The sequence below is a fragment of the Platalea leucorodia genome (genome assembly GCF_965183815.1).
Source record: "Platalea leucorodia genome assembly, chromosome: 2".
NCBI lineage: Eukaryota > Metazoa > Chordata > Aves > Pelecaniformes > Threskiornithidae > Platalea > Platalea leucorodia.
Window position 1 is genome coordinate 133,413,331 of NC_138824.1, and position 67,264 is coordinate 133,480,594.

Here is a 67,264-nt window from a genome sequence, read left to right on the forward strand (position 1 = left end):
CATCTTAGAGGTGGTGCGTCAGCCTCCAAGCGGGAACCCAAAGTGACGGAGGCGGGGGAGGCAAGCTGTTGAAGGTAAAGGAGGGGGAGAAGGGGATAGGTGTGGGCAGGCTGTGGTTTTGGGCAGTGTTTCAGGAAGTGCCTTTTGGCTTTGGTGTTTGTAGGTGCCGTTTGGAGGGGCAATGCCGCCCGCTGAGGAGCGTTCCTGGAAGGTGAGGTGGTTGTGGTTTGGGTTGGTGTCTCATAGCCAAGTCTTGTATGGCCATGGAGTTGCAGTGTTTCTCTTTGGTTTTGCAGGCTCTGTGCGGGTCGCATTTGGAAGCGGAGGAGCGTTTGAGGTGAGCTGGGGAGTAGGGAGCGTGGGGCTGGTGTGTTTTTGGCAAGCGCATAGGTGATTTTGTGTCTCTTTGTATCCTAGGTGCTGGAAGCGACCAGAGCCACGGCGTCGGACTCTGGCGTAGGTACGGAGCGGTTCAGCGGCATGCCTTGGCACGTCTGAGGCGGCGGATGTTGTGCGATAGCTCTGTGATGACTGCTGTGATGCCGACTGACGGCGTTGTTCTTGTTGTGCAGACGGTGGAGCGGAACCTGGTGACGGCAGGCTGAATGCAGCGGGCCGAGTGTGGTTTTCCTTGTCCAGGATGGATTTGGACTCGTGGCTGTCTGCAAGCTAAGTTGAGGCTCCGGTGCCGGAGAGGGGTCGGGGGAGGGAGGGTGCGAGGTTGGCCGTTGCGGGGTGGGGTTTCTAAGTGTAGCGCAGCGGAGAGGGCTGCCTGGGAACGGTGCCCTCTGGTCGGGTAAAGGGAGCAGGTTAGTCTTCAGCAGGATGGCAGCGTGTGCCGGGCAGGGCGGTTCCAGGCTCTGTCTGTTGTTGTGCAGTTTGCGTGGTGCGTCTTGTGTGTCTTAGGACTTTGTTGGGTCTCGATGTTGCCTTTGTGCCCAAGGAGGGTGCCGTGCGCCTCAGGTGTTGTGAGTTGGGCATCATCCCTAGCATCTCGAACGCGTGTATCCGTCGACTCGGTGCCGATCGGGCACTTCTTTTCTGGCGTTACAAACGTGCGGCGTGGATCGGTCTGGCATCTGGGAGGTTTCCAGGCGGTCCTTTTTTGCGGCGTCGTTCTCGGCTGCGTCAGCAGCTCTGCTCTCTTGCGGTCCGTTTTTGTGGACTGGGCTTTCTTGCCTGCGTCCTTACGTTCTTAGGTCTTGAAGCCGGGATTGTTGCGCCTGCGTCCTCTCGGTTTTCAGAATAACCCCTTGTCGGGGGCCGTGACGTTCCTCTCTTTTTCTGGGGCTGCCGTAGAACCTCATCACATGGCCGTCACGGTCCCGCAGGTCTTCTCGCCGGACGGCGTCTTCCGTCCGGGTGTCGTTCTTATTACCGAGAGTTCTCTCTCTCGTCTTTTAAGGCACATTGTTTGTAGTGCGCTGTGGATCGTCGGGGTGTGCGTGTGTGCGTGTGGCCTGGAGCCGGCCTGCCCGGGGGGTGTAGAGTCAGGGGGTAGGTGGAGTAGTGCGAAGGGTCTGTGGCTAATGCATTGCTCTGCCTAGACTGTTGAGGCAAAGGTGGTTCAGTCGGGTTGGACGGAGTAGCTGAGGGGGGTTAGAGGGAAGATGTGACTGGTGGTTCTTTGACTACTTTATGGTGTTTCTGACTTTTTTTTTTTTTTATAACGTGAAGGTTCCAAGCGAGGAGCAATGTGGGGTATGGGCCCTGGAGCTGACTCGGGGATGGGTGGGCTGAAGGAGGGGTTATTTTTCAGGTGCTGCGTGTGGCTGGTGCGGTTCTAAGCCACCCCCGTTGTTTGCATCTTAGAGGTGGTGCGTCAGCCTCCAAGCGGGAACCCAAAGTGACGGAGGCGGGGGAGGCAAGCTGTTGAAGGTAAAGGAGGGGGAGAAGGGGATAGGTGTGGGCAGGCTGTGGTTTTGGGCAGTGTTTCAGGAAGTGCCTTTTGGCTTTGGTTTTTGTAGGTGCCGTTTGGAGGGGCAATGCCGCCCGCTGAGGAGCGTTCCTGGAAGGTGAGGTGGTTGTGGTTTGGGTTGGTGTCTCATAGCCAAGTCTTGTATGGCCATGGAGTTGCAGTGTTTCTCTTTGGTTTTGCAGGCTCTGTGCGGGTCGCATTTGGAAGCGGAGGAGCGTTTGAGGTGAGCTGGGGAGTAGGGAGCGTGGGGCTGGTGTGTTTTTGGCAAGCGCATAGGTCATTTTGTGTCTCTTTGTATCCTAGGTGCTGGAAGCGACCAGAGCCACGGCGTCGGACTCTGGCGTAGGTACGGAGCGGTTCAGCGGCATGCCTTGGCACGTCTGAGGCGGCGGATGTTGTGCGATAGCTCTGTGATGACTGCTGTGATGCCGACTGACGGCGTTGTTCTTGTTGTGCAGACGGTGGAGCGGAACCTGGTGACGGCAGGCTGAATGCAGCGGGCCGAGTGTGGTTTTCCTTGTCCAGGATGGATTTGGACTTGTGGCTGTCTGCAAGCTAAGTTGAGGCTCCGGTGCCGGAGAGGGGTCGGGGGAGGGAGGGTGCGAGGTTGGCCGTTGCGGGGTGGGGTTTCTAAGTGTAGCGCAGCGGAGAGGGCTGCCTGGGAACGGTGCCCTCTGGTCGGGTAAAGGGAGCAGGTTAGTCTTCAGCAGGATGGCAGCGTGTGCCGGGCAGGGCGGTTCCAGGCTCTGTCTGTTGTTGTGCAGTTTGCGTGGTGCGTCTTGTGTGTCTTAGGACTTTGTTGGGTCTCGATGTTGCCTTTGTGCCCAAGGAGGGTGCCGTGCGCCTCAGGTGTTGTGAGTTGGGCATCATCCCTAGCATCTCGAACGCGTGTATCCGTCGACTCGGTGCCGATCGGGCACTTCTTTTCTGGCGTTACAAACGTGCGGCGTGGATCGGTCTGGCATCTGGGAGGTTTCCAGGCGGTCCTTTTTTGCGGCGTCGTTCTCGGCTGCGTCAGAGGCTCTGCTCTCTTGCGGTCCGTTTTTGTGGACTGGGCTTTCTTGCCTGCGTCCTTACGTTCTTAGGTCTTGAAGCCGGGATTGTTGCGCCTGCGTCCTCTCGGTTTTCAGAATAACCCCTTGTCGGGGGCCGTGACGTTCCTCTCTTTTTCTGGGGCTGCCGTAGAACCTCATCACATGGCCGTCACGGTCCCGCAGGTCTTCTCGCCGGACGGCGTCTTCCGTCCGGGTGTCGTTCTTATTACCGAGAGTTCTCTCTCTCGTCTTTTAAGGCACATTGTTTGTAGTGCGCTGTGGATCGTCGGGGTGTGCGTGTGTGCGTGTGGCCTGGAGCCGGCCTGCCCGGGGGGTGTAGAGTCAGGGGGTAGGTGGAGTAGTGCGAAGGGTCTGTGGCTAATGCATTGCTCTGCCTAGACTGTTGAGGCAAAGGTGGTTCAGTCGGGTTGGACGGAGTAGCTGAGGGGGGTTAGAGGGAAGATGTGACTGGTGGTTCTTTGACTACTTTATGGTGTTTCTGACTTTTTTTTTTTTTATAACGTGAAGGTTCCAAGCGAGGAGCAATGTGGGGTATGGGCCCTGGAGCTGACTCGGGGATGGGTGGGCTGAAGGAGGGGTTATTTTTCAGGTGCTGCGTGTGGCTGGTGCGGTTCTAAGCCACCCCCGTTGTTTGCATCTTAGAGGTGGTGCGTCAGCCTCCAAGCGGGAACCCAAAGTGACGGAGGCGGGGGAGGCAAGCTGTTGAAGGTAAAGGAGGGGGAGAAGGGGATAGGTGTGGGCAGGCTGTGGTTTTGGGCAGTGTTTCAGGAAGTGCCTTTTGGCTTTGGTTTTTGTAGGTGCCGTTTGGAGGGGCAATGCCGCCCGCTGAGGAGCGTTCCTGGAAGGTGAGGTGGTTGTGGTTTGGGTTGGTGTCTCATAGCCAAGTCTTGTATGGCCATGGAGTTGCAGTGTTTCTCTTTGGTTTTGCAGGCTCTGTGCGGGTCGCATTTGGAAGCGGAGGAGCGTTTGAGGTGAGCTGGGGAGTAGGGAGCGTGGGGCTGGTGTGTTTTTGGCAAGCGCATAGGTGATTTTGTGTCTCTTTGTATCCTAGGTGCTGGAAGCGACCAGAGCCACGGCGTCGGACTCTGGCGTAGGTACGGAGCGGTTCAGCGGCATGCCTTGGCACGTCTGAGGCGGCGGATGTTGTGCGATAGCTCTGTGATGACTGCTGTGATGCCGACTGACGGCGTTGTTCTTGTTGTGCAGACGGTGGAGCGGAACCTGGTGACGGCAGGCTGAATGCAGCGGGCCGAGTGTGGTTTTCCTTGTCCAGGATGGATTTGGACTCGTGGCTGTCTGCAAGCTAAGTTGAGGCTCCGGTGCCGGAGAGGGGTCGGGGGAGGGAGGGTGCGAGGTTGGCCGTTGCGGGGTGGGGTTTCTAAGTGTAGCGCAGCGGAGAGGGCTGCCTGGGAACGGTGCCCTCTGGTCGGGTAAAGGGAGCAGGTTAGTCTTCAGCAGGATGGCAGCGTGTGCCGGGCAGGGCGGTTCCAGGCTCTGTCTGTTGTTGTGCAGTTTGCGTGGTGCGTCTTGTGTGTCTTAGGACTTTGTTGGGTCTCGATGTTGCCTTTGTGCCCAAGGAGGGTGCCGTGCGCCTCAGGTGTTGTGAGTTGGGCATCATCCCTAGCATCTCGAACGCGTGTATCCGTCGACTCGGTGCCGATCGGGCACTTCTTTTCTGGCGTTACAAACGTGCGGCGTGGATCGGTCTGGCATCTGGGAGGTTTCCAGGCGGTCCTTTTTTGCGGCGTCGTTCTCGGCTGCGTCAGCAGCTCTGCTCTCTTGCGGTCCGTTTTTGTGGACTGGGCTTTCTTGCCTGCGTCCTTACGTTCTTAGGTCTTGAAGCCGGGATTGTTGCGCCTGCGTCCTCTCGGTTTTCAGAATAACCCCTTGTCGGGGGCCGTGACGTTCCTCTCTTTTTCTGGGGCTGCCGTAGAACCTCATCACATGGCCGTCACGGTCCCGCAGGTCTTCTCGCCGGACGGCGTCTTCCGTCCGGGTGTCGTTCTTATTACCGAGAGTTCTCTCTCTCGTCTTTTAAGGCACATTGTTTGTAGTGCGCTGTGGATCGTCGGGGTGTGCGTGTGTGCGTGTGGCCTGGAGCCGGCCTGCCCGGGGGGTGTAGAGTCAGGGGGTAGGTGGAGTAGTGCGAAGGGTCTGTGGCTAATGCATTGCTCTGCCTAGACTGTTGAGGCAAAGGTGGTTCAGTCGGGTTGGACGGAGTAGCTGAGGGGGGTTAGAGGGAAGATGTGACTGGTGGTTCTTTGACTACTTTATGGTGTTTCTGACTTTTTTTTTTTTTTTTTTTTTTTTTTTTTTTTTTATAACGTGAAGGTTCCAAGCGAGGAGCAATGTGGGGTATGGGCCCTGGAGCTGACTCGGGGATGGGTGGGCTGAAGGAGGGGTTATTTTTCAGGTGCTGCGTGTGGCTGGTGCGGTTCTAAGCCACCCCCGTTGTTTGCATCTTAGAGGTGGTGCGTCAGCCTCCAAGCGGGAACCCAAAGTGACGGAGGCGGGGGAGGCAAGCTGTTGAAGGTAAAGGAGGGGGAGAAGGGGATAGGTGTGGGCAGGCTGTGGTTTTGGGCAGTGTTTCAGGAAGTGCCTTTTGGCTTTGGTGTTTGTAGGTGCCGTTTGGAGGGGCAATGCCGCCCGCTGAGGAGCGTTCCTGGAAGGTGAGGTGGTTGTGGTTTGGGTTGGTGTCTCATAGCCAAGTCTTGTATGGCCATGGAGTTGCAGTGTTTCTCTTTGGTTTTGCAGGCTCTGTGCGGGTCGCATTTGGAAGCGGAGGAGCGTTTGAGGTGAGCTGGGGAGTAGGGAGCGTGGGGCTGGTGTGTTTTTGGCAAGCGCATAGGTGATTTTGTGTCTCTTTGTATCCTAGGTGCTGGAAGCGACCAGAGCCACGGCGTCGGACTCTGGCGTAGGTACGGAGCGGTTCAGCGGCATGCCTTGGCACGTCTGAGGCGGCGGATGTTGTGCGATAGCTCTGTGATGACTGCTGTGATGCCGACTGACGGCGTTGTTCTTGTTGTGCAGACGGTGGAGCGGAACCTGGTGACGGCAGGCTGAATGCAGCGGGCCGAGTGTGGTTTTCCTTGTCCAGGATGGATTTGGACTCGTGGCTGTCTGCAAGCTAAGTTGAGGCTCCGGTGCCGGAGAGGGGTCGGGGGAGGGAGGGTGCGAGGTTGGCCGTTGCGGGGTGGGGTTTCTAAGTGTAGCGCAGCGGAGAGGGCTGCCTGGGAACGGTGCCCTCTGGTCGGGTAAAGGGAGCAGGTTAGTCTTCAGCAGGATGGCAGCGTGTGCCGGGCAGGGCGGTTCCAGGCTCTGTCTGTTGTTGTGCAGTTTGCGTGGTGCGTCTTGTGTGTCTTAGGACTTTGTTGGGTCTCGATGTTGCCTTTGTGCCCAAGGAGGGTGCCGTGCGCCTCAGGTGTTGTGAGTTGGGCATCATCCCTAGCATCTCGAACGCGTGTATCCGTCGACTCGGTGCCGATCGGGCACTTCTTTTCTGGCGTTACAAACGTGCGGCGTGGATCGGTCTGGCATCTGGGAGGTTTCCAGGCGGTCCTTTTTTGCGGCGTCGTTCTCGGCTGCGTCAGCAGCTCTGCTCTCTTGCGGTCCGTTTTTGTGGACTGGGCTTTCTTGCCTGCGTCCTTACGTTCTTAGGTCTTGAAGCCGGGATTGTTGCGCCTGCGTCCTCTCGGTTTTCAGAATAACCCCTTGTCGGGGGCCGTGACGTTCCTCTCTTTTTCTGGGGCTGCCGTAGAACCTCATCACATGGCCGTCACGGTCCCGCAGGTCTTCTCGCCGGACGGCGTCTTCCGTCCGGGTGTCGTTCTTATTACCGAGAGTTCTCTCTCTCGTCTTTTAAGGCACATTGTTTGTAGTGCGCTGTGGATCGTCGGGGTGTGCGTGTGTGCGTGTGGCCTGGAGCCGGCCTGCCCGGGGGGTGTAGAGTCAGGGGGTAGGTGGAGTAGTGCGAAGGGTCTGTGGCTAATGCATTGCTCTGCCTAGACTGTTGAGGCAAAGGTGGTTCAGTCGGGTTGGACGGAGTAGCTGAGGGGGGTTAGAGGGAAGATGTGACTGGTGGTTCTTTGACTACTTTATGGTGTTTCTGACTTTTTTTTTTTTTTATAACGTGAAGGTTCCAAGCGAGGAGCAATGTGGGGTATGGGCCCTGGAGCTGACTCGGGGATGGGTGGGCTGAAGGAGGGGTTATTTTTCAGGTGCTGCGTGTGGCTGGTGCGGTTCTAAGCCACCCCCGTTGTTTGCATCTTAGAGGTGGTGCGTCAGCCTCCAAGCGGGAACCCAAAGTGACGGAGGCGGGGGAGGCAAGCTGTTGAAGGTAAAGGAGGGGGAGAAGGGGATAGGTGTGGGCAGGCTGTGGTTTTGGGCAGTGTTTCAGGAAGTGCCTTTTGGCTTTGGTTTTTGTAGGTGCCGTTTGGAGGGGCAATGCCGCCCGCTGAGGAGCGTTCCTGGAAGGTGAGGTGGTTGTGGTTTGGGTTGGTGTCTCATAGCCAAGTCTTGTATGGCCATGGAGTTGCAGTGTTTCTCTTTGGTTTTGCAGGCTCTGTGCGGGTCGCATTTGGAAGCGGAGGAGCGTTTGAGGTGAGCTGGGGAGTAGGGAGCGTGGGGCTGGTGTGTTTTTGGCAAGCGCATAGGTCATTTTGTGTCTCTTTGTATCCTAGGTGCTGGAAGCGACCAGAGCCACGGCGTCGGACTCTGGCGTAGGTACGGAGCGGTTCAGCGGCATGCCTTGGCACGTCTGAGGCGGCGGATGTTGTGCGATAGCTCTGTGATGACTGCTGTGATGCCGACTGACGGCGTTGTTCTTGTTGTGCAGACGGTGGAGCGGAACCTGGTGACGGCAGGCTGAATGCAGCGGGCCGAGTGTGGTTTTCCTTGTCCAGGATGGATTTGGACTCGTGGCTGTCTGCAAGCTAAGTTGAGGCTCCGGTGCCGGAGAGGGGTCGGGGGAGGGAGGGTGCGAGGTTGGCCGTTGCGGGGTGGGGTTTCTAAGTGTAGCGCAGCGGAGAGGGCTGCCTGGGAACGGTGCCCTCTGGTCGGGTAAAGGGAGCAGGTTAGTCTTCAGCAGGATGGCAGCGTGTGCCGGGCAGGGCGGTTCCAGGCTCTGTCTGTTGTTGTGCAGTTTGCGTGGTGCGTCTTGTGTGTCTTAGGACTTTGTTGGGTCTCGATGTTGCCTTTGTGCCCAAGGAGGGTGCCGTGCGCCTCAGGTGTTGTGAGTTGGGCATCATCCCTAGCATCTCGAACGCGTGTATCCGTCGACTCGGTGCCGATCGGGCACTTCTTTTCTGGCGTTACAAACGTGCGGCGTGGATCGGTCTGGCATCTGGGAGGTTTCCAGGCGGTCCTTTTTTGCGGCGTCGTTCTCGGCTGCGTCAGCAGCTCTGCTCTCTTGCGGTCCGTTTTTGTGGACTGGGCTTTCTTGCCTGCGTCCTTACGTTCTTAGGTCTTGAAGCCGGGATTGTTGCGCCTGCGTCCTCTCGGTTTTCAGAATAACCCCTTGTCGGGGGCCGTGACGTTCCTCTCTTTTTCTGGGGCTGCCGTAGAACCTCATCACATGGCCGTCACGGTCCCGCAGGTCTTCTCGCCGGACGGCGTCTTCCGTCCGGGTGTCGTTCTTATTACCGAGAGTTCTCTCTCTCGTCTTTTAAGGCACATTGTTTGTAGTGCGCTGTGGATCGTCGGGGTGTGCGTGTGTGCGTGTGGCCTGGAGCCGGCCTGCCCGGGGGGTGTAGAGTCAGGGGGTAGGTGGAGTAGTGCGAAGGGTCTGTGGCTAATGCATTGCTCTGCCTAGACTGTTGAGGCAAAGGTGGTTCAGTCGGGTTGGACGGAGTAGCTGAGGGGGGTTAGAGGGAAGATGTGACTGGTGGTTCTTTGACTACTTTATGGTGTTTCTGACTTTTTTTTTTTTTTATAACGTGAAGGTTCCAAGCGAGGAGCAATGTGGGGTATGGGCCCTGGAGCTGACTCGGGGATGGGTGGGCTGAAGGAGGGGTTATTTTTCAGGTGCTGCGTGTGGCTGGTGCGGTTCTAAGCCACCCCCGTTGTTTGCATCTTAGAGGTGGTGCGTCAGCCTCCAAGCGGGAACCCAAAGTGACGGAGGCGGGGGAGGCAAGCTGTTGAAGGTAAAGGAGGGGGAGAAGGGGATAGGTGTGGGCAGGCTGTGGTTTTGGGCAGTGTTTCAGGAAGTGCCTTTTGGCTTTGGTTTTTGTAGGTGCCGTTTGGAGGGGCAATGCCGCCCGCTGAGGAGCGTTCCTGGAAGGTGAGGTGGTTGTGGTTTGGGTTGGTGTCTCATAGCCAAGTCTTGTATGGCCATGGAGTTGCAGTGTTTCTCTTTGGTTTTGCAGGCTCTGTGCGGGTCGCATTTGGAAGCGGAGGAGCGTTTGAGGTGAGCTGGGGAGTAGGGAGCGTGGGGCTGGTGTGTTTTTGGCAAGCGCATAGGTGATTTTGTGTCTCTTTGTATCCTAGGTGCTGGAAGCGACCAGAGCCACGGCGTCGGACTCTGGCGTAGGTACGGAGCGGTTCAGCGGCATGCCTTGGCACGTCTGAGGCGGCGGATGTTGTGCGATAGCTCTGTGATGACTGCTGTGATGCCGACTGACGGCGTTGTTCTTGTTGTGCAGACGGTGGAGCGGAACCTGGTGACGGCAGGCTGAATGCAGCGGGCCGAGTGTGGTTTTCCTTGTCCAGGATGGATTTGGACTCGTGGCTGTCTGCAAGCTAAGTTGAGGCTCCGGTGCCGGAGAGGGGTCGGGGGAGGGAGGGTGCGAGGTTGGCCGTTGCGGGGTGGGGTTTCTAAGTGTAGCGCAGCGGAGAGGGCTGCCTGGGAACGGTGCCCTCTGGTCGGGTAAAGGGAGCAGGTTAGTCTTCAGCAGGATGGCAGCGTGTGCCGGGCAGGGCGGTTCCAGGCTCTGTCTGTTGTTGTGCAGTTTGCGTGGTGCGTCTTGTGTGTCTTAGGACTTTGTTGGGTCTCGATGTTGCCTTTGTGCCCAAGGAGGGTGCCGTGCGCCTCAGGTGTTGTGAGTTGGGCATCATCCCTAGCATCTCGAACGCGTGTATCCGTCGACTCGGTGCCGATCGGGCACTTCTTTTCTGGCGTTACAAACGTGCGGCGTGGATCGGTCTGGCATCTGGGAGGTTTCCAGGCGGTCCTTTTTTGCGGCGTCGTTCTCGGCTGCGTCAGCAGCTCTGCTCTCTTGCGGTCCGTTTTTGTGGACTGGGCTTTCTTGCCTGCGTCCTTACGTTCTTAGGTCTTGAAGCCGGGATTGTTGCGCCTGCGTCCTCTCGGTTTTCAGAATAACCCCTTGTCGGGGGCCGTGACGTTCCTCTCTTTTTCTGGGGCTGCCGTAGAACCTCATCACATGGCCGTCACGGTCCCGCAGGTCTTCTCGCCGGACGGCGTCTTCCGTCCGGGTGTCGTTCTTATTACCGAGAGTTCTCTCTCTCGTCTTTTAAGGCACATTGTTTGTAGTGCGCTGTGGATCGTCGGGGTGTGCGTGTGTGCGTGTGGCCTGGAGCCGGCCTGCCCGGGGGGTGTAGAGTCAGGGGGTAGGTGGAGTAGTGCGAAGGGTCTGTGGCTAATGCATTGCTCTGCCTAGACTGTTGAGGCAAAGGTGGTTCAGTCGGGTTGGACGGAGTAGCTGAGGGGGGTTAGAGGGAAGATGTGACTGGTGGTTCTTTGACTACTTTATGGTGTTTCTGACTTTTTTTTTTTTTTTTTTTTTTTTTTTTTTTTTTATAACGTGAAGGTTCCAAGCGAGGAGCAATGTGGGGTATGGGCCCTGGAGCTGACTCGGGGATGGGTGGGCTGAAGGAGGGGTTATTTTTCAGGTGCTGCGTGTGGCTGGTGCGGTTCTAAGCCACCCCCGTTGTTTGCATCTTAGAGGTGGTGCGTCAGCCTCCAAGCGGGAACCCAAAGTGACGGAGGCGGGGGAGGCAAGCTGTTGAAGGTAAAGGAGGGGGAGAAGGGGATAGGTGTGGGCAGGCTGTGGTTTTGGGCAGTGTTTCAGGAAGTGCCTTTTGGCTTTGGTGTTTGTAGGTGCCGTTTGGAGGGGCAATGCCGCCCGCTGAGGAGCGTTCCTGGAAGGTGAGGTGGTTGTGGTTTGGGTTGGTGTCTCATAGCCAAGTCTTGTATGGCCATGGAGTTGCAGTGTTTCTCTTTGGTTTTGCAGGCTCTGTGCGGGTCGCATTTGGAAGCGGAGGAGCGTTTGAGGTGAGCTGGGGAGTAGGGAGCGTGGGGCTGGTGTGTTTTTGGCAAGCGCATAGGTGATTTTGTGTCTCTTTGTATCCTAGGTGCTGGAAGCGACCAGAGCCACGGCGTCGGACTCTGGCGTAGGTACGGAGCGGTTCAGCGGCATGCCTTGGCACGTCTGAGGCGGCGGATGTTGTGCGATAGCTCTGTGATGACTGCTGTGATGCCGACTGACGGCGTTGTTCTTGTTGTGCAGACGGTGGAGCGGAACCTGGTGACGGCAGGCTGAATGCAGCGGGCCGAGTGTGGTTTTCCTTGTCCAGGATGGATTTGGACTTGTGGCTGTCTGCAAGCTAAGTTGAGGCTCCGGTGCCGGAGAGGGGTCGGGGGAGGGAGGGTGCGAGGTTGGCCGTTGCGGGGTGGGGTTTCTAAGTGTAGCGCAGCGGAGAGGGCTGCCTGGGAACGGTGCCCTCTGGTCGGGTAAAGGGAGCAGGTTAGTCTTCAGCAGGATGGCAGCGTGTGCCGGGCAGGGCGGTTCCAGGCTCTGTCTGTTGTTGTGCAGTTTGCGTGGTGCGTCTTGTGTGTCTTAGGACTTTGTTGGGTCTCGATGTTGCCTTTGTGCCCAAGGAGGGTGCCGTGCGCCTCAGGTGTTGTGAGTTGGGCATCATCCCTAGCATCTCGAACGCGTGTATCCGTCGACTCGGTGCCGATCGGGCACTTCTTTTCTGGCGTTACAAACGTGCGGCGTGGATCGGTCTGGCATCTGGGAGGTTTCCAGGCGGTCCTTTTTTGCGGCGTCGTTCTCGGCTGCGTCAGAGGCTCTGCTCTCTTGCGGTCCGTTTTTGTGGACTGGGCTTTCTTGCCTGCGTCCTTACGTTCTTAGGTCTTGAAGCCGGGATTGTTGCGCCTGCGTCCTCTCGGTTTTCAGAATAACCCCTTGTCGGGGGCCGTGACGTTCCTCTCTTTTTCTGGGGCTGCCGTAGAACCTCATCACATGGCCGTCACGGTCCCGCAGGTCTTCTCGCCGGACGGCGTCTTCCGTCCGGGTGTCGTTCTTATTACCGAGAGTTCTCTCTCTCGTCTTTTAAGGCACATTGTTTGTAGTGCGCTGTGGATCGTCGGGGTGTGCGTGTGTGCGTGTGGCCTGGAGCCGGCCTGCCCGGGGGGTGTAGAGTCAGGGGGTAGGTGGAGTAGTGCGAAGGGTCTGTGGCTAATGCATTGCTCTGCCTAGACTGTTGAGGCAAAGGTGGTTCAGTCGGGTTGGACGGAGTAGCTGAGGGGGGTTAGAGGGAAGATGTGACTGGTGGTTCTTTGACTACTTTATGGTGTTTCTGACTTTTTTTTTTTTTATAACGTGAAGGTTCCAAGCGAGGAGCAATGTGGGGTATGGGCCCTGGAGCTGACTCGGGGATGGGTGGGCTGAAGGAGGGGTTATTTTTCAGGTGCTGCGTGTGGCTGGTGCGGTTCTAAGCCACCCCCGTTGTTTGCATCTTAGAGGTGGTGCGTCAGCCTCCAAGCGGGAACCCAAAGTGACGGAGGCGGGGGAGGCAAGCTGTTGAAGGTAAAGGAGGGGGAGAAGGGGATAGGTGTGGGCAGGCTGTGGTTTTGGGCAGTGTTTCAGGAAGTGCCTTTTGGCTTTGGTTTTTGTAGGTGCCGTTTGGAGGGGCAATGCCGCCCGCTGAGGAGCGTTCCTGGAAGGTGAGGTGGTTGTGGTTTGGGTTGGTGTCTCATAGCCAAGTCTTGTATGGCCATGGAGTTGCAGTGTTTCTCTTTGGTTTTGCAGGCTCTGTGCGGGTCGCATTTGGAAGCGGAGGAGCGTTTGAGGTGAGCTGGGGAGTAGGGAGCGTGGGGCTGGTGTGTTTTTGGCAAGCGCATAGGTGATTTTGTGTCTCTTTGTATCCTAGGTGCTGGAAGCGACCAGAGCCACGGCGTCGGACTCTGGCGTAGGTACGGAGCGGTTCAGCGGCATGCCTTGGCACGTCTGAGGCGGCGGATGTTGTGCGATAGCTCTGTGATGACTGCTGTGATGCCGACTGACGGCGTTGTTCTTGTTGTGCAGACGGTGGAGCGGAACCTGGTGACGGCAGGCTGAATGCAGCGGGCCGAGTGTGGTTTTCCTTGTCCAGGATGGATTTGGACTCGTGGCTGTCTGCAAGCTAAGTTGAGGCTCTGGTGCCGGAGAGGGGTCGGGGGAGGGAGGGTGCGAGGTTGGCCGTTGCGGGGTGGGGTTTCTAAGTGTAGCGCAGCGGAGAGGGCTGCCTGGGAACGGTGCCCTCTGGTCGGGTAAAGGGAGCAGGTTAGTCTTCAGCAGGATGGCAGCGTGTGCCGGGCAGGGCGGTTCCAGGCTCTGTCTGTTGTTGTGCAGTTTGCGTGGTGCGTCTTGTGTGTCTTAGGACTTTCTTGGGTCTCGATGTTGCCTTTGTGCCCAAGGAGGGTGCCGTGCGCCTCAGGTGTTGTGAGTTGGGCATCATCCCTAGCATCTCGAACGCGTGTATCCGTCGACTCGGTGCCGATCGGGCACTTCTTTTCTGGCGTTACAAACGTGCGGCGTGGATCGGTCTGGCATCTGGGAGGTTTCCAGGCGGTCCTTTTTTGCGGCGTCGTTCTCGGCTGCGTCAGCAGCTCTGCTCTCTTGTGGTCCGTTTTTGTGGACTGGGCTTTCTTGCCTGCGTCCTTACGTTCTTAGGTCTTGAAGCCGGGATTGTTGCGCCTGCGTCCTCTCGGTTTTCAGAATAACCCCTTGTCGGGGGCCGTGACGTTCCTCTCTTTTTCTGGGGCTGCCGTAGAACCTCATCACATGGCCGTCACGGTCCCGCAGGTCTTCTCGCCGGACGGCGTCTTCCGTCCGGGTGTCGTTCTTATTACCGAGAGTTCTCTCTCTCGTCTTTTAAGGCACATTGTTTGTAGTGCGCTGTGGATCGTCGGGGTGTGCGTGTGTGCGTGTGGCCTGGAGCCGGCCTGCCCGGGGGGTGTAGAGTCAGGGGGTAGGTGGAGTAGTGCGAAGGGTCTGTGGCTAATGCATTGCTCTGCCTAGACTGTTGAGGCAAAGGTGGTTCAGTCGGGTTGGACGGAGTAGCTGAGGGGGGTTAGAGGGAAGATGTGACTGGTGGTTCTTTGACTACTTTATGGTGTTTCTGACTTTTTTTTTTTTTTATAACGTGAAGGTTCCAAGCGAGGAGCAATGTGGGGTATGGGCCCTGGAGCTGACTCGGGGATGGGTGGGCTGAAGGAGGGGTTATTTTTCAGGTGCTGCGTGTGGCTGGTGCGGTTCTAAGCCACCCCCGTTGTTTGCATCTTAGAGGTGGTGCGTCAGCCTCCAAGCGGGAACCCAAAGTGACGGAGGCGGGGGAGGCAAGCTGTTGAAGGTAAAGGAGGGGGAGAAGGGGATAGGTGTGGGCAGGCTGTGGTTTTGGGCAGTGTTTCAGGAAGTGCCTTTTGGCTTTGGTTTTTGTAGGTGCCGTTTGGAGGGGCAATGCCGCCCGCTGAGGAGCGTTCCTGGAAGGTGAGGTGGTTGTGGTTTGGGTTGGTGTCTCATAGCCAAGTCTTGTATGGCCATGGAGTTGCAGTGTTTCTCTTTGGTTTTGCAGGCTCTGTGCGGGTCGCATTTGGAAGCGGAGGAGCGTTTGAGGTGAGCTGGGGAGTAGGGAGCGTGGGGCTGGTGTGTTTTTGGCAAGCGCATAGGTGATTTTGTGTCTCTTTGTATCCTAGGTGCTGGAAGCGACCAGAGCCACGGCGTCGGACTCTGGCGTAGGTACGGAGCGGTTCAGCGGCATGCCTTGGCACGTCTGAGGCGGCGGATGTTGTGCGATAGCTCTGTGATGACTGCTGTGATGCCGACTGACGGCGTTGTTCTTGTTGTGCAGACGGTGGAGCGGAACCTGGTGACGGCAGGCTGAATGCAGCGGGCCGAGTGTGGTTTTCCTTGTCCAGGATGGATTTGGACTCGTGGCTGTCTGCAAGCTAAGTTGAGGCTCCGGTGCCGGAGAGGGGTCGGGGGAGGGAGGGTGCGAGGTTGGCCGTTGCGGGGTGGGGTTTCTAAGTGTAGCGCAGCGGAGAGGGCTGCCTGGGAACGGTGCCCTCTGGTCGGGTAAAGGGAGCAGGTTAGTCTTCAGCAGGATGGCAGCGTGTGCCGGGCAGGGCGGTTCCAGGCTCTGTCTGTTGTTGTGCAGTTTGCGTGGTGCGTCTTGTGTGTCTTAGGACTTTGTTGGGTCTCGATGTTGCCTTTGTGCCCAAGGAGGGTGCCGTGCGCCTCAGGTGTTGTGAGTTGGGCATCATCCCTAGCATCTCGAACGCGTGTATCCGTCGACTCGGTGCCGATCGGGCACTTCTTTTTCTGGCGTTACAAACGTGCGGCGTGGATCGGTCTGGCATCTGGGAGGTTTCCAGGCGGTCCTTTTTTGCGGCGTCGTTCTCGGCTGCGTCAGCAGCTCTGCTCTCTTGCGGTCCGTTTTTGTGGACTGGGCTTTCTTGCCTGCGTCCTTACGTTCTTAGGTCTTGAAGCCGGGATTGTTGCGCCTGCGTCCTCTCGGTTTTCAGAATAACCCCTTGTCGGGGGCCGTGACGTTCCTCTCTTTTTCTGGGGCTGCCGTAGAACCTCATCACATGGCCGTCACGGTCCCGCAGGTCTTCTCGCCGGACGGCGTCTTCCGTCCGGGTGTCGTTCTTATTACCGAGAGTTCTCTCTCTCGTCTTTTAAGGCACATTGTTTGTAGTGCGCTGTGGATCGTCGGGGTGTGCGTGTGTGCGTGTGGCCTGGAGCCGGCCTGCCCGGGGGGTGTAGAGTCAGGGGGTAGGTGGAGTAGTGCGAAGGGTCTGTGGCTAATGCATTGCTCTGCCTAGACTGTTGAGGCAAAGGTGGTTCAGTCGGGTTGGACGGAGTAGCTGAGGGGGGTTAGAGGGAAGATGTGACTGGTGGTTCTTTGACTACTTTATGGTGTTTCTGACTTTTTTTTTTTTTTTTTTTTTTTTTTTTTTTTTTTTTTTATAACGTGAAGGTTCCAAGCGAGGAGCAATGTGGGGTATGGGCCCTGGAGCTGACTCGGGGATGGGTGGGCTGAAGGAGGGGTTATTTTTCAGGTGCTGCGTGTGGCTGGTGCGGTTCTAAGCCACCCCCGTTGTTTGCATCTTAGAGGTGGTGCGTCAGCCTCCAAGCGGGAACCCAAAGTGACGGAGGCGGGGGAGGCAAGCTGTTGAAGGTAAAGGAGGGGGAGAAGGGGATAGGTGTGGGCAGGCTGTGGTTTTGGGCAGCGTTTCAGGAAGTGCCTTTTGGCTTTGGTGTTTGTAGGTGCCGTTTGGAGGGGCAATGCCGCCCGCTGAGGAGCGTTCCTGGAAGGTGAGGTGGTTGTGGTTTGGGTTGGTGTCTCATAGCCAAGTCTTGTATGGCCATGGAGTTGCAGTGTTTCTCTTTGGTTTTGCAGGCTCTGTGCGGGTCGCATTTGGAAGCGGAGGAGCGTTTGAGGTGAGCTGGGGAGTAGGGAGCGTGGGGCTGGTGTGTTTTTGGCAAGCGCATAGGTGATTTTGTGTCTCTTTGTATCCTAGGTGCTGGAAGCGACCAGAGCCACGGCGTCGGACTCTGGCGTAGGTACGGAGCGGTTCAGCGGCATGCCTTGGCACGTCTGAGGCGGCGGATGTTGTGCGATAGCTCTGTGATGACTGCTGTGATGCCGACTGACGGCGTTGTTCTTGTTGTGCAGACGGTGGAGCGGAACCTGGTGACGGCAGGCTGAATGCAGCGGGCCGAGTGTGGTTTTCCTTGTCCAGGATGGATTTGGACTCGTGGCTGTCTGCAAGCTAAGTTGAGGCTCCGGTGCCGGAGAGGGGTCGGGGGAGGGAGGGTGCGAGGTTGGCCGTTGCGGGGTGGGGTTTCTAAGTGTAGCGCAGCGGAGAGGGCTGCCTGGGAACGGTGCCCTCTGGTCGGGTAAAGGGAGCAGGTTAGTCTTCAGCAGGATGGCAGCGTGTGCCGGGCAGGGCGGTTCCAGGCTCTGTCTGTTGTTGTGCAGTTTGCGTGGTGCGTCTTGTGTGTCTTAGGACTTTGTTGGGTCTCGATGTTGCCTTTGTGCCCAAGGAGGGTGCCGTGCGCCTCAGGTGTTGTGAGTTGGGCATCATCCCTAGCATCTCGAACGCGTGTATCCGTCGACTCGGTGCCGATCGGGCACTTCTTTTTCTGGCGTTACAAACGTGCGGCGTGGATCGGTCTGGCATCTGGGAGGTTTCCAGGCGGTCCTTTTTTGCGGCGTCGTTCTCGGCTGCGTCAGCAGCTCTGCTCTCTTGCGGTCCGTTTTTGTGGACTGGGCTTTCTTGCCTGCGTCCTTACGTTCTTAGGTCTTGAAGCCGGGATTGTTGCGCCTGCGTCCTCTCGGTTTTCAGAATAACCCCTTGTCGGGGGCCGTGACGTTCCTCTCTTTTTCTGGGGCTGCCGTAGAACCTCATCACATGGCCGTCACGGTCCCGCAGGTCTTCTCGCCGGACGGCGTCTTCCGTCCGGGTGTCGTTCTTATTACCGAGAGTTCTCTCTCTCGTCTTTTAAGGCACATTGTTTGTAGTGCGCTGTGGATCGTCGGGGTGTGCGTGTGTGCGTGTGGCCTGGAGCCGGCCTGCCCGGGGGGTGTAGAGTCAGGGGGTAGGTGGAGTAGTGCGAAGGGTCTGTGGCTAATGCATTGCTCTGCCTAGACTGTTGAGGCAAAGGTGGTTCAGTCGGGTTGGACGGAGTAGCTGAGGGGGGTTAGAGGGAAGATGTGACTGGTGGTTCTTTGACTACTTTATGGTGTTTCTGACTCTTTTTTTTTTTTTTTTTTTTTTTTTTTTTTTTTTATAACGTGAAGGTTCCAAGCGAGGAGCAATGTGGGGTATGGGCCCTGGAGCTGACTCGGGGATGGGTGGGCTGAAGGAGGGGTTATTTTTCAGGTGCTGCGTGTGGCTGGTGCGGTTCTAAGCCACCCCCGTTGTTTGCATCTTAGAGGTGGTGCGTCAGCCTCCAAGCGGGAACCCAAAGTGACGGAGGCGGGGGAGGCAAGCTGTTGAAGGTAAAGGAGGGGGAGAAGGGGATAGGTGTGGGCAGGCTGTGGTTTTGGGCAGTGTTTCAGGAAGTGCCTTTTGGCTTTGGTTTTTGTAGGTGCCGTTTGGAGGGGCAATGCCGCCCGCTGAGGAGCGTTCCTGGAAGGTGAGGTGGTTGTGGTTTGGGTTGGTGTCTCATAGCCAAGTCTTGTATGGCCATGGAGTTGCAGTGTTTCTCTTTGGTTTTGCAGGCTCTGTGCGGGTCGCATTTGGAAGCGGAGGAGCGTTTGAGGTGAGCTGGGGAGTAGGGAGCGTGGGGCTGGTGTGTTTTTGGCAAGCGCATAGGTGATTTTGTGTCTCTTTGTATCCTAGGTGCTGGAAGCGACCAGAGCCACGGCGTCGGACTCTGGCGTAGGTACGGAGCGGTTCAGCGGCATGCCTTGGCACGTCTGAGGCGGCGGATGTTGTGCGATAGCTCTGTGATGACTGCTGTGATGCCGACTGACGGCGTTGTTCTTGTTGTGCAGACGGTGGAGCGGAACCTGGTGACGGCAGGCTGAATGCAGCGGGCCGAGTGTGGTTTTCCTTGTCCAGGATGGATTTGGACTCGTGGCTGTCTGCAAGCTAAGTTGAGGCTCCGGTGCCGGAGAGGGGTCGGGGGAGGGAGGGTGCGAGGTTGGCCGTTGCGGGGTGGGGTTTCTAAGTGTAGCGCAGCGGAGAGGGCTGCCTGGGAACGGTGCCCTCTGGTCGGGTAAAGGGAGCAGGTTAGTCTTCAGCAGGATGGCAGCGTGTGCCGGGCAGGGCGGTTCCAGGCTCTGTCTGTTGTTGTGCAGTTTGCGTGGTGCGTCTTGTGTGTCTTAGGACTTTGTTGGGTCTCGATGTTGCCTTTGTGCCCAAGGAGGGTGCCGTGCGCCTCAGGTGTTGTGAGTTGGGCATCATCCCTAGCATCTCGAACGCGTGTATCCGTCGACTCGGTGCCGATCGGGCACTTCTTTTCTGGCGTTACAAACGTGCGGCGTGGATCGGTCTGGCATCTGGGAGGTTTCCAGGCGGTCCTTTTTTGCGGCGTCGTTCTCGGCTGCGTCAGCAGCTCTGCTCTCTTGCGGTCCGTTTTTGTGGACTGGGCTTTCTTGCCTGCGTCCTTACGTTCTTAGGTCTTGAAGCCGGGATTGTTGCGCCTGCGTCCTCTCGGTTTTCAGAATAACCCCTTGTCGGGGGCCGTGACGTTCCTCTCTTTTTCTGGGGCTGCCGTAGAACCTCATCACATGGCCGTCACGGTCCCGCAGGTCTTCTCGCCGGACGGCGTCTTCCGTCCGGGTGTCGTTCTTATTACCGAGAGTTCTCTCTCTCGTCTTTTAAGGCACATTGTTTGTAGTGCGCTGTGGATCGTCGGGGTGTGCGTGTGTGCGTGTGGCCTGGAGCCGGCCTGCCCGGGGGGTGTAGAGTCAGGGGGTAGGTGGAGTAGTGCGAAGGGTCTGTGGCTAATGCATTGCTCTGCCTAGACTGTTGAGGCAAAGGTGGTTCAGTCGGGTTGGACGGAGTAGCTGAGGGGGGTTAGAGGGAAGATGTGACTGGTGGTTCTTTGACTACTTTATGGTGTTTCTGACTTTTTTTTTTTTTTTATAACGTGAAGGTTCCAAGCGAGGAGCAATGTGGGGTATGGGCCCTGGAGCTGACTCGGGGATGGGTGGGCTGAAGGAGGGGTTATTTTTCAGGTGCTGCGTGTGGCTGGTGCGGTTCTAAGCCACCCCCGTTGTTTGCATCTTAGAGGTGGTGCGTCAGCCTCCAAGCGGGAACCCAAAGTGACGGAGGCGGGGGAGGCAAGCTGTTGAAGGTAAAGGAGGGGGAGAAGGGGATAGGTGTGGGCAGGCTGTGGTTTTGGGCAGTGTTTCAGGAAGTGCCTTTTGGCTTTGGTTTTTGTAGGTGCCGTTTGGAGGGGCAATGCCGCCCGCTGAGGAGCGTTCCTGGAAGGTGAGGTGGTTGTGGTTTGGGTTGGTGTCTCATAGCCAAGTCTTGTATGGCCATGGAGTTGCAGTGTTTCTCTTTGGTTTTGCAGGCTCTGTGCGGGTCGCATTTGGAAGCGGAGGAGCGTTTGAGGTGAGCTGGGGAGTAGGGAGCGTGGGGCTGGTGTGTTTTTGGCAAGCGCATAGGTGATTTTGTGTCTCTTTGTATCCTAGGTGCTGGAAGCGACCAGAGCCACGGCGTCGGACTCTGGCGTAGGTACGGAGCGGTTCAGCGGCATGCCTTGGCACGTCTGAGGCGGCGGATGTTGTGCGATAGCTCTGTGATGACTGCTGTGATGCCGACTGACGGCGTTGTTCTTGTTGTGCAGACGGTGGAGCGGAACCTGGTGACGGCAGGCTGAATGCAGCGGGCCGAGTGTGGTTTTCCTTGTCCAGGATGGATTTGGACTCGTGGCTGTCTGCAAGCTAAGTTGAGGCTCCGGTGCCGGAGAGGGGTCGGGGGAGGGAGGGTGCGAGGTTGGCCGTTGCGGGGTGGGGTTTCTAAGTGTAGCGCAGCGGAGAGGGCTGCCTGGGAACGGTGCCCTCTGGTCGGGTAAAGGGAGCAGGTTAGTCTTCAGCAGGATGGCAGCGTGTGCCGGGCAGGGCGGTTCCAGGCTCTGTCTGTTGTTGTGCAGTTTGCGTGGTGCGTCTTGTGTGTCTTAGGACTTTCTTGTGTCTCGATGTTGCCTTTGTGCCCAAGGAGGGTGCCGTGCGCCTCAGGTGTTGTGAGTTGGGCATCATCCCTAGCATCTCGAACGCGTGTATCCGTCGACTCGGTGCCGATCGGGCACTTCTTTTTCTGGCGTTACAAACGTGCGGCGTGGATCGGTCTGGCATCTGGGAGGTTTCCAGGCGGTCCTTTTTTGCGGCGTCGTTCTCGGCTGCGTCAGCAGCTCTGCTCTCTTGCGGTCCGTTTTTGTGGACTGGGCTTTCTTGCCTGCGTCCTTACGTTCTTAGGTCTTGAAGCCGGGATTGTTGCGCCTGCGTCCTCTCGGTTTTCAGAATAACCCCTTGTCGGGGGCCGTGACGTTCCTCTCTTTTTCTGGGGCTGCCGTAGAACCTCATCATATGGCCGTCACGGTCCCGCAGGTCTTCTCGCCGGACGGCGTCTTCCGTCCGGGTGTCGTTCTTATTACCGAGAGTTCTCTCTCTCGTCTTTTAAGGCACATTGTTTGTAGTGCGCTGTGGATCGTCGGGGTGTGCGTGTGTGCGTGTGGCCTGGAGCCGGCCTGCCCGGGGGGTGTAGAGTCAGGGGGTAGGTGGAGTAGTGCGAAGGGTCTGTGGCTAATGCATTGCTCTGCCTAGACTGTTGAGGCAAAGGTGGTTCAGTCGGGTTGGACGGAGTAGCTGAGGGGGGTTAGAGGGAAGATGTGACTGGTGGTTCTTTGACTACTTTATGGTGTTTCTGACTTTTTTTTTTTTTTTTTTTTTTTTTTTATAACGTGAAGGTTCCAAGCGAGGAGCAATGTGGGGTATGGGCCCTGGAGCTGACTCGGGGATGGGTGGGCTGAAGGAGGGGTTATTTTTTAGGTGCTGCGTGTGGCTGGTGCGGTTCTAAGCCACCCCCGTTGTTTGCATCTTAGAGGTGGTGCGTCAGCCTCCAAGCGGGAACCCAAAGTGACGGAGGCGGGGGAGGCAAGCTGTTGAAGGTAAAGGAGGGGGAGAAGGGGATAGGTGTGGGCAGGCTGTGGTTTTGGGCAGCGTTTCAGGAAGTGCCTTTTGGCTTTGGTTTTTGTAGGTGCCGTTTGGAGGGGCAATGCCGCCCGCTGAGGAGCGTTCCTGGAAGGTGAGGTGGTTGTGGTTTGGGTTGGTGTCTCATAGCCAAGTCTTGTATGGCCATGGAGTTGCAGTGTTTCTCTTTGGTTTTGCAGGCTCTGTGCGGGTCGCATTTGGAAGCGGAGGAGCGTTTGAGGTGAGCTGGGGAGTAGGGAGCGTGGGGCTGGTGTGTTTTTGGCAAGCGCATAGGTGATTTTGTGTCTCTTTGTATCCTAGGTGCTGGAAGCGACCAGAGCCACGGCGTCGGACTCTGGCGTAGGTACGGAGCGGTTCAGCGGCATGCCTTGGCACGTCTGAGGCGGCGGATGTTGTGCGATAGCTCTGTGATGACTGCTGTGATGCCGACTGACGGCGTTGTTCTTGTTGTGCAGACGGTGGAGCGGAACCTGGTGACGGCAGGCTGAATGCAGCGGGCCGAGTGTGGTTTTCCTTGTCCAGGATGGATTTGGACTCGTGGCTGTCTGCAAGCTAAGTTGAGGCTCCGGTGCCGGAGAGGGGTCGGGGGAGGGAGGGTGCGAGGTTGGCCGTTGCGGGGTGGGGTTTCTAAGTGTAGCGCAGCGGAGAGGGCTGCCTGGGAACGGTGCCCTCTGGTCGGGTAAAGGGAGCAGGTTAGTCTTCAGCAGGATGGCAGCGTGTGCCGGGCAGGGCGGTTCCAGGCTCTGTCTGTTGTTGTGCAGTTTGCGTGGTGCGTCTTGTGTGTCTTAGGACTTTGTTGGGTCTCGATGTTGCCTTTGTGCCCAAGGAGGGTGCCGTGCGCCTCAGGTGTTGTGAGTTGGGCATCATCCCTAGCATCTCGAACGCGTGTATCCGTCGACTCGGTGCCGATCGGGCACTTCTTTTTCTGGCGTTACAAACGTGCGGCGTGGATCGGTCTGGCATCTGGGAGGTTTCCAGGCGGTCCTTTTTTGCGGCGTCGTTCTCGGCTGCGTCAGCAGCTCTGCTCTCTTGCGGTCCGTTTTTGTGGACTGGGCTTTCTTGCCTGCGTCCTTACGTTCTTAGGTCTTGAAGCCGGGATTGTTGCGCCTGCGTCCTCTCGGTTTTCAGAATAACCCCTTGTCGGGGGCCGTGACGTTCCTCTCTTTTTCTGGGGCTGCCGTAGAACCTCATCACATGGCCGTCACGGTCCCGCAGGTCTTCTCGCCGGACGGCGTCTTCCGTCCGGGTGTCGTTCTTATTACCGAGAGTTCTCTCTCTCGTCTTTTAAGGCACATTGTTTGTAGTGCGCTGTGGATCGTCGGGGTGTGCGTGTGTGCGTGTGGCCTGGAGCCGGCCTGCCCGGGGGGTGTAGAGTCAGGGGGTAGGTGGAGTAGTGCGAAGGGTCTGTGGCTAATGCATTGCTCTGCCTAGACTGTTGAGGCAAAGGTGGTTCAGTCGGGTTGGACGGAGTAGCTGAGGGGGGTTAGAGGGAAGATGTGACTGGTGGTTCTTTGACTACTTTATGGTGTTTCTGACTTTTTTTTTTTTTTATAACGTGAAGGTTCCAAGCGAGGAGCAATGTGGGGTATGGGCCCTGGAGCTGACTCGGGGATGGGTGGGCTGAAGGAGGGGTTATTTTTCAGGTGCTGCGTGTGGCTGGTGCGGTTCTAAGCCACCCCCGTTGTTTGCATCTTAGAGGTGGTGCGTCAGCCTCCAAGCGGGAACCCAAAGTGACGGAGGCGGGGGAGGCAAGCTGTTGAAGGTAAAGGAGGGGGAGAAGGGGATAGGTGTGGGCAGGCTGTGGTTTTGGGCAGTGTTTCAGGAAGTGCCTTTTGGCTTTGGTTTTTGTAGGTGCCGTTTGGAGGGGCAATGCCGCCCGCTGAGGAGCGTTCCTGGAAGGTGAGGTGGTTGTGGTTTGGGTTGGTGTCTCATAGCCAAGTCTTGTATGGCCATGGAGTTGCAGTGTTTCTCTTTGGTTTTGCAGGCTCTGTGCGGGTCGCATTTGGAAGCGGAGGAGCGTTTGAGGTGAGCTGGGGAGTAGGGAGCGTGGGGCTGGTGTGTTTTTGGCAAGCGCATAGGTGATTTTGTGTCTCTTTGTATCCTAGGTGCTGGAAGTGACCAGAGCCACGGCGTCGGACTCTGGCGTAGGTACGGAGCGGTTCAGCGGCATGCCTTGGCACGTCTGAGGCGGCGGATGTTGTGCGATAGCTCTGTGATGACTGCTGTGATGCCGACTGACGGCGTTGTTCTTGTTGTGCAGACGGTGGAGCGGAACCTGGTGACGGCAGGCTGAATGCAGCGGGCCGAGTGTGGTTTTCCTTGTCCAGGATGGATTTGGACTCGTGGCTGTCTGCAAGCTAAGTTGAGGCTCCGGTGCCGGAGAGGGGTCGGGGGAGGGAGGGTGCGAGGTTGGCCGTTGCGGGGTGGGGTTTCTAAGTGTAGCGCAGCGGAGAGGGCTGCCTGGGAACGGTGCCCTCTGGTCGGGTAAAGGGAGCAGGTTAGTCTTCAGCAGGATGGCAGCGTGTGCCGGGCAGGGCGGTTCCAGGCTCTGTCTGTTGTTGTGCAGTTTGCGTGGTGCGTCTTGTGTGTCTTAGGACTTTGTTGGGTCTCGATGTTGCCTTTGTGCCCAAGGAGGGTGCCGTGCGCCTCAGGTGTTGTGAGTTGGGCATCATCCCTAGCATCTCGAACGCGTGTATCCGTCGACTCGGTGCCGATCGGGCACTTCTTTTCTGGCGTTACAAACGTGCGGCGTGGATCGGTCTGGCATCTGGGAGGTTTCCAGGCGGTCCTTTTTTGCGGCGTCGTTCTCGGCTGCGTCAGCAGCTCTGCTCTCTTGCGGTCCGTTTTTGTGGACTGGGCTTTCTTGCCTGCGTCCTTACGTTCTTAGGTCTTGAAGCCGGGATTGTTGCGCCTGCGTCCTCTCGGTTTTCAGAATAACCCCTTGTCGGGGGCCGTGACGTTCCTCTCTTTTTCTGGGGCTGCCGTAGAACCTCATCACATGGCCGTCACGGTCCCGCAGGTCTTCTCGCCGGACGGCGTCTTCCGTCCGGGTGTCGTTCTTATTACCGAGAGTTCTCTCTCTCGTCTTTTAAGGCACATTGTTTGTAGTGCGCTGTGGATCGTCGGGGTGTGCGTGTGTGCGTGTGGCCTGGAGCCGGCCTGCCCGGGGGGTGTAGAGTCAGGGGGTAGGTGGAGTAGTGCGAAGGGTCTGTGGCTAATGCATTGCTCTGCCTAGACTGTTGAGGCAAAGGTGGTTCAGTCGGGTTGGACGGAGTAGCTGAGGGGGGTTAGAGGGAAGATGTGACTGGTGGTTCTTTGACTACTTTATGGTGTTTCTGACTTTTTTTTTTTTTTATAACGTGAAGGTTCCAAGCGAGGAGCAATGTGGGGTATGGGCCCTGGAGCTGACTCGGGGATGGGTGGGCTGAAGGAGGGGTTATTTTTCAGGTGCTGCGTGTGGCTGGTGCGGTTCTAAGCCACCCCCGTTGTTTGCATCTTAGAGGTGGTGCGTCAGCCTCCAAGCGGGAACCCAAAGTGACGGAGGCGGGGGAGGCAAGCTGTTGAAGGTAAAGGAGGGGGAGAAGGGGATAGGTGTGGGCAGGCTGTGGTTTTGGGCAGCGTTTCAGGAAGTGCCTTTTGGCTTTGGTGTTTGTAGGTGCCGTTTGGAGGGGCAATGCCGCCCGCTGAGGAGCGTTCCTGGAAGGTGAGGTGGTTGTGGTTTGGGTTGGTGTCTCATAGCCAAGTCTTGTATGGCCGTGGAGTTGCAGTGTTTCTCTTTGGTTTTGCAGGCTCTGTGCGGGTCGCATTTGGAAGCGGAGGAGCGTTTGAGGTGAGCTGGGGAGTAGGGAGCGTGGGGCTGGTGTGTTTTTGGCAAGCGCATAGGTCATTTTGTGTCTCTTTGTATCCTAGGTGCTGGAAGCGACCAGAGCCACGGCGTCGGACTCTGGCGTAGGTACGGAGCGGTTCAGCGGCATGCCTTGGCACGTCTGAGGCGGCGGATGTTGTGCGATAGCTCTGTGATGACTGCTGTGATGCCGACTGACGGCGTTGTTCTTGTTGTGCAGACGGTGGAGCGGAACCTGGTGACGGCAGGCTGAATGCAGCGGGCCGAGTGTGGTTTTCCTTGTCCAGGATGGATTTGGACTCGTGGCTGTCTGCAAGCTAAGTTGAGGCTCCGGTGCCGGAGAGGGGTCGGGGGAGGGAGGGTGCGAGGTTGGCCGTTGCGGGGTGGGGTTTCTAAGTGTAGCGCAGCGGAGAGGGCTGCCTGGGAACGGTGCCCTCTGGTCGGGTAAAGGGAGCAGGTTAGTCTTCAGCAGGATGGCAGCGTGTGCCGGGCAGGGCGGTTCCAGGCTCTGTCTGTTGTTGTGCAGTTTGCGTGGTGCGTCTTGTGTGTCTTAGGACTTTCTTGGGTCTCGATGACTACTTGAAGAGCAGCAAGAGCTTTTGGTCCTGGCCCCTTTGGTGTGGGAGGAATCCCTGGACGTTCGCAATTGCTGAGCCGGGCTCCGGCTGTACCGAGCGGCGCAGGCAGCTAGTATTGGAGTTTGGGAGGCTGTTGCAAGAGAGAGCGCCAGCGTTTGTGGGGCTGTGAATGGGGTTGCGTGGCTCCTTGAAGAGCAGCAAGAGCTTTTGGTCCTGGCCCCTTTGGTGTGGGAGGAATCCCTGGACGTTCACAATTGCTGAGCCGGGCTCCGGCTGTACCGAGCGGCGCAGGCAGCTAGTATTGGACTTTGGGAGGCTCTTGAAAGAGAGAGCGCCATCGTTTGTGGGGCTGTGAATGGGGTTGCGTGGCTCCTTGAAGAGCAGCAAGAGCTTTTGGTCCTGGCCCCTTTGGTGTGGGAGGAATCCCTGGACGTTTGCAATTGCTGAGCCGGGCTCCGGCTGTACTCAGCAGCGCAGGCAGGTAGTGTTGGACTTTGGGAGGCTGTCGCAAGAGAGAGCGCCATCGTTTGTGGGGCTGTGAATGGGGTTGCCTGGCTCCTTGAAGAGCAGCAAGAGCTTTTGGTCCTGGCCCCTTTGGTGTGGGAGGAATCCCTGGACGTTCGCAATTGCTGAGCCGGGCTCCGGCTGTTCTCAGCAGCGCAGGCAGCTAGTGTTGGACTTTGGGAGGCTGTCGCAAGAGAGAGCGCCAGCGTTTGTGGGGCTGTGAATGGGGTTGCGTGGCTCCTTGAAGAGCAGCAAGAGCTTTTGGTCCTGGCCCCTTTGGTGTGGGAGGAATCCCTGGACGTTCGCAGTTCCTGAGCCGGGCTCCGGCTGTACCGAGGTGTGCAGGCAGCTAGTATTGGACTTTGGGAGGCTGTCGCAAGAGAGAGCACCATCGTTTGTGGGGCTGTGAATGGGGTTGCCTGGCTCCTTGAAGAGCAGCAAGAGCTTATAGTCCTGGCCCCTTTGGTGTGGGAGGAATCCCTGGACGTTCGCAATTGCTGAGCCGGGCTCCGGCTGTACTCAGCAGCGCAGGCAGCTAGTGTTGGACTTTGGGAGGCTGTCGCAAGAGAGAGCGCCATCGTTTGTGGGGCTGTGAATGGGGTTGCGTGGCTCCTTGAAGAGCAGGAAGAGCTTTTGGTCCTGGCCCCTTTGGTGTGGGAGGAATCCCTGGACGTTCGCAATTGCTGAGCCGGGCTCCGGCTGTACTTGGTGGTGCAGGCAGCTAGTATTGGACTTTGGGAGGCTGTCGCAAGAGAGAGCGCCAGCATTTGTGGGGCTGTGAATGGGGTTGCGTGGCTCCTTGAAGAGCAGCAAGAGCTTTTGGTCCTGGCCCCTTTGGTGTGGGAGGAATCCCTGGACGTTCACAATTGCTGAGCCGGGCTCCGGCTGTACCGAGCGGCGCAGGCAGCTAGTATTGGAGTTTGGGAGGCTGTCGCAAGAGAGAGCGCCAGCATTTGTGGGGCTGTGAATGGGGTTGCCTGGCTCCTTGAAGAGCAGCAAGAGCTTTTGGTCCTGGCCCCTTTGGTGTGGGAGGAATCCCTGGACGTTCACAATTGCTGAGCCGGGCTCTCTGCTGTATTTACTGGTGTACGCAGGTAGTATTGGACTTTGGGAGGCTGTTGCAAGAGAGAGCGCCAGCGTTTGTGGGGCTGTGAATGGGGTTGCGTGGCTCCTTGAAGAGCAGCAAGAGCTTTTGGTCCTGGCCCCTTTGGTGTGGGAGGAATCCCTGGACGTTCGCAATTGCTGAGCCGGGCTCCGGCTGTACCGAGCGGCGCAGGCAGCTAGTATTGGACTTTGGGAGGCTCTTGAAAGAGAGAGCGCCATCGTTTGTGGGGCTGTGAATGGGGTTGCCTGGCTCCTTGAAGAGCAGCAAGAGCTTTTGGTCCTGGCCCCTTTGGTGTGGGAGGAATCCCTGGACGTTCGCAATTGCTGAGCCGGGCTCCGGCTGTACTCAGCAGCGCAGGCAGCTAGTGTTGGACTTTGGGAGGCTGTCGCAAGAGAGAGCGCCATCGTTTGTGGGGCTGTGAATGGGGTTGCCTGGCTCCTTGAAGAGCAGGAAGAGCTTTTGGTCCTGGCCCCTTTGGTGTGGGAGGAATCCCTGGACGTTCGCAATTGCTGAGCCGGGCTCCGGCTGTACTCAGCAGCGCAGGCATCTAGTGTTGGACTTTGGGAGGCTGTCGCAAGAGAGAGCGCCATCGTTTGTGGGGCTGTGAATGGGGTTGCCTGGCTCCTTGAAGAGCAGCAAGAGCTTTTGGTCCTGGCCCCTTTGGTGTGGGAGGAATCCCTGGACGTTCGCAATTGCTGAGCCGGGCTCCGGCTGTACTCAGCAGCGCAGGCAGCTAGTGTTGGACTTTGGGAGGCTGTCGAAAGAGAGAGCGCCAGCGTTTGTGGGGCTGTGAATGGGGTTGCCTGGCTCCTTGAAGAGCAGCAAGAGCTTTTGGTCCTGGCCCCTTTGATGTGGGAGGAATCCCTGGACGTTCGCAATTGCTGAGCCGGGCTCCGGCTGTACTGAGGGGTGCAGGCAGCTAGTGTTGGACTTTGGGAGGCTCTTGAAAGAGAGAGCGCCATCGTTTGTGGGGCTGTGAATGGGGTTGCCTGGCTCCTTGAAGAGCAGCAAGAGCTTTTGGTCCTGGCCCCTTTGGTGTGGGAGGAATCCCTGGACGTTCGCAATTGCTGAGCCGGGCTCCGGCTGTACTCAGCAGCGCAGGCAGCTAGTGTTGGACTTTGGGAGGCTGTCGCAAGAGAGAGCGCCATCGTTTGTGGGGCTGTGAATGGGGTTGCGTGGCTCCTTGAAGAGCAGCAAGAGCTTTTGGTCCTGGCCCCTTTGGTGTGGGAGGAATCCCTGGACGTTCACAATTGCTGAGCCGGGCTCCGGCCGTACCGAGGGGTGCAGGCAGCTAGTGTTGGACTTTGGGAGGCTGTCGCAAGAGAGAGCGCCAGCGTTTGTGGGGCTGTGAATGGGGTTGCCTGGCTCCTTGAAGAGCAGCAAGAGCTTTTGGTCCTGGCCCCTTTGGTGTGGGAGGAATCCCTGGACGTTCGCAATTGCTGAGCCGGGCTCCGGCTGTACTCAGCAGCGCAGGCAGCTAGTGTTGGACTTTGGGAGGCTGTCGCAAGAGAGAGCGCCATCGTTTGTGGGGCTGTGAATGGGGTTGCCTGGCTCCTTGAAGAGCAACAAGAGCTTTTGGTCCTGGCCCCTTTGATGTGGGAGGAATCCCTGGACGTTCGCAATTGCTGAGCCGGGCTCCGGCTGTACCGAGTGGTGCAGGCAGCTAGTGTTGGACTTTGGGAGGCTGTCGCAAGAGAGAGCGCCATCGTTTGTGGGGCTGTGAATGGGGTTGCCTGGCTCCTTGAAGAGCAGCAAGAGCTTTTGGTCCTGGCCCCTTTGGTGTGGGAGGAATCCCTGGACGTTCGCAATTGCTGAGCCGGGGTCTGGCTGTACTCATTGGTGCAGGCAGTTAGTATTGGACTTTGGGAGGCTCTTGAAAGAGAGAGCGCCATCGTTTGTGGGGCTGTGAAGGGGGTTGCGTGGCTCCTTGAAGAGCAGCAAGAGCTTTTGGTCCTGGCCCCTTTGGTGTGGGAGGAATCCCTGGACGTTTGCAATTGCTGAGCTGGGCTCCGGCTGTACTCAGCAGCGCAGTCAGCTAGTGTTGGACTTTGGGAGGCTGTCGAAAGAGAGAGCGCCATCGTTTGTGGGGCTGTGAATGGGGTTGCCTGGCTCCTTGAGGAGCAGCAAGAGCTTTTGGTCCTGGCCCCTTTGGTGTGGGAGGAATCCCTGGACGTTCGCAATTGCTGAGCCGGGCTCCGGCTGTACCGAGGGGTGCAGGCAGCTAGTGTTGGACTTTGGGAGGCTGTCGCAAGAGAGAGCGCCATCGTTTGTGGGGCTGTGAATGGGGTTGCGTGGCTCCTTGAAGAGCAGCAAGAGCTTTTGGTCCTGGCCCCTTTGGTGTGGGAGGAATCCCTGGACGTTTGCAATTGCTGAGCCGGGCTCCGGCTGTACTCAGCAGCGCAGGCAGCTAGTGTTGGACTTTGGGAGGCTGTCGTAAGAGAGAGCGCCATCGTTTGTGGGGCTGTGAATGGGGTTGCCTGGCTCCTTGAAGAGCAGCAAGAGCTTTTGGTCCTGGCACCTTTGGTGTGGGAGGAATCCCTGGACGTTCGCAATTGCTGAGCCGGGCTCTGGCTGTACTTGGTGGTGCAGGCAGCTAGTATTGGACTTTGGGAGGCTGTCGCAAGAGAGAGCGCCATCGTTTGTGGGGCTGTGAATGGGGTTGCCTGGCTCCTTGAAGAGCAGCAAGAGCTTTTGGTCCTGGCACCTTTGGTGTGGGAGGAATCCCTGGACGTTCGCAATTGCTGAGCCGGGCTCCGGCTGTACTCGGTGCTGCAGGCAGCTAGTATTGGACTTTGGGAGGCTGTCGCAAGAGGGAGTGCCAGCATTTGTGGGGCTGTGAATGGGGTTGCCTGGCTCCTTGAAGAGCAGCAAGAGCTTTTGGTCCTGGCCCCTTTGATGTGGCAGGAATCCCTGGACGTTCACAATTGCTGAGCTGGGCTCTGGCTGTAACGAGGGGTGCAGGCAGCTAGTATTGGACTTTGGGAGGCTCTCGCAAGAGAGAGCGCCAGCGTTTGTGGGGCTGTGAATGGGGTTGCCTGGCTCCTTGAAGAGCAGCAAGAGCTTTTGGTCCTGGCCCCTTTGGTGTGGGAGGAATCCCTGGACGTTCGCAATTGCTGAGCCGGGCTCCGGCCGTACCGAGGGGTGCAGGCAGCTAGTATTGGACTTTGGGAGGCTGTCGCAAGAGAGAGCGCCATCGTTTGTGGGGCTGTGAATGGGGTTGCCTGGCTCCTTGAAGAGCAGCAAGAGCTTTTGGTCCTGGCCCCTTTGGTGTGGGAGGAATCCCTGGACGTTTGCAATTGCTGAGCCGGGCTCCGGCTGTACTCAGCAGCGCAGGCAGCTAATATTGGACTTTGGGAGGCTGTCGCAAGAGAGAGCGCCAGCGTTTGTGGGGCTGTGAAGGGGGTTGCCTGGCTCCTTGAAGAGCAGCAAGAGCTTTTGGTCCTGGCCCCTTTGGTGTGGGAGGAATCCCTGGACGTTCGCAATTGCTGAGCCGGGCTCCGGCTGTACTGAGGGGTGCAGGCAGCTAGTGTTGGACTTTGGGAGGCTGTCGCAAGAGAGAGCGCCATCGTTTGTGGGGCTGTGAATGGGGTTGCCTGGCTCCTTGAAGAGCAGCAAGAGCTTTTGGTCCTGGCCCCTTTGGTGTGGGAGGAATCCCTGGACGTTTGCAATTGCTGAGCTGGGCTCCGGCTGTACTCAGCAGCGCAGTCAGCTAGTGTTGGACTTTGGGAGGCTGTCGCAAGAGAGAGCGCCATCGTTTGTGGGGCTGTGAATGGGGTTGCCTGGCTCCTTGAGGAGCAGCAAGAGCTTTTGGTCCTGGCCCCTTTGGTGTGGGAGGAATCCCTGGACGTTCGCAATTGCTGAGCCGGGCTCCGGCTGTACCGAGGGGTGCAGGCAGCTAGTGTTGGACTTTGGGAGGCTGTCGCAAGAGAGAGCACCATCGTTTGTGGGGCTGTGAATGGGGTTGCCTGGCTCCTTGAAGAGCAGCAAGAGCTTATAGTCCTGGCCCCTTTGGTGTGGGAGGAATCCCTGGACGTTCGCAATTGCTGAGCCGGGCTCCGGCTGTACTCAGCAGCGCAGGCAGCTAGTGTTGGACTTTGGGAGGCTGTTGCAAGAGAGAGCGCCATCGTTTGTGGGGCTGTGAATGGGGTTGCCTGGCTCCTTGAAGAGCAGCAAGAGCTTTTGGTCCTGGCACCTTTGGTGTGGGAGGAATCCCTGGACGTTCGCAATTGCTGAGCCGGGCTCTGGCTGTACTTGGTGGTGCAGGCAGCTAGTATTGGACTTTGGGAGGCTGTCGCAAGAGAGAGCGCCATCGTTTGTGGGGCTGTGAATGGGGTTGCCTGGCTCCTTGAAGAGCAGCAAGAGCTTTTGGTCCTGGCCCCTTTGGTGTGGGAGGAATCCCTGGACGTTCGCAATTGCTGAGCCGGGCTCCGGCTGTACTCGGTGCTGCAGGCAGCTAGTATTGGACTTTGGGAGGCTGTCGCAAGAGGGAGTGCCAGCATTTGTGGGGCTGTGAATGGGGTTGCCTGGCTCCTTGAAGAGCAGCAAGAGCTTTTGGTCCTGGCCCCTTTGGTGTGGGAGGAATCCCTGGACGTTCGCAATTGCTGAGCCGGGCTCTGGCTGTACTTGGTGGTGCAGGCAGCTAGTATTGGACTTTGGGAGGCTGTCGCAAGAGAGAGCGCCAGCGTTTGTGGGGCTGTGAATGGGGTTGCGTGGCTCCTTGAAGAGCAGCAAGAGCTTTTGGTCCTGGCCCCTTTGGTGTGGGAGGAATCCCTGGACGTTCGCAATTGCTGAGCCGGGCTCCGGCTGTAACGAGCCGCGCAGGCAGCTAGTGTTGGACTTTGGGAGGCTGTCGCAAGAGAGAGCACCAGCATTTGTGGGGCTGTGAATGGGGTTGCCTGGCTCCTGTAAGAGCAGCAAGAGCTTTTGGTCCTGGCCCCTTTGGTGTGGGAGGAATGCCCGGACGTTCGCAATTGCTGAGCCGGGCTCCGGCTGTACTCAGCAGCGAAGGCAGCTAGTATTGGACTTTGGGAGGCTGTCGCAAAAGAGAGCGCCAGCATTTGTGGGGCTGTGAATGGGGTTGCGTGGCTCCTTGAAGAGCAGCAAGAGCTTTTGGTCCTGGCCCCTTTGGTGTGGGAGGAATCCCTGGACGTTCACAATTGCTGAGCCGGGCTCTCTGCTGTATTTACTGGTGTACGCAGGTAGTATTGGACTTTGGGAGGCTGTTGCAAGAGAGAGCGCCATCGTTTGTGGGGCTGTGAATGGGGTTGCGTGGCTCCTTGAAGAGCAGCAAGAGCTTTTGGTCCTGGCCCCTTTGGTGTGGGAGGAATCCCTGGACGTTCGCAATTGCTGAGCCGGGCTCCGGCTGTACCGAGCGGCGCAGGCAGCTAGTATTGGACTTTGGGAGGCTCTTGAAAGAGAGAGCGCCATCGTTTGTGGGGCTGTGAATGGGGTTGCCTGGCTCCTTGAAGAGCAGCAAGAGCTTTTGGTCCTGGCCCCTTTGGTGTGGGAGGAATCCCTGGACGTTCGCAATTGCTGAGCCGGGCTCCGGCTGTACCGAGCGGCGCAGGCAGCTAGTATTGGACTTCGGGAGCCTGTCGCAAGAGAGAGCGCCATCGTTTGTGGGGCTGTGAATGGGATTGCCTGGCTCCTTGAAGAGCAGCAAGAGCTTTTGGTCCTGGCCCCTTTGGTGTGGGAGGAATCCCTGGACGTTTGCAATTGCTGAGCCGGGCTCCGGCTGTACCGAGCGGCGCAGGCAGCTAGTGTTGGACTTTGGGAGGCTGTCGCAAGAGAGAGCGCCATCGTTTGTGGGGCTGTGAATGGGGTTGCCTGGCTCCTTGAAGAGCAGCAAGAGCTTTTGGTCCTGGCCCCTTTGGTGTGGCAGGAATCCCTGGACGTTTGCAATTGCTGAGCCGGGCTCCGGCTGTACCGAGCGGCGCAGGCAGCTACTGTTGGACTTCGGGAGGCTCTTGAAAGAGAGAGCGCCATCGTTTGTGGGGCTGTGAATGGGGTTGCGTGGCTCCTTGAAGAGCAGCAAGAGCTTTTGGTCCTGGCCCCTTTGGTGTGGGAGGAATCCCTGGACGTTCGCAATTGCTGAGCCGGGCTCCGGCTGTACTCAGCAGCGCAGGCAGCTAGTGTTGGACTTTGGGAGGCTGTCTCAAGAGAGAGCGCCATCGTTTGTGGGGCTGTGAATGGGGTTGCCTGGCTCCTTGAAGAGCAGCAAGAGCTTTTGGTCCTGGCACCTTTGGTGTGGGAGGAATCCCTGGACGTTCGCAATTGCTGAGCCGGGCTCTGGCTGTACTTGGTGGTGCAGGCAGCTAGTATTGGACTTTGGGAGGCTGTCGCAAGAGAGAGCGCCATCGTTTGTGGGGCTGTGAATGGGGTTGCCTGGCTCCTTGAAGAGCAGCAAGAGCTTTTGGTCCTGGCACCTTTGGTGTGGGAGGAATCCCTGGACGTTCGCAATTGCTGAGCCGGGCTCCGGCTGTACTCGGTGCTGCAGGCAGCTAGTATTGGACTTTGGGAGGCTGTCGCAAGAGGGAGTGCCAGCATTTGTGGGGCTGTGAATGGGGTTGCCTGGCTCCTTGAAGAGCAGCAAGAGCTTTTGGTCCTGGCCCCTTTGATGTGGCAGGAATCCCTGGACGTTCACAATTGCTGAGCTGGGCTCTGGCTGTAACGAGGGGTGCAGGCAGCTAGTATTGGACTTTGGGAGGCTCTCGCAAGAGAGAGCGCCATCGTTTGTGGGGCTGTGAATGGGGTTGCGTGGCTCCTTGAAGAGCAGCAAGAGCTTTTGGTCCTGGCCCCTTTGGTGTGGGAGGAATCCCTGGACGTTCGCAATTGCTGAGCCGGGCTCCGGCTGTAACGAGCCGCGCAGGCAGCTAGTGTTGGACTTTGGGAGGCTGTCGCAAGAGAGAGCGCCAGCATTTGTGGGGCTGTGAATGGGGTTGCCTGGCTCCTGTAAGAGCAGCAAGAGCTTTTGGTCCTGGCCCCTTTGGTGTGGGAGGAATCCCCGGACGTTCGCAATTGCTGAGCCGGGCTCCGGCTGTACTCAGCAGCGAAGGCAGCTAGTATTGGACTTTGGGAGGCTGTCGCAAAAGAGAGCGCCAGCATTTGTGGGGCTGTGAATGGGGTTGCGTGGCTCCTTGAAGAGCAGCAAGAGCTTTTGGTCCTGGCCCCTTTGGTGTGGCAGGAATCCCTGGACGTTCACAATTGCTGAGCCGGGCTCTCTGCTGTATTTACTGGTGTACGCAGGTAGTATTGGACTTTGGGAGGCTGTTGCAAGAGAGAGCGCCAGCGTTTGTGGGGCTGTGAATGGGGTTGCGTGGCTCCTTGAAGAGCAGCAAGAGCTTTTGGTCCTGGCCCCTTTGGTGTGGGAGGTATCCCTGGACGTTCGCAATTGCTGAGCCGGGCTCCGGCTGTACCGAGCGGCGCAGGCAGCTAGTATTGGACTTTGGGAGGCTCTTGAAAGAGAGAGCGCCATCGTTTGTGGGGCTGTGAATGGGGTTGCGTGGCTCCTTGAAGAGCAGCAAGAGCTTTTGGTCCTGGCCCCTTTGGTGTGGGAGGAATCCCTGGACGTTCGCAATTGCTGAGCCGGGCTCCGGCTGTACTCAGCAGCGCAGTCAGCTAGTGTTGGACTTTGGGAGGCTGTCGCAAGAGAGAGCGCCATCGTTTGTGGGGCTGTGAATGGGGTTGCCTGGCTCCTTGAAGAGCAGCAAGAGCTTTTGGTCCTGGCCCCTTTGGTGTGGGAGGAATCCCTGGACGTTCACAATTGCTGAGCCGGGCTCCGGCCGTACCGAGGGGTGCAGGCAGGTAGTGTTGGACTTTGGGAGGCTGTCGCAAGAGAGAGCGCCATCGTTTGTGGGGCTGTGAATGGGGTTGCCTGGCTCCTTGAAGAGCAGGAAGAGCTTTTGGTCCTGGCCCCTTTGGTGTGGGAGGAATCCCTGGACGTTCGCAATTGCTGAGCCGTGCTCCGGCTGTACCGAGGGGTGCAGGCAGCTAGTGTTGGACTTTGGGAGGCTGTCGCAAGAGAGAGCGCCATCGTTTGTGGGGCTGTGAATGGGGTTGCCTGGCTCCTTGAAGAGCAGCAAGAGCTTATAGTCCTGGCCCCTTTGGTGTGGGAGGAATCCCTGGACGTTCGCAATTGCTGAGCCGGGCTCCGGCTGTACTCAGCAGCGCAGGCAGCTAGTGTTGGACTTTGGGAGGCTGTCGCAAGAGAGAGCGCCATCGTTTGTGGGGCTGTGAATGGGGTTGCCTGGCTCCTTGAAGAGCAGCAAGAGCTTTTGGTCCTGGCCCCTTTGGTGTGGGAGGAATCCCTGGACGTTCGCAATTGCTGAGCCGGGCTCTGGCTGTACTTGGTGGTGCAGGCAGCTAGTATTGGACTTTGGGAGGCTGTCGCAAGAGAGAGCGCCAGCGTTTGTGGGGCTGTGAATGGGGTTGCGTGGCTCCTTGAAGAGCAGCAAGAGCTTTTGGTCCTGGCCCCTTTGGTGTGGGAGGAATCCCTGGACGTTCGCAATTGCTGAGCCGGGCTCCGGCTGTAACGAGCCGCGCAGGCAGCTAGTGTTGGACTTTGGGAGGCTGTCGCAAGAGAGAGCGCCAGCATTTGTGGGGCTGTGAATGGGGTTGCCTGGCTCCTGTAAGAGCAGCAAGAGCTTTTGGTCCTGGCCCCTTTGGTGTGGGAGGAATCCCCGGACGTTCGCAATTGCTGAGCCGGGCTCCGGCTGTACTCAGCAGCGAAGGCAGCTAGTATTGGACTTTGGGAGGCTGTCGCAAAAGAGAGCGCCAGCATTTGTGGGGCTGTGAATGGGGTTGCGTGGCTCCTTGAAGAGCAGCAAGAGCTTTTGGTCCTGGCCCCTTTGGTGTGGCAGGAATCCCTGGACGTTCACAATTGCTGAGCCGGGCTCTCTGCTGTATTTACTGGTGTACGCAGGTAGTATTGGACTTTGGGAGGCTGTTGCAAGAGAGAGCGCCATCGTTTGTGGGGCTGTGAATGGGGTTGCGTGGCTCCTTGAAGAGCAGCAAGAGCTTTTGGTCCTGGCCCCTTTGGTGTGGGAGGAATCCCTGGACGTTCGCAATTGCTGAGCCGGGCTCCGGCTGTACCGAGCGGCGCAGGCAGCTAGTATTGGACTTTGGGAGGCTCTTGAAAGAGAGAGCGCCATCGTTTGTGGGGCTGTGAATGGGGTTGCGTGGCTCCTTGAAGAGCAGCAAGAGCTTTTGGTCCTGGCCCCTTTGGTGTGGGAGGAATCCCTGGACGTTCGCAATTGCTGAGCCGGGCTCCGGCTGTACTCAGCAGCGCAGGCAGCTAGTATTGGACTTTGGGAGGCTGTCGCAAGAGAGAGCGCCATCGTTTGTGGGGCTGTGAATGGGGTTGCCTGGCTCCTTGAAGAGCAGCAAGAGCTTTTGGTCCTGGCCCCTTTGGTGTGGGAGGAATCCCTGGACGTTCACAATTGCTGAGCCGGGCTCCGGCTGTACCGAGGGGTGCAGGCAACTAGTGTTGGACTTTGGGAGGCTGTCGCAAGAGAGAGCGCCATCGTTTGTGGGGCTGTGAATGGGGTTGCCTGGCTCCTTGAAGAGCAGCAAGAGCTTTTGGTCCTGGCCCCTTTGGTGTGGGAGGAATCCCTGGACGTTCGCAATTGCTGAGCCGGGCTCCGGCTGTACTCAGCGGCGCAGTCAGCTAGTGTTGGACTTTGGGAGGCTGTCGCAAGAGAGAGCGCCAGCGTTTGTGGGGCTGTGAATGGGGTTGCCTGGCTCCTTGAAGAGCAGCAAGAGCTTTTGGTCCTGGCCCCTTTGGTGTGGGAGGAATCCCTGGACGTTCGCAATTGCTGAGCCGGGCTCCGGCTGTACTCAGCGGCGCAGGCAGGTAGTATTGGACTTTGGGAGGCTGTCGCAAGAGAGAGCGCCATCGTTTGTGGGGCTGTGAATGGGGTTGCCTGGCTCCTTGAAGAGCAGCAAGAGCTTTTGGTCCTGGCACCTTTGATGTGGCAGGAATCCCTGGACGTTCGCAATTGCTGAGCCGGGCTCTCTGCTGTATTTACTGGTGTACGCAGGTAGTATTGGACTTTGGGAGGCTGTCGCAAGAGAGAGCGCCATCGTTTGTGGGGCTGTGAATGGGGTTGCCTGGCTCCTTGAAGAGCAGGAAGAGCTTTTGGTCCTGGCCCCTTTGGTGTGGGAGGAATCCCTGGACGTTCGCAATTGCTGAGCCGGGCTCCGGCTGTACCGAGCGGAGCAGGCAGCTAGTATTGGACTTCGGGAGCCTGTCGCAAGAGAGAGCGCCATCGTTTGTGGGGCTGTGAATGGGGTTGCGTGGCTCCTTGAAGAGCAGCAAGAGCTTTTGGTCCTGGCCCCTTTGGTGTGGGAGGAATCCCTGGACGTTTGCAATTGCTGAGCCGGGCTCCGGCTGTACCGAGCGGCGCAGGCAGCTAGTGTTGGACTTTGGGAGGCTGTCGCAAGAGAGAGCGCCATCGTTTGTGGGGCTGTGAATGGGGTTGCCTGGCTCCTTGAAGAGCAGCAAGAGCTTTTGGTCCTGGCCCCTTTGGTGTGGCAGGAATCCCTGGACGTTTGCAATTGCTGAGCCGGGCTCCGGCTGTACCGAGCGGCGCAGGCAGCTACTGTTGGACTTCGGGAGGCTCTTGAAAGAGAGAGCGCCATCGTTTGTGGGGCTGTGAATGGGGTTGCGTGGCTCCTTGAAGAGCAGCAAGAGCTTTTGGTCCTGGCCCCTTTGGTGTGGGAGGAATCCCTGGACGTTCGCAATTGCTGAGCCGGGCTCCGGCTGTACCGAGCGGCGCAGGCAGCTAGTATTGGACTTTGGGAGGCTGTCGCAAGAGAGAGCGCCATCGTTTGTGGGGCTGTGAATGGGGTTGCCTGGCTCCTTGAAGAGCAGCAAGAGCTTTTGGTCCTGGCCCCTTTGGTGTGGGAGGAATCCCTGGACGTTTGCAATTGCTGAGCCGGGCTCCGGCCGTACCGAGCGGCGCAGGCAGGTAGTGTTGGACTTTGGGAGGCTGTCTCAAGAGAGAGCGCCATCGTTTGTGGGGCTGTGAATGGGGTTGCCTGGCTCCTTGAAGAGCAGCAAGAGCTTTTGGTCCTGGCACCTTTGGTGTGGGAGGAATCCCTGGACGTTCGCAATTGCTGAGCCGGGCTCTGGCTGTACTTGGTGGTGCAGGCAGCTAGTATTGGACTTTGGGAGGCTGTCGCAAGAGAGAGCGCCATCGTTTGTGGGGCTGTGAATGGGGTTGCGTGGCTCCTTGAAGAGCAGCAAGAGCTTTTGGTCCTGGCCCCTTTGGTGTGGGAGGAATCCCTGGACGTTCGCAATTGCTGAGCCGGGCTCCGGCTGTACTCGGTGCTGCAGGCAGCTAGTATTGGACTTTGGGAGGCTGTCGCAAGAGGGAGTGCCAGCATTTGTGGGGCTGTGAATGGGGTTGCCTGGCTCCTTGAAGAGCAGCAAGAGCTTTTGGTCCTGGCCCCTTTGATGTGGCAGGAATCCCTGGACGTTCACAATTGCTGAGCTGGGCTCTGTCTGTAACGAGGGGTGCAGGCAGCTAGTATTGGACTTTGGGAGGCTCTCGCAAGAGAGAGCGCCAGCGTTTGTGGGGCTGTGAATGGGGTTGCCTGGCTCCTTGAAGAGCAGCAAGAGCTTTTGGTCCTGGCCCCTTTGGTGTGGGAGGAATCCCTGGACGTTCGCAATTGCTGAGCCGGGCTCCGGCTGTAACGAGCCGCGCAGGCAGCTAGTGTTGGACTTTGGGAGGCTGTCGCAAGAGAGAGCGCCAGCATTTGTGGGGCTGTGAATGGGGTTGCCTGGCTCCTGTAAGAGCAGCAAGAGCTTTTGGTCCTGGCCCCTTTGGTGTGGGAGGAATCCCCGGACGTTCGCAATTGCTGAGCCGGGCTCCGGCTGTACTCAGCAGCGAAGGCAGCTAGTATTGGACTTTGGGAGGCTGTCGCAAAAGAGAGCGCCAGCATTTGTGGGGCTGTGAATGGGGTTGCGTGGCTCCTTGAAGAGCAGCAAGAGCTTTTGGTCCTGGCCCCTTTGGTGTGGCAGGAATCCCTGGACGTTCACAATTGCTGAGCCGGGCTCTCTGCTGTATTTACTGGTGTACGCAGGTAGTATTGGACTTTGGGAGGCTGTTGCAAGAGAGAGCGCCAGCGTTTGTGGGGCTGTGAATGGGGTTGCGTGGCTCCTTGAAGAGCAGCAAGAGCTTTTGGTCCTGGCCCCTTTGGTGTGGGAGGTATCCCTGGACGTTCGCAATTGCTGAGCCGGGCTCCGGCTGTACCGAGCGGCGCAGGCAGCTAGTATTGGACTTTGGGAGGCTCTTGAAAGAGAGAGCGCCATCGTTTGTGGGGCTGTGAATGGGGTTGCGTGGCTCCTTGAAGAGCAGCAAGAGCTTTTGGTCCTGGCCCCTTTGGTGTGGGAGGAATCCCTGGACGTTCGCAATTGCTGAGCCGGGCTCCGGCTGTTCTCAGCAGCGCAGGCAGCTAGTGTTGGACTTTGGGAGGCTGTCGCAAGAGAGAGCGCCATCGTTTGTGGGGCTGTGAATGGGGTTGCCTGGCTCCTTGAAGAGCAGCAAGAGCTTTTGGTCCTGGCCCCTTTGGTGTGGGAGGAATCCCTGGACGTTCACAATTGCTGAGCCGGGCTCCGGCCGTACCGAGGGGTGCAGGCAGGTAGTGTTGGACTTTGGGAGGCTGTCGCAAGAGAGAGCGCCATCGTTTGTGGGGCTGTGAATGGGGTTGCCTGGCTCCTTGAAGAGCAGGAAGAGCTTTTGGTCCTGGCCCCTTTGGTGTGGGAGGAATCCCTGGACGTTCGCAATTGCTGAGCCGGGCTCCGGCTGTACCGAGGGGTGCAGGCAGCTAGTGTTGGACTTTGGGAGGCTGTCGCAAGAGAGAGCGCCATCGTTTGTGGGGCTGTGAATGGGGTTGCCTGGCTCCTTGAAGAGCAGCAAGAGCTTTTGGTCCTGGCCCCTTTGGTGTGGGAGGAATCCCTGGACGTTCGCAATTGCTGAGCCGGGCTCCGGCTTTACTTAGCAGCGCAGGCAGCTAGTATTGGACTTTGGGAGGCTGTCGCAAGAGAGAGCACCATCGTTTGTGGGGCTGTGAATGGGGTTGCCTGGCTCCTTGAAGAGCAGCAAGAGCTTATAGTCCTGGCCCCTTTGGTGTGGGAGGAATCCCTGGACGTTCGCAATTGCTGAGCCGGGCTCCGGCTGTACTCAGCAGCGCAGGCAGCTAGTGTTGGACTTTGGGAGGCTGTCGCAAGAGAGAGCGCCATCGTTTGTGGGGCTGTGAATGGGGTTGCCTGGCTCCTTGAAGAGCAGCAAGAGCTTTTGGTCCTGGCCCCTTTGGTGTGGGAGGAATCCCTGGACGTTCGCAATTGCTGAGCCGGGCTCTGGCTGTACTTGGTGGTGCAGGCAGCTAGTATTGGACTTTGGGAGGCTGTCGCAAGAGAGAGCGCCAGCGTTTGTGGGGCTGTGAATGGGGTTGCGTGGCTCCTTGAAGAGCAGCAAGAGCTTTTGGTCCTGGCCCCTTTGGTGTGGGAGGAATCCCTGGACGTTCGCAATTGCTGAGCCGGGCTCCGGCTGTAACGAGCCGCGCAGGCAGGTAGTGTTGGACTTTGGGAGGCTGTCGCAAGAGAGAGCGCCAGCGTTTGTGGGGCTGTGAATGGGGTTGCCTGGCTCCTTGAAGAGCAGCAAGAGCTTTTGGTCCTGGCCCCTTTGGTGTGGGAGGAATCCCCGGACGTTCGCAATTGCTGAGCCGGGCTCCGGCTGTACTCAGCAGCGAAGGCAGCTAGTATTGGACTTTGGGAGGCTCTTGAAAGAGAGAGCGCCAGCGTTTGTGGGGCTGTGAATGGGGTTGCGTGGCTCCTTGAAGAGCAGCAAGAGCTTTTGGTCCTGGCCCCTTTGGTGTGGCAGGAATCCCTGGACGTTCACAATTGCTGAGCCGGGCTCTCTGCTGTATTTACTGGTGTACGCAGGTAGTATTGGACTTTGGGAGGCTGTTGCAAGAGAGAGCGCCATCGTTTGTGGGGCTGTGAATGGGGTTGCGTGGCTCCTTGAAGAGCAGCAAGAGCTTTTGGTCCTGGCCCCTTTGGTGTGGGAGGAATCCCTGGACGTTCGCTATTGCTGAGCCGGGCTCCGGCTGTACCGAGTGGCGCAGGCAGCTAGTATTGGACTTCGGGAGGCTGTCGCAAGAGAGAGCGCCAGCGTTTGTGGGGCTGTGAATGGGGTTGCCTGGCTCCTTGAAGAGCAGCAAGAGCTGTTGGTCCTGGCCCCTTTGGTGTGGGAGGAATCCCTGGACGTTCGCAATTGCTGAGCCGGGCTCCGGCTGTATTTAGCAGCGCAGGCAGCTAGTGTTGGACTTCGGGAGGCTGTTGCAAGAGAGAGCGCCAGCGTTTGTGGGGCTGTGAATGGTGTTGCGTGGCTCCTTGAAGAGCAACAAGAGCTTTTGGTCCTGGCCCCTTTGGTGTGGGAGGAATCCCTGGACGTTCGCAATTGCTGAGCTGGGCTCCGGCTGTACTCAGCAGCGCAGGCAGCTAGTATTGGACTTTGGGAGGCTCTTGCAAGAGAGAGCTCCAGCGTTTGTGGGGCTGTGAATGGGGTTGCCTGGCTCCTTGAGGAGCAGCAAGAGCTGTTGGTCCTGGCCCCTTTGGTGTGGGAGGAATCCCTGGACGTTCGCAATTGCTGAGCCGGGCTCCGGCTCTACCGAGGGGTGCAGGCAGCTAGTGTTGGACTTTGGGAGGCTGTCGCAAGAGAGAGCGCCATCGTTTGTGGGGCTGTGAATGGGGTTGCCTGACTCCTTGAAGAGCAGCAAGAGCTTTTGGTCCTGGCCCCTTTGGTGTGGGAGGAATCCCTGGACGTTCGCAATTGCTGAGCCGGGCTCCGGCTGTACCGAGCGGCGCAGGCAGCTAGTATTGGACTTTGGGAGGCTCTCGCAAGAGAGAGCACCAGCATTTGTGGGGCTGTGAATGGGGTTGCCTGACTCCTTGAAGAGCAGCAAGAGCTTTTGGTCCTGGCCCCTTTGGTGTGGGAGGAATCCCTGGACGTTCGCAATTGCTGAGCCGGGCTCCGGCTGTAATCAGCAGCGCAGGCAGATAGTGTTGGACTTTGGGAGGCTGTCGCAAGAGAGAGCGCCATCGTTTGTGGGGCTGTGAATGGGGTTGCGTTGCTCCTTGAAGAGCAGCAAGAGCTTTTGGTCCTGGCCCCTTTGGTGTGGGAGGAATCCCTGGACGTTCGCAATTGCTGAGCCGGGCTCCGGCTGTACCGAGGGGTGCAGGCAGCTAGTGTTGGACTTTGGGAGGCTGTCGCAAGAGAGAGCGCCAGCGTTTGTGGGGCTGTGAATGGGGTTGCCTGGCTCCTTGAAGAGCAGCAAGAGCTTTTGGTCCTGGCCCCTTTGGTGTGGGAGGAATCCCTGGACATTAGCAATTGCTGAGCTGGGGTCTGGCTGTACTCACTGGTGCAGGCAGCTAGTATTGGAGTTTGGGAGGCTGTCGCAAGAGAGAGCGCCATCGTTTGTGGGGCTGTGAATGGGGTTGCCTGGCTCCTTGAAGAGCAGCAAGAGCTTTTGGTCCTGGCCCCTTTGGTGTGGGAGGAATCCCTGGACGTTCGCAATTGCTGAGCCGGGCTCCGGCTGTACCGAGGGGTGCAGGCAGCTAGTGTTGGACTTTGGGAGGCTGTCGCAAGAGAGAGCGCCAGCGTTTGTGGGGCTGTGAATGGGGTTGCGTGGCTCCTTGAAGAGCAGCAAGAGCTTTTGGTCCTGGCCCCTTTGGTGTGGGAGGAATCCCTGGACGTTCGCAATTGCTGAGCCGGGCTCCGGCTGTAACGAGCCGCGCAGGCAGCTAGTGTTGGACTTTGGGAGGCTGTCGCAAGAGAGAGCGCCATCGTTTGTGGGGCTGTGAATGGGGTTGCCTGGCTCCTTGAAGAGCAGCAAGAGCTTTTGGTCCTGGCACCTTTGGTGTGGGAGGAATCCCTGGACGTTTGCAATTGCTGAGCCGGGCTCCGGCCGTACCGAGGGGTGCAGGCAGCTAGTATTGGACTTTGGGAGGCTGTCGCAAGAGAGAGCGCCATCGTTTGTGGGGCTGTGAATGGGGTTGCCTGGCTCCTTGAAGAGCAGCAAGAGCTTTTGGTCCTGGCCCCTTTGGTGTGGGAGGAATCCCTGGATGTTTGCAATTGCTGAGCCGGGCTCTCTGCTGTATTTACTGGTGTACGCAGGTAGTATTGGACTTTGGGAGGCTGTTGCAAGAGAGAGCGCCAGCGTTTGTGGGGCTGTGAATGGGGTTGCGTGGCTCCTTGAAGAGCAACAAGAGCTTTTGGTCCTGGCCCCTTTGATGTGGGAGGAATCCCTGGACGTTCGCAATTGCTGAGCCGGGCTCCGGCTGTACCGAGTGGTGCAGGCAGCTAGTGTTGGACTTTGGGAGGCTGTCGCAAGAGAGAGCGCCATCGTTTGTGGGGCTGTGAATGGGGTTGCGTGGCTCCTTGAAGAGCAGCAAGAGCTTTTGGTCCTGGCCCCTTTGGTGTGGGAGGAATCCCTGGACGTTCGCAATTGCTGAGCCGGGCTCCGGCTGTACTCAGCAGCGCAGGCAGCTAATATTGGACTTTGGGAGGCTCTTGAAAGAGAGAGCGCCATCGTTTGTGGGGCTGTGAAGGGGGTTGCGTGGCTCCTTGAAGAGCAGCAAGAGCTTTTGGTCCTGGCCCCTTTGGTGTGGGAGGAATCCCTGGACGTTCGCAATTGCTGAGCCGGGCTCCGGCTTTTCTTAGCAGCGCAGGCAGCTAGTATTGGACTTTGGGAGGCTGTCGCAAGAGAGAGCACCATCGTTTGTGGGGCTGTGAATGGGGTTGCCTGGCTCCTTGAAGAGCAGCAAGAGCTTATAGTCCTGGCCCCTTTGGTGTGGGAGGAATCCCTGGACGTTCGCAATTGCTGAGCCGGGCTCCGGCTGTACTCAGCAGCGCAGGCAGCTAGTGTTGGACTTTGGGAGGCTGTCGCAAGAGAGAGCGCCATCGTTTGTGGGGCTGTGAATGGGGTTGCCTGGCTCCTTGAAGAGCAGCAAGAGCTTTTGGTCCTGGCACCTTTGGTGTGGGAGGAATCCCTGGACGTTCGCAATTGCTGAGCCGGGCTCTGGCTGTACTTGGTGGTGCAGGCAGCTAGTATTGGACTTTGGGAGGCTGTCGCAAGAGAGAGCGCCAGCATTTGTGGGGCTGTGAATGGGGTTGCCTGGCTCCTTGAAGAGCAGCAAGAGCTTTTGGTCCTGGCCCCTTTGATGTGGCAGGAATCCCTGGACGTTCACAATTGCTGAGCTGGGCTCTGGCTGTAACGAGGGGTGCAGGCAGCTAGTATTGGACTTTGGGAGGCTCTCGCAAGAGAGAGCGCCATCGTTTGTGGGGCTGTGAATGGGGTTGCCTGGCTCCTTGAAGAGCAGCAAGAGCTTTTGGTCCTGGCCCCTTTGGTGTGGGAGGAATCCCTGGACGTTCGCAATTGCTGAGCCGGGCTCCGGCTGTAACGAGCCGCGCAGGCAGCTAGTGTTGGACTTTGGGAGGCTGTCGCAAGAGAGAGCGCCAGCATTTGTGGGGCTGTGAATGGGGTTGCCTGGCTCCTGTAAGAGCAGCAAGAGCTTTTGGTCCTGGCCCCTTTGGTGTGGGAGGAATCCCCGGACGTTCGCAATTGCTGAGCCGGGCTCCGGCTGTACTCAGCAGCGAAGGCAGCTAGTATTGGACTTTGGGAGGCTGTCGCAAAAGAGAGCGCCAGCATTTGTGGGGCTGTGAATGGGGTTGCGTGGCTCCTTGAAGAGCAGCAAGAGCTTTTGGTCCTGGCCCCTTTGGTGTGGCAGGAATCCCTGGACGTTCACAATTGCTGAGCCGGGCTCTCTGCTGTATTTACTGGTGTACGCAGGTAGTATTGGACTTTGGGAGGCTGTTGCAAGAGAGAGCGCCATCGTTTGTGGGGCTGTGAATGGGGTTGCGTGGCTCCTTGAAGAGCAGCAAGAGCTTTTGGTCCTGGCCCCTTTGGTGTGGGAGGAATCCCTGGACGTTCGCAATTGCTGAGCCGGGCTCCGGCTGTACCGAGCGGCGCAGGCAGCTAGTATTGGACTTTGGGAGGCTGTCGCAAGAGAGAGCGCCATCGTTTGTGGGGCTGTGAATGGGGTTGCGTGGCTCCTTGAAGAGCAGCAAGAGCTTTTGGTCCTGGCCCCTTTGGTGTGGGAGGAATCCCTGGACGTTCGCAATTGCTGAGCCGGGCTCCGGCTGTACTCAGCAGCGCAGGCAGCTAGTGTTGGACTTTGGGAGGCTGTCGCAAGAGAGAGCGCCATCGTTTGTGGGGCTGTGAATGGGGTTGCCTGGCTCCTTGAAGAGCAGCAAGAGCTTTTGGTCCTGGCCCCTTTGGTGTGGGAGGAATCCCTGGACGTTCACAATTGCTGAGCCGGGCTCCGGCCGTACCGAGGGGTGCAGGCAGCTAGTGTTGGACTTTGGGAGGCTGTCGCAAGAGAGAGCGCCAGCGTTTGTGGGGCTGTGAATGGGGTTGCCTGGCTCCTTGAAGAGCAACAAGAGCTTTTGGTCCTGGCCCCTTTGGTGTGGGAGGAATCCCTGGACGTTCGCAATTGCTGAGCCTGGCTCCGGCCGTACCGAGGGGTGCAGGCAGCTAGTGTTGGACTTTGGGAGGCTGTCGCAAGAGAGAGCGCCATCGTTTGTGGGGCTGTGAATGGGGTTGCCTGGCTCCTTGAAGAGCAGCAAGAGCTTTTGGTCCTGGCCCCTTTGGTGTGGGAGGAATCCCTGGACGTTCGCAATTGCTGAGCCGGGCTCCGGCTTTACTTAGCAGCGCAGGCAGCTAGTATTGGACTTTGGGAGGCTGTCGCAAGAGAGAGCACCATCGTTTGTGGGGCTGTGAATGGGGTTGCCTGGCTCCTTGAAGAGCAGCAAGAGCTTTTGGTCCTGGCCCCTTTGGTGTGGGAGGAATCCCCGGACGTTCGCAATTGCTGAGCCGGGCTCCGGCTGTACCGAGCGGCGCAGGCAGCTAGTATTGGACTTTGGGAGGCTCTTGAAAGAGAGAGCGCCATCGTTTGTGGGGCTGTGAATGGGGTTGCGTGGCTCCTTGAAGAGCAGCAAGAGCTTATAGTCCTGGCCCCTTTGGTGTGGGAGGAATCCCTGGACGTTCGCAATTGCTGAGCCGGGCTCCGGCTGTACTCAGCAGCGCAGGCAGCTAGTGTTGGACTTTGGGAGGCTGTCGCAAGAGAGAGCGCCATCGTTTGTGGGGCTGTGAATGGGGTTGCCTGGCTCCTTGAAGAGCAGCAAGAGCTTTTGGTCCTGGCACCTTTGGTGTGGGAGGAATCCCTGGACGTTCGCAATTGCTGAGCCGGGCTCTGGCTGTACTTGGTGGTGCAGGCAGCTAGTATTGGACTTTGGGAGGCTGTCGCAAGAGAGAGCGCCATCGTTTGTGGGGCTGTGAATGGGGTTGCCTGGCTCCTTGAAGAGCAGCAAGAGCTTTTGGTCCTGGCCCCTTTGGTGTGGGAGGAATCCCTGGACGTTCGCAATTGCTGAGCCGGGCTCCGGCTGTACTCGGTGCTGCAGGCAGCTAGTATTGGACTTTGGGAGGCTGTCGCAAGAGAGAGCGCCAGCATTTGTGGGGCTGTGAATGGGGTTGCCTGGCTCCTTGAAGAGCAGCAAGAGCTTTTGGTCCTGGCCCCTTTGATGTGGCAGGAATCCCTGGACGTTCACAATTGCTGAGCTGGGCTCTGGCTGTAACGAGGGGTGCAGGCAGCTAGTATTGGACTTTGGGAGGCTCTCGCAAGAGAGAGCGCCAGCGTTTGTGGGGCTGTGAATGGGGTTGCCTGGCTCCTTGAAGAGCAGCAAGAGCTTTTGGTCCTGGCCCCTTTGGTGTGGGAGGAATCCCTGGACGTTCGCAATTGCTGAGCCGGGCTCCGGCTGTAACGAGCCGCGCAGGCAGCTAGTGTTGGACTTTGGGAGGCTGTCGCAAGAGAGAGCGCCAGCATTTGTGGGGCTGTGAATGGGGTTGCCTGGCTCCTGTAAGAGCAGCAAGAGCTTTTGGTCCTGGCCCCTTTGGTGTGGGAGGAATCCCCGGACGTTCGCAATTGCTGAGCCGGGCTCCGGCTGTACTCAGCAGCGAAGGCAGCTAGTATTGGACTTTGGGAGGCTGTCGCAAAAGAGAGCGCCAGCATTTGTGGGGCTGTGAATGGGGTTGCGTGGCTCCTTGAAGAGCAGCAAGAGCTTTTGGTCCTGGCCCCTTTGGTGTGGGAGGAATCCCTGGACGTTCACAATTGCTGAGCCGGGCTCTCTGCTGTATTTACTGGTGTACGCAGGTAGTATTGGACTTTGGGAGGCTGTTGCAAGAGAGAGCGCCAGCGTTTGTGGGGCTGTGAATGGGGTTGCGTGGCTCCTTGAAGAGCAGCAAGAGCTTTTGGTCCTGGCCCCTTTGGTGTGGGAGGAATCCCTGGACGTTCGCAATTGCTGAGCCGGGCTCCGGCTGTACCGAGCGGCGCAGGCAGCTAGTATTGGACTTTGGGAGGCTGTCGCAAGAGAGAGCGCCATCGTTTGTGGGGCTGTGAATGGGGTTGCGTGGCTCCTTGAAGAGCAGCAAGAGCTTTTGGTCCTGGCCCCTTTGGTGTGGGAGGAATCCCTGGACGTTCGCAATTGCTGAGCCGGGCTCCGGCTGTACTCAGCAGCGCAGGCAGCTAGTGTTGGACTTTGGGAGGCTGTCGCAAGAGAGAGCGCCATCGTTTGTGGGGCTGTGAATGGGGTTGCCTGGCTCCTTGAAGAGCAGCAAGAGCTTTTGGTCCTGGCCCCTTTGGTGTGGGAGGAATCCCTGGACGTTCACAATTGCTGAGCCGGGCTCCGGCCGTACCGAGGGGTGCAGGCAGCTAGTGTTGGACTTTGGGAGGCTGTCGCAAGAGAGAGCGCCAGCGTTTGTGGGGCTGTGAATGGGGTTGCCTGGCTCCTTGAAGAGCAACAAGAGCTTTTGGTCCTGGCCCCTTTGGTGTGGGAGGAATCCCTGGACGTTCGCAATTGCTGAGCCTGGCTCCGGCCGTACCGAGGGGTGCAGGCAGCTAGTGTTGGACTTTGGGAGGCTGTCGCAAGAGAGAGCGCCATCGTTTGTGGGGCTGTGAATGGGGTTGCCTGGCTCCTTGAAGAGCAGCAAGAGCTTTTGGTCCTGGCCCCTTTGGTGTGGGAGGAATCCCTGGACGTTCGCAATTGCTGAGCCGGGCTCCGGCTTTACTTAGCAGCGCAGGCAGCTAGTATTGGACTTTGGGAGGCTGTCGCAAGAGAGAGCACCATCGTTTGTGGGGCTGTGAATGGGGTTGCCTGGCTCCTTGAAGAGCAGCAAGAGCTTTTGGTCCTGGCCCCTTTGGTGTGGGAGGAATCCCCGGACGTTCGCAATTGCTGAGCCGGGCTCCGGCTGTACCGAGCGGCGCAGGCAGCTAGTATTGGACTTTGGGAGGCTCTTGAAAGAGAGAGCGCCATCGTTTGTGGGGCTGTGAATGGGGTTGCGTTGCTCCTTGAAGAGCAGCAAGAGCTTTTGGTCCTGGCCCCTTTGGTGTGGGAGGAATCCCTGGACGTTCGCAATTGCTGAGCCGGGCTCCGGCTGTACCGAGCGGCGCAGGCAGCTAGTATTGGACTTTGGGAGGCTGTCGCAAGAGAGAGCGCCAGCGTTTGTGGGGCTGTGAATGGGGTTGCGTGGCTCCTTGAAGAGCAGCAAGAGCTTTTGGTCCTGGCCCCTTTGGTGTGGGAGGAATCCCTGGACGTTCGCAATTGCTGAGCCGGGCTCCGGCTGTAACGAGCCGCGCAGGCAGCTAGTGTTGGACTTTGGGAGGCTGTCGCAAAAGAGAGCGCCAGCATTTGTGGGGCTGTGAATGGGGTTGCGTGGCTCCTTGAAGAGCAGCAAGAGCTTTTGGTCCTGGCCCCTTTGGTGTGGGAGGAATCCCTGGACGTTCGCAATTGCTGAGCCGGGCTCCGGCCGTACCGAGGGGTGCAGGCAGCTAGTGTTGGACTTTGGGAGGCTGTCGCAAGAGAGAGCGCCATCGTTTGTGGGGCTGTGAATGGGGTTGCCTGGCTCCTTGAAGAGCAGGAAGAGCTTTTGGTCCTGGCCCCTTTGGTGTGGGAGGAATCCCTGGACGTTCGCAATTGCTGAGCCGGGCTCCGGCTGTACTGAGGGGTGCAGGCAGCTAGTATTGGACTTTGGGAGGCTGTCGCAAGAGAGAGCACCATCGTTTGTGGGGCTGTGAATGGGGTTGCCTGGCTCCTTGAAGAGCAGCAAGAGCTTATAGTCCTGGCCCCTTTGGTGTGGGAGGAATCCCTGGACGTTCGCAATTGCTGAGCCGGGCTCCGGCTGTACTCAGCAGCGCAGGCAGCTAGTGTTGGACTTTGGGAGGCTGTCGCAAGAGAGAGCGCCATCGTTTGTGGGGCTGTGAATGGGGTTGCCTGGCTCCTTGAAGAGCAGCAAGAGCTTTTGGTCCTGGCCCCTTTGGTGTGGGAGGAATCCCTGGACGTTCGCAATTGCTGAGCCGGGCTCTGGCTGTACTTGGTGGTGCAGGCAGCTAGTATTGGACTTTGGGAGGCTGTCGCAAGAGAGAGCGCCAGCGTTTGTGGGGCTGTGAATGGGGTTGCCTGGCTCCTTGAAGAGCAGCAAGAGCTTTTGGTCCTGGCCCCTTTGGTGTGGGAGGAATCCCTGGACGTTCGCAATTGCTGAGCCGGGCTCCGGCTGTAACGAGCCGCGCAGGCAGCTAGTGTTGGACTTTGGGAGGCTGTCGCAAGAGAGAGCTCCAGCATTTGTGGGGCTGTGAATGGGGTTGCCTGGCTCCTTGAAGAGCAGCAAGAGCTTTTGGTCCTGGCCCCTTTGGTGTGGGAGGAATCCCCGGACGTTCGCAATTGCTGAGCCGGGCTCCGGCTGTACTCAGCAGCGAAGGCAGCTAGTATTGGACTTTGGGAGGCTGTCGCAAAAGAGAGCGCCAGCATTTGTGGGGCTGTGAATGGGGTTGCGTGGCTCCTTGAAGAGCAGCAAGAGCTTTTGGTCCTGGCCCCTTTGGTGTGGCAGGAATCCCTGGACGTTCACAATTGCTGAGCCGGGCTCTCTGCTGTATTTACTGGTGTACGCAGGTAGTATTGGACTTTGGGAGGCTGTTGCAAGAGAGAGCGCCATCGTTTGTGGGGCTGTGAATGGGGTTGCGTGGCTCCTTGAAGAGCAGCAAGAGCTTTTGGTCCTGGCCCCTTTGGTGTGGGAGGAATCCCTGGACGTTCGCAATTGCTGAGCCGGGCTCCAGCTGTACCGAGCGGCGCAGGCAGCTAGTATTGGACTTTGGGAGGCTCTTGAAAGAGAGAGCGCCATCGTTTGTGGGGCTGTGAATGGGGTTGCGTGGCTCCTTGAAGAGCAGCAAGAGCTTTTGGTCCTGGCCCCTTTGGTGTGGGAGGAATCCCTGGACGTTCGCAATTGCTGAGCCGGGCTCCGGCTGTACTCAGCAGCGCAGGCAGCTAGTGTTGGACTTTGGGAGGCTGTCGCAAGAGAGAGCGCCATCGTTTGTGGGGCTGTGAATGGGGTTGCCTGGCTCCTTGAAGAGCAGCAAGAGCTTTAGGTCCTGGCCCCTTTGGTGTGGGAGGAATCCCTGGACGTTCACAATTGCTGAGCCGGGCTCCGGCTGTACCGAGGGGTGCAGGCAGCTAGTGTTGGACTTTGGGAGGCTGTCGCAAGAGAGAGCGCCATCGTTTGTGGGGCTGTGAATGGGGTTGCCTGGCTCCTTGAAGAGCAGGAAGAGCTTTTGGTCCTGGCCCCTTTGGTGTGGGAGGAATCCCTGGACGTTCGCAATTGCTGAGCCGGGCTCCGGCTGTACTCAGCGGCGCAGTCAGCTAGTGTTGGACTTTGGGAGGCTGTCGCAAGAGAGAGCGCCATCGTTTGTGGGGCTGTGAATGGGGTTGCGTGGCTCCTTGAAGAGCAGCAAGAGCTTTTGGTCCTGGCCCCTTTGGTGTGGGAGGAATCCCTGGACGTTCGCAATTGCTGAGCCGGGCTCCGGCTGTACTCAGCGGCGCAGGCAGCTAGTATTGGACTTTGGGAGGCTGTCGCAAGAGAGAGCGCCATCGTTTGTGGGGCTGTGAATGGGGTTGCCTGGCTCCTTGAAGAGCAGCAAGAGCTTTTGGTCCTGGCCCCTTTGGTGTGGGAGGAATCCCTGGACGTTCGCAATTGCTGAGCCGGGCTCTCTGCTGTATTTACTGGTGTACGCAGGTAGTATTGGACTTTGGGAGGCTGTCGCAAGAGAGAGCGCCAGCGTTTGTGGGGCTGTGAATGGGGTTGCCTGGCTCCTTGAAGAGCAGCAAGAGCTTTTGGTCCTGGCCCCTTTGGTGTGGGAGGAATCCCTGGACGTTCGCAATTGCTGAGCCGGGCTCCGGCTTTACTTAGCAGCGCAGGCAGCTAGTATTGGACTTTGGGAGGCTGTCGCAAGAGAGAGCGCCAGCATTTGTGGGGCTGTGAATGGGGTTGCCTGACTCCTTGAAGAGCAGCAAGAGCTTTTGGTCCTGGCCCCTTTGGTGTGGGAGGAATCCCTGGACGTTCGCTATTGCTGAGCCGGGCTCCGGCTGTACTGAGCGGCGCAGGCAGCTAGTATTGGACTTTGGGAGCCTGTCGCAAGAGAGAGCACCATCGTTTGTGGGGCTGTGAAGGGGGTTGCGTGGCTCCTTGAAGAGCAGCAAGAGCTTTTGGTCCTGGCCCCTTTGGTGTGGCAGGAATCCCTGGACGTTTGCAATTGCTGAGCCGGGCTCCGGCTGTACCGAGCGGCGCAGGCAGCTAATGTTGGACTTCGGGAGGCTCTTGAAAGAGAGAGCGCCATCGTTTGTGGGGCTGTGAATGGGGTTGCGTGGCTCCTTGAAGAGCAGCAAGAGCTTTTGGTCCTGGCACCTTTGGTGTGGGAGGAATCCCTGGACGTTTGCAATTGCTGAGCCGGGCTCCGGCCGTACCGAGCGGCGCAGGCAGGTACTGTTGGACTTTGGGAGGCTGTCTCAAGAGAGAGCGCCATCGTTTGTGGGGCTGTGAATGGGGTTGCCTGGCTCCTTGAAGAGCAGCAAGAGCTTTTGGTCCTGGCCCCTTTGATGTGGCAGGAATCCCTGGACGTTCGCAATTGCTGAGCCGGGCTCTCTGCTGTATTTACTGGTGTACGCAGGTAGTATTGGACTTTGGGAGGCTGTCGCAAGAGAGAGCGCCAGCATTTGTGGGGCTGTGAATGGGGTTGCGTGGCTCCTTGAAGAGCAGCAAGAGCTTTTGGTCCTGGCCCCTTTGGTGTGGGAGGAATCCCTGGACGTTCGCAATTGCTGAGCCGGGCTCCGGCTGTACCGAGGGGTGCAGGCAGCTAGTATTGGACTTTGGGAGGCTGTCACAAGAGAGAGCGCCATCGTTTGTGGGGCTGTGAATGGGGTTGCCTGACTCCTTGAAGAGCAGCAAGAGCTTTTGGTCCTGGCCCCTTTGGTGTGGGAGGAATCCCTGGACGTTTGCAATTGCTGAGCCGGGCTCCGGCTGTACCGAGTGGTGCAGGCAGCTAGTGTTGGACTTTGGGAGGCTGTCGCAAGAGAGAGCGCCAGCGTTTGTGGGGCTGTGAATGGGGTTGCCTGGCTCCTTGAAGAGCAACAAGAGCTTTTGGTCCTGGCCCCTTTGGTGTGGGAGGAATCCCTGGACGTTTGCAATTGCTGAGCCGGGCTCCGGCTGTACCGAGGGGTGCAGGCAGCTATTATTGGACTTTGGGAGGCTGTCGCAAGAGAGAGCGCCATCGTTTGTGGGGCTGTGAAGGGGGTTGCCTGGCTCCTTGAAGAGCAGGAAGAGCTTTTGGTCCTGGCCCCTTTGGTGTGGGAGGAATCCCTGGACGTTCGCAATTGCTGAGCCGGGCTCCGGCTGTACTCAGCAGCGCAGGCAGCTAGTGTTGGACTTTGGGAGGCTGTCGAAAGAGAGAGCGCCAGCGTTTGTGGGGCTGTGAATGGGGTTGCCTGGCTCCTTGAAGAGCAGCAAGAGCTTTTGGTCCTGGCACCTTTGGTGTGGGAGGAATCCCTGGACGTTCGCAATTGCTGAGCCGGGCTCCGGCTGTACCGAGGGGTGCAGGCAGCTAGTATTGGACTTTGGGAGGCTGTCGAAAGAGAGCGCGCCATCGTTTGTGGGGCTGTGAATGGGGTTGCCTGGCTCCTTGAAGAGCAGCAAGAACTTTTGGTCCTGGCCCCTTTGGTGTGGGAGGAATCCCTGGACGTTCGCAATTGCTGAGCTGGGCTCCGGCCGTACCGAGGGGTGCAGGCAGCTAGTATTGGACTTTGGGAGGCTGTCGCAAGAGAGAGCGCCAGCGTTTGTGGGGCTGTGAATGGGGTTGCGTGGCTCCTTGAAGAGCAGCAAGAGCTTTTGGTCCTGGCCCCTTTGGTGTGGGAGGAATCCCTGGACGTTCGCAATTGCTGAGCCGGGCTCCGGCTGTACCGAGCCGCGCAGGCAGCTAGTGTTGGACTTTGGGAGGCTGTCGCAAGAGAGAGCGCCAGCATTTGTGGGGCTGTGAATGGGGTTGCCTGGCTCCTGTAGGAGCAGCAAGAGCTTTTGGTCCTGGCCCCTTTGGTGTGGGAGGAATCCCCGGACGTTCGCAATTGCTGAGCCGGGCTCCGGCTGTACTCAGCAGCGAAGGCAGCTAGTATTGGACTTTGGGAGGCTGTCGCAAAAGAGAGCGCCAGCATTTGTGGGGCTGTGAATGGGGTTGCGTGGCTCCTTGAAGAGCAGCAAGAGCTTTTGGTCCTGGCCCCTTTGGTGTGGCAGGAATCCCTGGACGTTCGCAATTGCTGAGCCGGGCTCCGGCTGTACTCAGCAGCGCAGGCAGCTAGTGTTGGACTTTGGGAGGCTGTCGCAAGAGAGAGCGCCATCGTTTGTGGGGCTGTGAATGGGGTTGCCTGGCTCCTTGAAGAGCAGCAAGAGCTTTAGGTCCTGGCCCCTTTGGTGTGGGAGGAATCCCTGGACGTTCACAATTGCTGAGCCGGGCTCCGGCTGTACCGAGGGGTGCAGGCAGCTAGTGTTGGACTTTGGGAGGCTGTCGCAAGAGAGAGCGCCATCGTTTGTGGGGCTGTGAATGGGGTTGCCTGGCTCCTTGAAGAGCAGGAAGAGCTTTTGGTCCTGGCCCCTTTGGTGTGGGAGGAATCCCTGGACGTTCGCAATTGCTGAGCCGGGCTCCGGCTGTACTCAGCGGCGCAGTCAGCTAGTGTTGGACTTTGGGAGGCTGTCGCAAGAGAGAGCGCCATCGTTTGTGGGGCTGTGAAGGGGGTTGCGTGGCTCCTTGAAGAGCAGCAAGAGCTTTTGGTCCTGGCCCCTTTGGTGTGGGAGGAATCCCTGGACGTTCGCAATTGCTGAGCCGGGCTCCGGCTGTACTCAGCGGCGCAGGCAGGTAGTATTGGACTTTGGGAGGCTGTCGCAAGAGAGAGCGCCATCGTTTGTGGGGCTGTGAATGGGGTTGCCTGGCTCCTTGAAGAGCAGCAAGAGCTTTTGGTCCTGGCACCTTTGATGTGGCAGGAATCCCTGGACGTTCGCAATTGCTGAGCCGGGCTCTCTGCTGTATTTACTGGTGTACGCAGGTAGTATTGGACTTTGGGAGGCTGTTGCAAGAGAGAGCGCCAGCGTTTGTGGGGCTGTGAATGGGGTTGCGTGGCTCCTTGAAGAGCAGCAAGAGCTTTTGGTCCTGGCCCCTTTGGTGTGGGAGGAATCCCTGGACGTTCGCAATTGCTGAGCCGGGCTCCGGCTGTACTCAGCAGCGCAGGCAGCTAGTGTTGGACTTTGGGAGGCTGTCGCAAGAGAGAGCGCCAGCATTTGTGGGGCTGTGAATGGGGTTGCCTGACTCCTTGAAGAGCAGCAAGAGCTTTTGGTCCTGGCCCCTTTGGTGTGGGAGGAATCCCTGGACGTTCGCTATTGCTGAGCCGGGCTCCGGCTGTACCGAGCGGCGCAGGCAGCTAGTATTGGACTTCGGGAGCCTGTCGCAAGAGAGAGCACCATCGTTTGTGGGGCTGTGAAGGGGGTTGCGTGGCTCCTTGAAGAGCAGCAAGAGCTTTTGGTCCTGGCCCCTTTGGTGTGGGAGGAATCCCTGGACGTTTGCAATTGCTGAGCCGGGCTCCGGCTGTACCGAGCGGCGCAGGCAGCTAATGTTGGACTTCGGGAGGCTGTCGCAAGAGAGAGCGCCATCGTTTGTGGGGCTGTGAATGGGGTTGCCTGGCTCCTTGAAGAGCAGCAAGAGCTTTTGGTCCTGGCCCCTTTGGTGTGGCAGGAATCCCTGGACGTTTGCAATTGCTGAGCCGGGCTCCGGCTGTACCGAGCGGCGCAGGCAGCTAATGTTGGACTTCGGGAGGCTCTTGAAAGAGAGAGCGCCATCGTTTGTGGGGCTGTGAATGGGGTTGCGTGGCTCCTTGAAGAGCAGCAAGAGCTTTTGGTCCTGGCACCTTTGGTGTGGGAGGAATCCCTGGACGTTCGCAATTGCTGAGCTGGGCTCCGGCTGTACTTGGTGGTGCAGGCAGCTAGTATTGGACTTTGGGAGGCTGTTGCAAGAGAGAGCGCTAGCGTTTGTGGGGCTGTGAATGGGGTTGCCTGGCTCCTTGAAGAGCAGCAAGAGCTTTTGGTCCTGGCCCCTTTGGTGTGGGAGGAATCCCTGGACGTTCGCAATTGCTGAGCCGGGTTCCGGCTGTACTCAGCAGCGCAGGCAGCTAGTATTGGACTTTGGGAGGCTCTTGAAAGAGAGAGCGCCAGCGTTTGTGGGGCTGTGAATGGGGTTGCCTGGCTCCTTGAAGAGCAACAAGAGCTTTTGGTCCTGGCCCCTTTGGTGTGGGAGGAATCCCTGGACGTTTGCAATTGCTGAGCCTGGCTCCGGCCGTACCGAGGGGTGCAGGCAGCTAGTATTGGAGTTTGGGAGGCTGTCGCAAGAGAGAGCGCCATCGTTTGTGGGGCTGTGAAAGGGGTTGCCTGGCTCCTTGAAGAGCAGCAAGAGCTTTTGGTCCTGGCCCCTTTGGTGTGGGAGGAATCCCTGGACGTTCGCAATTGCTGAGCCGGGCTCCGGCTGTACCGAGGGGTGCAGGCAGGTAGTATTGGACTTTGGGAGGCTGTCGCAAGAGAGAGCGCCATCGTTTGTGGGGCTGTGAAAGGGGTTGCCTGGCTCCTTGAAGAGCAACAAGAGCTTTTGGTCCTGGCCCCTTTGGTGTGGCAGGAATCCCTGGACGTTCGCAATTGCTGAGCCGGGCTCCGGCTGTACCGAGTGGCGCAGGCAGGTAGTATTGGACTTTGGGAGGCTGTCAAAAGAGAGAGCGCCATCGTTTGTGGGGCTGTGAATGGGGTTGCCTGGCTCCTTGAAGAGCAGCAAGAGCTTTTGGTCCTGGCCCCTTTGGTGTGGGAGGAATCCCTGGACGTTCACAATTGCTGAGCCGGGCTCCGGCCGTACCGAGGGGTGCAGGCAGGTAGTGTTGGACTTTGGGAGGCTGTCGCAAGAGAGAGCGCCATCGTTTGTGGGGCTGTGAATGGGGTTGCCTGGCTCCTTGAAGAGCAACAAGAGCTTTTGGTCCTGGCCCCTTTGGTGTGGGAGGAATCCCTGGACGTTTGCAATTGCTGAGCCGGGCTCCGGCCGTACCGAGCGGCGCAGGCAGGTACTGTTGGACTTTGGGAGGCTGTCTCAAGAGAGAGCGCCATCGTTTGTGGGGCTGTGAATGGGGTTGCCTGGCTCCTTGAAGAGCAGCAAGAGCTTTTGGTCCTGGCCCCTTTGATGTGGCAGGAATCCCTGGACGTTCGCAATTGCTGAGCCGGGCTCTCTGCTGTATTTACTGGTGTACGCAGGTAGTATTGGACTTTGGGAGGCTGTCGCAAGAGAGAGCGCCAGCATTTGTGGGGCTGTGAATGGGGTTGCGTGGCTCCTTGAAGAGCAGCAAGAGCTTTTGGTCCTGGCCCCTTTGGTGTGGGAGGAATCCCTGGACGTTCGCAATTGCTGAGCCGGGCTCCGGCTGTACCGAGGGGTGCAGGCAGCTAGTATTGGACTTTGGGAGGCTGTCACAAGAGAGAGCGCCATCGTTTGTGGGGCTGTGAAGGGGGTTGCGTGGCTCCTTGAAGAGCAGCAAGAGCTTTTGGTCCTGGCCCCTTTGGTGTGGGAGGAATCCCTGGACGTTTGCAATTGCTGAGCCGGGCTCCGGCTGTACCGAGTGGTGCAGGCAGCTAGTGTTGGACTTTGGGAGGCTGTCGCAAGAGAGAGCGCCAGCGTTTGTGGGGCTGTGAATGGGGTTGCCTGGCTCCTTGAAGAGCAACAAGAGCTTTTGGTCCTGGCCCCTTTGGTGTGGGAGGAATCCCTGGACGTTTGCAATTGCTGAGCCGGGCTCCGGCTGTACCGAGGGGTGCAGGCAGCTATTATTGGACTTTGGGAGGCTGTCGCAAGAGAGAGCGCCATCGTTTGTGGGGCTGTGAAGGGGGTTGCCTGGCTCCTTGAAGAGCAGGAAGAGCTTTTGGTCCTGGCCCCTTTGGTGTGGGAGGAATCCCTGGACGTTCGCAATTGCTGAGCCGGGCTCCGGCTGTACTCAGCAGCGCAGGCAGCTAGTGTTGGACTTTGGGAGGCTGTCGAAAGAGAGAGCGCCAGCGTTTGTGGGGCTGTGAATGGGGTTGCCTGGCTCCTTGAAGAGCAGCAAGAGCTTTTGGTCCTGGCACCTTTGGTGTGGGAGGAATCCCTGGACGTTTGCAATTGCTGAGCCGGGCTCCGGCTGTACCGAGGGGTGCAGGCAGCTAGTATTGGACTTTGGGAGGCTGTCGAAAGAGAGCGCGCCATCGTTTGTGGGGCTGTGAATGGGGTTGCCTGGCTCCTTGAAGAGCAGCAAGAACTTTTGGTCCTGGCCCCTTTGGTGTGGGAGGAATCCCTGGACGTTCGCAATTGCTGAGCTGGGCTCCGGCTGTACCGAGGGGTGCAGGCAGCTAGTATTGGACTTTGGGAGGCTGTCGCAAGAGAGAGCGCCAGCGTTTGTGGGGCTGTGAATGGGGTTGCGTGGCTCCTTGAAGAGCAGCAAGAGGTTTTGGTCCTGGCCCCTTTGCTGTGGGAGGAATCCCTGGACGTTTGCAATTGCTGAGCTGGGGTCTGGCTGTACTCACTGGTGCAGGCAGCTAGTATTGGACTTTGGGAGGCTGTCGCAAGAGAGAGCGCCATCGTTTGTGGGGCTGTGAATGGGGTTGCCTGGCTCCTTGAAGAGCAGCAAGAGCTTTTGGTCCTGGCCCCTTTGGTGTGGGAGGAATCCCTGGACGTTCGCAATTGCTGAGCCGGGGTCTGGCTGTACTCATTGGTGCAGGCAGTTAGTATTGGACTTTGGGAGGCTCTTGAAAGAGAGAGCGCCATCGTTTGTGGGGCTGTGAAGGGGGTTGCGTGGCTCCTTGAAGAGCAGCAAGAGCTTTTGGTCCTGGCCCCTTTGGTGTGGGAGGAATCCCTGGACGTTTGCAATTGCTGAGCCGGGCTCCGGCTGTACCGAGTGGTGCAGGCAGCTAGTGTTGGACTTTGGGAGGCTGTCGCAAGAGAGAGCGCCAGCGTTTGTGGGGCTGTGAATGGGGTTGCCTGGCTCCTTGAAGAGCAACAAGAGCTTTTGGTCCTGGCCCCTTTGGTGTGGGAGGAATCCCTGGACGTTTGCAATTGCTGAGCCGGGCTCCGGCTGTACCGAGGGGTGCAGGCAGCTATTATTGGACTTTGGGAGGCTGTCGCAAGAGAGAGCGCCATCGTTTGTGGGGCTGTGAAGGGGGTTGCCTGGCTCCTTGAAGAGCAGGAAGAGCTTTTGGTCCTGGCCCCTTTGGTGTGGGAGGAATCCCTGGACGTTCGCAATTGCTGAGCCGGGCTCCGGCTGTACTCAGCAGCGCAGGCAGCTAGTGTTGGACTTTGGGAGGCTGTCGAAAGAGAGAGCGCCAGCGTTTGTGGGGCTGTGAATGGGGTTGCCTGGCTCCTTGAAGAGCAGCAAGAGCTTTTGGTCCTGGCACCTTTGGTGTGGGAGGAATCCCTGGACGTTTGCAATTGCTGAGCCGGGCTCCGGCTGTACCGAGGGGTGCAGGCAGCTAGTATTGGACTTTGGGAGGCTGTCGAAAGAGAGCGCGCCATCGTTTGTGGGGCTGTGAATGGGGTTGCCTGGCTCCTTGAAGAGCAGCAAGAACTTTTGGTCCTGGCCCCTTTGGTGTGGGAGGAATCCCTGGACGTTCGCAATTGCTGAGCTGGGCTCCGGCCGTACCGAGGGGTGCAGGCAGCTAGTATTGGACTTTGGGAGGCTGTCGCAAGAGAGAGCGCCAGCGTTTGTGGGGCTGTGAATGGGGTTGCGTGGCTCCTTGAAGAGCAGCAAGAGCTTTTGGTCCTGGCACCTTTGGTGTGGCAGGAATCCCTGGATGTTCGCAGTTCCTGAGCCGGGCTCCGGCTGTACTCGGTGGTGCAGGCAGCTAGTATTGGACTTTGGGAGGCTGTCGCAAGAGAGAGCGCCAGCGTTTGTGGGGCTGTGAATGGGGTTGCGTGGCTCCTTGAAGAGCAGCAAGAGGTTTTGGTCCTGGCCCCTTTGCTGTGGGAGGAATCCCTGGACGTTTGCAATTGCTGAGCTGGGGTCTGGCTGTACTCACTGGTGCAGGCAGCTAGTATTGGACTTTGGGAGGCTGTCGCAAGAGAGAGCGCCATCGTTTGTGGGGCTGTGAATGGGGTTGCCTGGCTCCTTGAAGAGCAGCAAGAGCTTTTGGTCCTGGCCCCTTTGGTGTGGGAGGAATCCCTGGACGTTCGCAATTGCTGAGCCGGGGTCTGGCTGTACTCATTGGTGCAGGCAGTTAGTATTGGACTTTGGGAGGCTCTTGAAAGAGAGAGCGCCATCGTTTGTGGGGCTGTGAAGGGGGTTGCGTGGCTCCTTGAAGAGCAGCAAGAGCTTTTGGTCCTGGCCCCTTTGGTGTGGGAGGAATCCCTGGACGTTTGCAATTGCTGAGCCGGGCTCCGGCTGTACCGAGTGGTGCAGGCAGCTAGTGTTGGACTTTGGGAGGCTGTCGCAAGAGAGAGCGCCAGCGTTTGTGGGGCTGTGAATGGGGTTGCCTGGCTCCTTGAAGAGCAACAAGAGCTTTTGGTCCTGGCCCCTTTGGTGTGGGAGGAATCCCTGGACGTTTGCAATTGCTGAGCCGGGCTCCGGCTGTACCGAGGGGTGCAGGCAGCTAGTATTGGACTTTGGGAGGCTCTCGAAAGAGAGAGCGCCATCGTTTGTGGGGCTGTGAAGGGGGTTGCCTGGCTCCTTGAAGAGCAGCAAGAGCTTTTGGTCCTGGCCCCTTTGGTGTGGGAGGAATCCCTGGACGTTCGCAATTGCTGAGCCGGGCTCCGGCTGTACTCAGCAGCGCAGGCAGCTAGTGTTGGACTTTGGGAGGCTGTCGAAAGAGAGAGCGCCAGCGTTTGTGGGGCTGTGAATGGGGTTGCCTGGCTCCTTGAAGAGCAGCAAGAGCTTTTGGTCCTGGCACCTTTGGTGTGGGAGGAATCCCTGGACGTTTGCAATTGCTGAGCCGGGCTCCGGCTGTACCGAGGGGTGCAGGCAGCTAGTATTGGACTTTGGGAGGCTGTCGAAAGAGAGAGCGCCATCGTTTGTGGGGCTGTGAATGGGGTTGCCTGGCTCCTTGAAGAGCAGCAAGAACTTTTGGTCCTGGCCCCTTTGGTGTGGGAGGAATCCCTGGACGTTCGCAATTGCTGAGCTGGGCTCCGGCCGTACCGAGGGGTGCAGGCAGCTAGTATTGGACTTTGGGAGGCTGTCGCAAGAGAGAGCGCCAGCGTTTGTGGGGCTGTGAATGGGGTTGCGTGGCTCCTTGAAGAGCAGCAAGAGCTTTTGGTCCTGGCACCTTTGGTGTGGCAGGAATCCCTGGATGTTCGCAGTTCCTGAGCCGGGCTCCGGCTGTACTCGGTGGTGCAGGCAGCTAGTATTGGACTTTGGGAGGCTGTCGCAAGAGAGAGCGCCAGCGTTTGTGGGGCTGTGAATGGGGTTGCGTGGCTCCTTGAAGAGCAGCAAGAGCTTTTGGTCCTGGCCCCTTTGGTGTGGGAGGAATCCCTGGACGTTTGCAATTGCTGAGCTGGGGTCTGGCTGTACTCACTGGTGCAGGCAGCTAGTATTGGACTTTGGGAGGCTGTCGCAAGAGAGAGCGCCATCGTTTGTGGGGCTGTGAATGGGGTTGCCTGGCTCCTTGAAGAGCAGCAAGAGCTTTTGGTCCTGGCCCCTTTGGTGTGGGAGGAATCCCTGGACGTTCGCAATTGCTGAGCCGGGGTCCGGCTGTACTCATTGGTGCAGGCAGTTAGTATTGGACTTTGGGAGGCTCTTGAAAGAGAGAGCGCCATCGTTTGTGGGGCTGTGAAGGGTGTTGCGTGGCTCCTTGAAGAGCAGCAAGAGCTTTTGGTCCTGGCCCCTTTGGTGTGGGAGGAATCCCTGGACGTTCGCAATTGCTGAGCCGGGCTCCGGCTGTACTCAGCAGCGCAGGCAGCTAGTATTGGACTTTGGGAGGCTCTTGAAAGAGAGCGCGCCATCGTTTGTGGGGCTGTGAATGGGGTTGCGTGGCTCCTTGAAGAGCAGCAAGAGCTTTTGGTCCTGGCAACTTTGGGGTGGGCGGAATCCCTGGACGTTCGCAGTTCCTGAGCCGGGCTCCGGCTGTACCGAGGGGTGCAGGCAGCTAGTATTGGACTTTGGGAGGCTGTCGCAAGAGAGAGCGCCAGCGTTTGTGGGGCTGTGAATGGGGTTGCCTGACTCCTTGAAGAGCAGCAAGAGCTTTTGGTCCTGGCCCCTTTGGTGTGGGAGGAATCCCTGGACATTCGCAGTTGCTGAGCCGGGGTCTGGCTGTACTCACTGGTGCAGGCAGCTAGTATTGGACTTTGGGAGGCTCTTGAAAGAGAGAGCACCAGCGTTTGTGGGGCTGTGAATGGGGTTGCGTTGCTCCTTGAAGAGCAGCAAGAGCTTTTGGTCCTGGCCCCTTTGGTGTGGGAGGAATCCCTGGACGTTCGCAATTGCTGAGCCAGGCTCCGGCCGTACCGAAGGGCGCAGGCAGCTAGTATTGGACTTTGGGAGGCTGTCGAAAGAGAGAGCTCCAGCGTTTGTGGGGCTGTGAATGGGGTTGCCTGGCTCCTTGAAGAGCAGCAAGAGCTTTTGGTCCTGGCCCCTTTGGTGTGGGAGGAATCCCTGGACGTTCGCAATTGCTGAGCCGGGCTCCGGCTGTACCGAGGGGTGCAGGCAGCTAGTGTTGGACTTTGGGAGGCTGTCGAAAGAGAGAGCGCCAGCGTTTGTGGGGCTGTGAATGGGGTTGCCTGGCTCCTTGAAGAGCAGCAAGAGCTTTTGGTCCTGGCCCCTTTGGTGTGGGAGGAATCCCTGGATGTTCGCAGTTGCTGAGCCGGGCTCCGGCCGTACCGAGCGGCGCAGGCAGCTCGTATTGGACTTTGGGAGGCTGTCGCAAGAGAGAGCGCCATCGTTTGTGGGGCTGTGAATGGGGTTGCCTGGCTCCTTGAAGAGCAGCAAGAGCTTTTGGTCCTGGCCCCTTTGGTGTGGGAGGAATCCCTGGACGTTCGCAATTGCTGAGCCGGGGTCTGGCTGTACTCACTGGTGCAGGCAGCTAGTATTGGACTTTGGGAGGCTGTCGCAAGAGAGAGCGCCAGCGTTTGTGGGGCTGTGAATGGGGTTGCCTGGCTCCTTGAAGAGCAGCAAGAGCTGTTGGTCCTGGCCCCTTTGGTGTGGGAGGAATCCCTGGACGTTCGCAATTGCTGAGCCGGGCTCCGGCTGTACCGAGGGGTGCAGGCAGCTAGTGTTGGACTTTGGGAGGCTGTCGAAAGAGAGAGCGCCAGCGTTTGTGGGGCTGTGAATGGGGTTGCCTGGCTCCTTGAAGAGCAGCAAGAGCTTTTGGTCCTGGCCCCTTTGGTGTGGGAGGAATCCCTGGACGTTCGCAATTGCTGAGCCGGGCTCCGGCTGTACTCGGTGGTGCAGGCAGCTAGTATTGGACTTTGGGAGGCTATTGCAAGAGAGAGCGCCATCGTTTGTGGGGCTGTGAATGGGGTTGCCTGGCTCCTTGAAGAGCAGCAAGAGCTTTTGGTCCTGGCCCCTTTGGTGTGGGAGGAATCCCTGGATGTTCGCAGTTGCTGAGCCGGGCTCCGGCCGTACCGAGCGGCGCAGGCAGCTCGTATTGGACTTTGGGAGGCTGTCGCAAGAGAGAGCGCCATCGTTTGTGGGGCTGTGAATGGGGTTGCCTGGCTCCTTGAAGAGCAGCAAGAGCTTTTGGTCCTGGCCCCTTTGGTGTGGGAGGAATCCCTGGACGTTCGCAATTGCTGAGCCAGGCTCCGGCCGTACCGAAGGGCGCAGGCAGCTAGTATTGGACTTTGGGAGGCTGTCGAAAGAGAGAGCTCCAGCGTTTGTGGGGCTGTGAATGGGGTTGCCTGGCTCCTTGAAGAGCAGCAAGAGCTTTTGGTCCTGGCCCCTTTGGTGTGGGAGGAATCCCTGGACGTTCGCAATTGCTGAGCCGGGCTCCGGCTGTACCGAGGGGTGCAGGCAGCTAGTGTTGGACTTTGGGAGGCTGTCGAAAGAGAGAGCGCCAGCGTTTGTGGGGCTGTGAATGGGGTTGCCTGGCTCCTTGAAGAGCAGCAAGAGCTTTTGGTCCTGGCCCCTTTGGTGTGGGAGGAATCCCTGGACGTTCGCAATTGCTGAGCCGGGCTCCGGCTGTACTCGGTGGTGCAGGCAGCTAGTATTGGACTTTGGGAGGCTATTGCAAGAGAGAGCGCCATCGTTTGTGGGGCTGTGAATGGGGTTGCCTGGCTCCTTGAAGAGCAGCAAGAGCTTTTGGTCCTGGCCCCTTTGGTGTGGGAGGAATCCCTGGATGTTCGCAGTTGCTGAGCCGGGCTCCGGCCGTACCGAGCGGCGCAGGCAGCTCGTATTGGACTTTGGGAGGCTGTCGCAAGAGAGAGCGCCATCGTTTGTGGGGCTGTGAATGGGGTTGCCTGGCTCCTTGAAGAGCAGCAAGAGCTTTTGGTCCTGGCCCCTTTGGTGTGGGAGGAATCCCTGGACGTTCGCAATTGCTGAGCCGGGGTCTGGCTGTACTCACTGGTGCAGGCAGCTAGTATTGGACTTTGGGAGGCTGTCGCAAGAGAGAGCGCCAGCGTTTGTGGGGCTGTGAATGGGGTTGCCTGGCTCCTTGAAGAGCAGCAAGAGCTGTTGGTCCTGGCCCCTTTGGTGTGGGAGGAATCCCTGGACGTTCGCAATTGCTGAGCCGGGCTCCGGCTGTACCGAGGGGTGCAGGCAGCTAGTGTTGGACTTTGGGAGGCTGTCGAAAGAGAGAGCGCCAGCGTTTGTGGGGCTGTGAATGGGGTTGCCTGGCTCCTTGAAGAGCAGCAAGAGCTTTTGGTCCTGGCCCCTTTGGTGTGGGAGGAATCCCTGGACGTTCGCAATTGCTGAGCCGGGCTCCGGCTGTACTCGGTGGTGCAGGCAGCTAGTATTGGACTTTGGGAGGCTATTGCAAGAGAGAGCGCCATCGTTTGTGGGGCTGTGAATGGGGTTGCCTGGCTCCTTGAAGAGCAGCAAGAGCTTTTGGTCCTGGCCCCTTTGGTGTGGGAGGAATCCCTGGATGTTCGCAGTTGCTGAGCCGGGCTCCGGCCGTACCGAGCGGCGCAGGCAGCTCGTATTGGACTTTGGGAGGCTGTCGCAAGAGAGAGCGCCATCGTTTGTGGGGCTGTGAATGGGGTTGCCTGGCTCCTTGAAGAGCAGCAAGAGCTTTTGGTCCTGGCCCCTTTGGTGTGGGAGGAATCCCTGGACGTTCGCAATTGCTGAGCCGGGCTCCGGCTGTACTCGGTGGTGCAGGCAGCTAGTATTGGACTTTGGGAGGCTGTCGCAAGAGAGAGCGCCAGCGTTTGTGGGGCTGTGAATGGGGTTGCCTGGCTCCTTGAAGAGCAGCAAGAGCTGTTGGTCCTGGCCCCTTTGGTGTGGGAGGAATCCCTGGACGTTCGCAATTGCTGAGCCGGGCTCCGGCTGTATTTAGCAGCGCAGGCAGCTAGTGTTGGACTTCGGGAGGCTGTCGCAAGAGAGAGCGCCAGCGTTTGTGGGGCTGTGAATGGGGTTGCGTGGCTCCTTGAAGAGCAGCAAGAGCTTTTGGTCCTGGCCCCTTTGGTGTGGGAGGAATCCCTGGACGTTCGCAATTGCTGAGCTGGGCTCCGGCTGTACTCAGCAGCGCAGGCAGCTAGTATTGGACTTTGGGAGGCTCTTGAAAGAGAGAGCGCCAGCGTTTGTGGGGCTGTGAATGGGGTTGCCTGGCTCCTTGAGGAGCAGCAAGAGCTGTTGGTCCTGGCCCCTTTGGTGTGGGAGGAATCCCTGGACGTTCGCAATTGCTGAGCCGGGCTCCGGCTGTACCGAGCGGCGCAGGCAGCTAGTATTGGACTTTGGGAGGCTGTCGCAAGAGAGAGCGCCAGCATTTGTGGGGCTGTGAATGGGGTTGCCTGACTCCTTGAAGAGCAGCAAGAGCTTTTGGTCCTGGCCCCTTTGGTGTGGGAGGAATCCCTGGACGTTCGCAATTGCTGAGCCGGGCTCCGGCTGTACCGAGGGGTGCAGGCAGCTAGTGTTGGACTTTGGGAGGCTGTCGCAAGAGAGAGCGCCAGCGTTTGTGGGGCTGTGAATGGGGTTGCCTGGCTCCTTGAAGAGCAGCAAGAGCTTTTGGTCCTGGCCCCTTTGGTGTGGGAGGAATCCCTGGACATTAGCAATTGCTGAGCTGGGGTCTGGCTGTACTCACTGGTGCAGGCAGCTCGTATTGGACTTTGGCAGGCTGTCGCAAGAGAGAGCGCCATCGTTTGTGGGGCTGTGAATGGGGTTGCCTGGCTCCTTGAAGAGCAGCAAGAGCTTTTGGTCCTGGCCCCTTTGGTGTGGGAGGAATCCCTGGACGTTCGCAATTGCTGAGCCGGGCTCCGGCTGTACCGAGGGGTGCAGGCAGCTAGTATTGGACTTTGGGAGGCTGTCGAAAGAGAGAGCGCCAGCGTTTGTGGGGCTGTGAATGGGGTTGCCTGGCTCCTTGAAGAGCAGCAAGAGCTTTTGGTCCTGGCCCCTTTGGTGTGGGAGGAATCCCTGGACGTTCGCAATTGCTGAGCCGGGCTCCGGCTGTACTCAGCAGCGCAGGCAGCTAGTGTTGGACTTTGGGAGGCTGTCGAAAGAGAGAGCGCCAGCGTTTGTGGGGCTGTGAATGGGGTTGCCTGGCTCCTTGAAGAGCAGCAAGAGCTTTTGGTCCTGGCCCCTTTGGTGTGGGAGGAATCCCTGGACGTTCGCAATTGCTGAGCCGGGCTCCGGCTGTACTCAGCAGCGCAGGCAGCTAGTATTGGACTTTGGGAGGCTCTTGAAAGAGAGCGCGCCATCGTTTGTGGGGCTGTGAATGGGGTTGCCTGGCTCCTTGAAGAGCAGCAAGAGCTTTTGGTCCTGGCAACTTTGG